The following is a 72,089-nucleotide window of genomic DNA, read 5'->3' as shown; positions in this document are numbered from 1 at the left end:
TCAGTAAACAAGTGAGAAGTGCAGAAAGACGTGGAGTGGGGAGGAGAGAGGAGCTAGTTCGCAGTGTGTGAAAATACTCTGTTGGGGATAAATTTAGTTTGAGAAACCTGGAATCTAATATAATACAATTCAGAGTGTCTCTGGTCTAGCTAGTATGCAATTTAAAAAACTGTGGCAGGGTTTCCCTGGTGGCTCAGCGGTAAAGAATCTGCCTGCCAATGCAGGAGACACAGGAAACGCGGGTTTGATCCCTGATCCGGGAAAATTCCATATGCCAAGGGGCGACCAAGCTGGTATGCCACAAGTGAAGAGACCATGCTGTACAACGAGAAGCCACCTCAATGAGAAACCTATGTGCTGCAACTAGAGAGTGGCCTCCACTCCCTGTAACTAGAGAAAAACCCATGCAGCAAAACAGACTCAGCACAGCCAAATGTAAAATTAAATAAATGAATAAATAATTTTTAAAACTGTGGCCAAATACACATCAGATAAAATTTATCATTTTAATCCTATTTTAAATTACAAGGCAAATAAAAATCTTTTTTAAAAAATTAATTTATTTAATTGAAGGCTAATTGCTTTACAGTATTGTAGTGGTTTTTGCCATACATTGACATGAATCAGCCATGGGTGTACATGTGTCCCCCATCCTGAACCCCCCTCCTGCCCCACCCCATCCCTCAGGGTTGTCCCAGTGCACCAGCTTTGAGTGCCCTGATTCATGCATCAAACTTGGAATGGTGATCTATTTCACATATGGTAATATACATGTTTCAATGCTATTCACAAATATCTTAAAATTGAACCATTGTAACCATTAAAAATTTTTTCTCTTTTTAAATTTAATTACTTAATTTTTGATTGTGCTGGGTCTTCTTTGCTGTGCACAGGCTTTCTCTGGTTGCGGCGAGCAGGGGCAACTCTTCTCGGTGCATAGGCTTCTTACTGTGGTAGCTTCTCTCGTTGCAGAGCACTGTCTCTGGAGCCTGAGGGCTTCAGTGGTTATAGTATGCAGGCTCAGTAGTTGTGGTACAAGGGCTTAGTTGCTCCTCAGCATGTGGAATTTTCCTGGACCAGAGATCGAGCCTGTGTCCCCTGCATTGGCAGGCAAATTTTTATCCAATGTACCACTAGAGAAGTCCCCATTTTAATCATTTGTAAGTGTACAGTTCTGTGGCATTAATTACATTCATATTGCTTTCAATTATGATCACTATCTCTAGAACTTTTCCATCATCCCAAACTGAAACTGTCTACCATTAAGCAATGACTCCCCATGCCTTCCCCCCAGCCCCTGGCTACCACCATTCTACTCCATGAATTTGAGTATTCTAGCTACCTCCTATAAGTGAACTCATACTATTTGTCCTTCTGTGTTTGGCTTATTCACTTAGCATGGTATATATTCAAGCTTCATCCATGTTGTATCATATATTATAATTTTATTCCTTTTTAAGGTTAATAATATTCCATTTTGGGTACATACCACCATCATGAGTAACGTTGGGCTGGATGAAGCACAAGCTGGAATCAAGATTGCTGGGAGAAATATCAATAACCTCAGATATGCAGATGACCCCACCCTTATGGTAAAAAGTGAAGAACTAAAGAGTCTTGATGAAAGTGAAAGAGGAGAGTGAAAAAGTTGGCTTAAAGCTCAACAGTCAGCAAACTAAGATCATGGCATCCGGTCCCATCCCTTTATGGCAAATAGATGGGGAAACAGTGGAAACAGTGGCTGACTTTATTTTTGGGGGCTCCAAAATCACTGCAGATGGTGATTGCAGCCAAAGATGTTAATCTCCCTTTACTTTTTATTTTGCAGGAAGATTTTTCAGTGAAGGAAGCAGAGTTACTGATTTACATTCTAGAGCAAGGTCGATTTCTCATTTCAGACCAGCATCTTGTGTAGCGCTGATATGACACGTATTTAAAGGCACAGCTTCAGAATGGAGTTTTGGGAATCATCATCTGTAAAGAAAAAAGTCCTAACTAGGACCAGGATGCAATTTTTGCATGCGGTAATTTACATAGAGCCTCTTTGCAGGAAGAAATTAGAATTTTTGATTAAATACTCACAACTAACGGGATTAAAACGTCTGAGAAACCAGTTATCCACCCACTTTCCAGTTAAGAGTATAGTCACTTTTACCAAATATTTTTTCGTTTTTTGTATCTAATCTAAAATGATTCTCTAACCGATCTCTTCCTCTCAAATGTCTCTACTAAAAGTAGACCTTTGAATTTGATTTCTTAATGAATTCTCATTAAAAAAAATATGAAATGAATGTGTCAAAGATTTAACTTATTAATTACTGAGAGAACTGGAAAAGATGTTACAATCAGTTCAAAGGAAAATCCAAAGGTCAGACCAAGTATCTAAGCCTATCAGAATTGTTGAAACCAATTTTCTTAGTATTTGCAAAGCCAGCTTATTGGAGGATGTAGGGGAACAGTGATGTCAATAGAAGCTTTGCCTAACAGAATTTTTTTGCAAATCTAAAGACAATAATTAATTCCATTATTATCAGTTTTTAACAGATTAGCTTATATCTCTTCAGAGATGTAAAATAGTTCAAAGATAGAAAAAAGAATAAATCCCATAGATTCTGGTAAGTGGGAAGTCTCCACTTATCAGACTGTTTAAAACAATGCATAGTCTCCAATTTCTCTGTAATCTTTCGGTCCATTTAAAAGTATTTCACACTTTCTCTTATATCCTACTACAAAGCTTCTTCCTCGTTGCACGATGATATTATCTGAAAAATTTTCTTCAGCACTTGGCTTCTAACACTGGTTGCTGATGCGGGAGAGTAGTGCAGGAGTCTCAGTGATTTTTCACTGAATTCTCATTAGTATGGCACCCCTATCCTTAACTAGATAGGGTCACCTCTCCCCTCCAGGGAATCAACCTTAAGCCTTCTGCAGGGGCCAGGGTGGGAGTGACTTAGGAGTAAGGGAGGAAGTCTGGTGTCTGCTTCTGAAGTACACTTTTAACCAACTATTGTGCCTTTAGTCCCAACTTTACCCCTACTTTTTTTTTAAAATTTATTTTTGGCTGTGCTGGGTCTTTGTTGCTGCTCAGGCTTTTCTGTAGTTGAGGCGAGCAGGGGTCACTCCTTGCAGTGCACGGGCTTCTCCTTGCCATGGCCTCTCCCGCTGCAGAGCACGGTTCCAGGGTACACGGGCCTCAGCAGCTGCAGTTCTAGAACCCAGCTCAATAGTTGTGGGGCCTGGGCCCAGTTGCTCGGCAGCATGTGGGATCTCCTGAGATAGGGATCAAACCCGTGTCCCCTGCATTGGCGGACGGATTCCCCACCACTGAGCCACCAGGGAAACCCCTACCCCTGCTTCTTGAGGTACCTGGCACTGCCCATTTTCAAGTCTTTCGGTAGTTCTTTGGGGGCAAATCAGGCTTTCTCTTGATCTGTCCGTCGATAGATGATGAATTTGCTAAGTCAGTTCCCACCATCCTTCTGCTTTCCAGCTTCCAAAATGTTAGTGATTTCATCTCCTCTTCTGTGAAAAATCAACCATATGAATGGACAAATAGCCATGCCATGTATGATAACAGAACACTGACCCAGAACCTCCACAGCAACCAGCCTAGGAAGCCAGGTGGTTAGCATCTAACTGGCATGAGAATGGTCAGAATTTATCAATGAGTCAGCTTCCTTATACCTTGCCCCCACTTCCAATACAGGACCAAACAGAGAAAGCCAAATCAATCACATAAGAAGCCTGGCTACCAGTTAGCCCATCCCTAACATCCCTTCCGGAGAAGGCAATGGCAAGCCACTCCACTACTCTTGCCTAGAAAATCCCATGGATGGAGGAGCCTGGTAGGCTGCAGTCCGTGGGGTCGCTAAGGGTCGGACACGACTGAGCGACTTCACTTTCACTTTTCACTTTCCACTTTCACACATTGGAGAAGGAAATGGCAACCCACTCCAGTGTTCTTGCCTGGAGAATCCCAGGGACGGGGGAGCCTGGTGGGCTTCCGTCTATGGGGTCACACAGAGTCGGACACGACTGAAGTGACTTAGCAGCAGCAGTAGCAGCAACATCCCTTCCAAAATCACTGCAGATGGTGACTGCAGCCATGAAATTAAAAGACGCTTACTCCTTGGAAGGAAAGTTATGACCAACCTAGACAGCATATTAAAAAGCAGAGACATTACTTTGTCAACAAAGGTCCGTCTAGTCAAGGCTATGATTTTTCCCGTGGTCATGTATGGATGTGAGCGTTGGACTATAAAGAAAGCTGAGTGGTGAAGAATTGATGCTTTTGAACTGTGGTGTTGGAGAAGACTCTTGAGAGTCCCTTGGACTGCAAGGATATCCAACCAGTACATTCTAAAGGAGATCAGACCTGGGTGTTCAGCTAAAGCTGAAACTCCAATACTTTGGCCACCTGATGCAAAGAGCTGATTCATTTGAAAAGACCCTGATGCTGGGAGGGATTGGGGGCAGGAGGAGAAGGGGATGACAGAGGATGAGATGGTTGGATGGCATCACCGACTCAATGGACATGAGTTTGGGTAGACTCTGGGAGCTGGTGATGGACAGGGAGGCCTGGTGTGCTGTGGTTCACGGGGTTGCAAAGAGTTAGACAGAACTGAGCAACTGAACTGAACTGAACTGAACTTCCCCAGGACAATGACCTCCATTCAGAATAGATCTAAAACCTTCTCGTTTTTTCATTGTAAAGATTCCCCAATTCTCTGCCTGCCTTTGAGTCTTTGCCAAACACAAGTGATAGTGGCTGACTCCCTCCTATAGCAAGTTCTGAATAAATAGCTTCTGTTTTTTTCTCATTTAGGGAGTTTTCTTTTTTTTTTTCATATCTTTTTACCTTGAAGGTTTGTGTTTTCCCATTTTTAAAAAGAGATTTCAGGAGGAAATGGAGTTACATATGGCTCAATCCATCATTTAACTGGAGGTCTGTTTCTGTGTTCTTTTCTCTGTGGCCTAGATGTTAGAGTCTACCCTATTCTTTACCCGCCCCCCAGCTCCAAAAAGCCCCAAATAACGTTTGTCTTTTCCTCCTGCAAACCTGGATGCAAAATTCAATACCTATTCAAATTCTAAGAAGCCTCTTGATGAAAGTGAAAGAGGAGAGTGAAAAGGTTGGCTTGAAGCTCAACATTCGGAAAACAAAGATCATGGCATCTGGCCCCATCACTTCATGGGAAATAGATGGGGAAACAGTGTCAGACTTTATTTTTTGGGGGCTCCAAAATCACTGCAGATGCTGATTGCAGCCAGGAAATTAAAAGACGCTTACTCCTTGGAAGGAAAGTTATGACCAACCTAGATAGCATATTAAAAAGCAGAGACATTACTTTGCCAACAAAGGTCCGTCCAGTCAAGGCTATGGTTTTTCCCGTGGTCATGTATGGATGTGAGAGTTGGACTGTGAAGAAAGCTGATCGCTGAAGAATTGATGCTTTTGAACTGTGGTGCTGGAGAAGATTCTTTGAGAGTCCCTGTACTGCAAGGATATCCAACCAGTCCATTCTAAAGTAGATCAACCCTGGGTGTTCATTGGAAGGACTGATGCTAAAGCTGAAACTCCAATACTTTGGCCACCTCATGCGACAAGTTGACTCACTGGAAAAGACTCTGATGCCGGGAGGGGTTGGGGGCAGGAGGAGACAGGGACGACAGAGAATGAGATGGCTGGATGGCATCACCGACTCGATGGACGCGAGTTTGAGTGAACTCTGGGAGTTGGTGATAGACAGGGAGGCCTGGTGTGCTGTGATTGATGGGGTCGCAAAGAGTCGGACACAACTGAGCGACAGAACTGAACTGAACTGAACTGATTCAAATTCCCTAATGAATCTCCTGGAACAAAAGCACTAGAGAATGATACAGACGTTATGGACACCTACCTACGAGGAAGAGAAGATGAGGTTGCATAACATGCACACACTTCTCATAAGGAACTTAAAATCCCATCTCCGAACATTTTAAACACTCTTTCTCTCCCACAGTCTTTCCTCCCAGATGTCTTTCTTCCAGGAAGATTCAGCTTTCAACCCCTGTTGTTAGATGAACTTGTCTCATTGTTGGGGTGTATGTATCTCACCCTTACTCTAAGGGGCCTTCATGAATTTCTTCTAAATGAATATGGGCATTTTTCCCAAGAGATAGTCTCATTCCACTTCCTTAGAAGAAAAAAGGGTTCTGATAAACCACCAAGAAAGGATGCCTCTTCTCACTTGTTGACAATAAAGTCTTTTTTTGCATTCCCAGATAGCTTGTAAGCTTCTTGAATGCATAGCTGCATATTTTTATAATCTGTATAATACCTAAAATATTAGAAAAGTTTATAGAAGGGATCAGTGGGCAGAAAGGAATGACAGAATTTCAATGGAAGGAAACAGGATATTGAATAAGCCCATTTAGTGGTTCCCTCTAAGTTTTGAACTTTATCTTCAACACACTAAGCAAATCGAATAAATGGTTTCCACCTTTATTGTACATCTACTGGGCACTGTATTCAGCAGATTTTAGTTGACCTGTGTGACATGCATTCATTATTAGTATCTTTCATTTCCTGTGTCACTTAGGGGTTGGGTTCTATTGATAGTAACAAAGACGACAGCATGACTTAAAAAAAATTAATTTTCTCATGTAAAAGAAGTCCAGAAGTAGTCCAGAACTAACCCTAAACTTAGGGTTAGTACAGAAACTGCAGAAGACATCAGAAGTCCAGCCTCCTTCACCCTCTCCACCTCCCCCTTTCTAGGCACCTGGCTTCCAACTTCAAGGTGCCACTGTGGTGGCAGGGGGGATGTGGAGCTCTAGCCATCAGGTTTTAGTCTCAGCAAGAAAGAAGGACAATGATAAAAAGCACCCCCACCACCAAAAAGGACCTTTTTAATAACTTTACCCAAAGTCAAATGCAAAAACTTATTTATAAGTTCATTGGCCAGAACTTGGTCACATGGCCACTATACCTATTCACAATGGAGACAGAAAAATGTGTTGTTTGATACATGTAATACACTGACTACTGTTACTAAGTAGAGAGGAGAATGGATATTGGGTAGGCCACTAGCACTTTTGCCACAGTTCTTGAATTTTCTGTACGTGACATCCCTGTGCTTGGCAGTAAGTTGTCCTTGGAATCAATTACCTTTCAGATAAATCAAGCAGTTCACAGCATGATCACTCTCTCTTTTTTAACTAATTGACTTTATTTATAGAGCAGTTTTAGATTCAGAGAAAATTCTAATAGAAAGTACAGAGTTCCCATATGCCTTCCCCCCAACCCCTACAGTTCAGATCAGTCACTCAGTCGTGTCCGACTCTTTGCAACCCCATGGACCATGGCACTCGAGGCTTCCCTGTCCATTACCAACTCCTGGAGCTTGATTGAACTCACATCCATCGAGTCGGTGATGCCATCCAACCATCTCATCCTCTGTCATCCCCTTTTCCTCCTGCCCTCAATCTTTCCCAGCATCAGGGTCTTTTCAAATAAGTCAATTCTTCGCATCAGGTGGCCAAAGTATTGGGAGTTTTAGCTTGAGCATAAGTCCTTCCAATGAATATTCAGGACTGATTTCCTTTAGGATTGACTGGATCTCCTTGCAGTCCAAGGGACTCTCAAGAGTCTTCTCCAGCACCACAGTTCAAAAACATCAATTCTTTGGCACTCAGCTTTCTTTATAGTCCAACACTCACATCCGTACATGACTACTGGAAAAACCATAGCTTTGACTAGATGGACCTTTGTTGGTAAAGCAATGTCTCTGCTTTTTAATATGCTGTCTAGGTGGGTCATAGCTTTTCTTCCAAGGAGCAAGCATCTTTTAATTTCACGACTATGGTCACCATCTGCAGTGATTTTGGAGCCCCCCAAAAAATAAAGTCTTTCACTGTTTCCATTTTTTCCCTATCTATTTGCCATGAAGTGATGGGACCGGATGCCATGATCTTAGTTTTTTGAATATTGAGTTTTAAGCCCACCCCACACAGCTTCCCTATTATAATATTAACATTTTCCACTGGTGTGGTATGTTGTTACAATTGATGAACCAATATTGACATTATTACTAACTTAAGTCCATAGTTCAGGATTTTCCCCTGTGTTGCACAGTCCTATGGGTTTTGACACGTGCATCATGTCATTCAGTACCATACAGAATACCATGTCATTCAGTACCATACAGAATAGGTTCACTGCCCTAAAAATCCTCAGTGCTCCCTCCACCTATGCACCCTCTCTTCTCCACCACTGGGTGGCCCTCTGGCCACCACTGATCTTTTTACTGTCACCATACTTTTGCCTTTTCCAGGATATCATGTACAGTAGTTGGAATCACACAGTATGTACCCTGCTCAGATTGGCTTCTTTCACTTAACAACGCATATTTAAGATTCCTTCTTGTGGGTTGATAGTTTTTTCCTTTTTGTCACTGAATGATATTCCGTTGTATGGATGTAACACAGTTTGGTTACCCATTCACCTGTTGAGGAACATCTTGGTTGCTTTCAATTTATGATGAAAGCTGTTGTAAACATTTATGTGCAAGTTTTTGTGTGGATTAAGTTTTCAACTCATTTGTGTAAATACCTAGGAGCATGATTGCTGGATTGAGTGGCAAAACTATGTTTAACTTTGTTAAGAAACGGACAAATTATCTTCAGGAGCAACTCTACCATTTTGCATTCCAGCTGGCAATGAAAGAGAGTTACTGTTGCTGGATATCTTCAGCAGCACTTGCTGTTGTAGTGTTTGGATTTTAGCCATTCTAATAGAATTTAGTGATTCAATGAAGTACTGGTATCTCATTATTGTTTTAATTTACAATTCCCAAACAACAGGTAAGGTCAATAATCTTTTCATATGCTTATTTGGATATCATATAACTTCTTTGAGGTATCTATTCCAGATCTTTTGCTCACTTTTTAATTGAATTTCAAAAGTTCTCTCTGTATTCTGGATAACAGTCCTTTATTAAATATGTATTTTGCAGAGATTTCCTCCAAGTCCGTGACTTGTCTTCTCATTCTCTTGTCTAAAACATTTTTGAAATAAAGTTGTTCATTATATTTTCTAATTTCTTGTATCTCTGTTGTACTTTGTTATGTTTCCCCTTCTAGTCCTAACATTATTTATTTGTTGCTACTTCTCTTCTATCTGGATCAGACTCACAGGACTTTTTTCACTAGTGTTTTCAAAGATCTGGGCTTCCCTTGTGGCTCAACTGGTAAAGAATCTGCATGCAATACGGGAGACCTGGGTTTGATCCCTGGGTTGGGAAGATCTCCTGGAGAAGGGAAAGTCTACCCAGTCCAGTATTCTAGCCTGGAGAATTCCACAGACTGTATGGTCCATGGGGTCACAAAAAGTCAGACACAACTGAGTGACTTTAACTTTCAAAGATCTAATCTTAGTTTTGTTGGCCATATGAATCACATCTTTTTCTATTTTATTCATTTATTCTCTGATTTTGTTATCCTCTTCCTTCTAGTACTTTGAATTTATTCTCTTGTTTCTTTCTAATGTATTAACTGGTCACTTATATAACTGATCTTCAGTATTTCTTATTTTCTAGTGTAAAAAGCATATGTTATCTGTTTACATGTATCATATAAATTTTCTAAATATGTATAGCATTTTTTTTACTTCTCAAATCTAATATTATACATTTTAATTGGGATTTCTTCTTTTAATTTTTAGTAAGATTTTTAAAAAATTCTCCAAATATATGGAGTTTTTTAAAATAATCATTATTGATTTTTAACTTAAGTGTGATGTGGTCAGAGATTCCCTGACCACATAATCAATAATAAAATAATTATTTTTAAACTCCATTTATTTGGAGGGGGCTTCCCTGGTGGCTCAGACAGTAAAGAATCTGCCTACAATACGGGAGACCTGAGTTTGATCCCTGGATTGGGAAGATCCCCTGGAGAAGGGAATGGCTACCCACTCCGGTATTCTTTCCTGGAAAATTCTATGGACATAGGAGCCTGGCAGGCTATAGTCCATGGGGTCGCAAAGAGTCGGACATGACTGAAGTGGTCTAGCACTAGCACATGTTTGGAGAATTTTTTAAAAATCTTTACTAAAAGATTTTTTACAGCATTTTTCTCTGTGGTCAGAGAATGAGAGCTGTATTCTCTGATTCTCTGACCACATTACAACTAAGTAAAAACAATAGAAAAATGATTATTTTTAAAACTCCATATATTTGGAGAATTTTAAAAATATTTTACTAAAAGATTCTTTACAGCATTTATTTCAGTATGTATAAAGTTGTTCAATGACCTAAATCAAAATTAATTTTCTTAAATCTTCTTTGTTTTTAAAGTATGTGCTCTCTCAAAATGCTGGGTGCAAGAGTTCTATACATATTCCTTTCCCTGATGGCTCAGACAATGGAGAATCTGCCTGCAATTACTGACGTGTCTTAGACGTTTTTTCATATTTAAGTGTGCAGTAGGCTCACTGTGACGAGTTGACTCATTGGAAAAGACTCTGATGCTGGGAAAGGTTGGGGGCGGGAGGAGAAGGGGACGACCAAGAATGAGATGGCTGGATGGCATCACCGACTCTGTGGACATGAGTTTGAGTGAACTCTGGGAGTTGGTGATGGACAGGGAGGCCTGGCGTGCTGTGATTCATGGGGTCGCTGAGAGTCGGACACGACTGAGCGACTGAACTGAACTGAACTGAACTGAGGCTCACCGTTTTGTGTCCTTTGAAAATTCATATGTTGAAAACTAACTCCCAACGTAATGGTATCAGGAAGGGGAGGCCTTTGGAAAATGATTAGGACATGAGGGTGGAGTCACCATGAGTAGGATTAGTGCCTTATAAGGGAGACCCAAGAGAGCTCCTTATCTCTTAGGCCAAGTGAGGACACAGTCTGGTCCTGGTCTATAAAACAGGAAGTAGGCATTCACCAGACAATAAATCTGTTAGCACCTCGATCATGGACTGTTTCAGCCTCCGGAACTGTGAGAAGTAAATTTCTGTTGTTTATAAGCTGCCCATCCAATAGGGGCTTCCCTGGTGCCTCAGACAGTAAAGAATTGCCTGCAATGCAGAAGACCTGGGTTCGATCCCTGGGTCAGGAAGATCCCCTGGAGGAGGAAATGGCAACCCACTCCAGTATTCTTGCCTGGAGAATCCCTTGGACAGAGGAGTCTGGGGTCAATAGAGTGGCAAAGAGTCAGACACAACTGAAGCAACTTAGCACAGTCAATAGTAATTTTTAATTACAGTCCAAAGGGACTAAAAGAGTGAGATACTAACAAGTTGATTGGAAATTATTTTATGCACAGATGGAGCTTGTTGACTGGACCTTAAATGTAGGGTGATTGCTTATGGATATAGACAGCTTATTATAGGATCCTTCAAATGATATACCCTTCCATTCTAATTTCTATCTTTTAAAATTATACTGATATTTGTCTCCTCTCCTGTTCTTTTTCTTCTTTGGTCTTATAAACTTTTCACTCCTTTACCTTCATTCTAAATAAAAGCCCCCCGCCCCCCACACAAAAAAGCCCCACTTTTTATTGAAGTAAATGCCTTCAGAAAAGTGTCCACAAACATGCAACCTGAACACACATGTAAATCAGCACTCAGATTAAGAAACAGAACATTATTAGAGAGAAGCTCCCATGTTCTCTTCCAGAGTCATTACTCCACTAAGAGTAATCGCTACATTTGTTACCAAGCAAAACTTCTGTCTACACCTGTGCACAGCAGAGTCCATCTACTGACACAGGGTTGTAGTGGAGCAAAGTGCAGCGTTTATTGCAGGGCGCCAAGCAAGGAATCTAGGTAGCTAGGACTCAAAAGATCTGAACTCCCTGATGGCTTTCAGGGAAGAGTTTTTAAAGATGGGGTGAGGGAGCGAGGTTGGGGGCGGGGTGCATGATCATCTCGTGGACATTCTTCTGATTGGTTGGTGATGAGGTAATCAGGAGTCAACATTATCAACCTTCTTTTATAACTGGTCTGGGATCTAATGCTTGTAACAGCATATAGTTAACTTCTTTACCTGCTAGGAGTTTTGGTATCTGCAAAATAGCCCAAAGGACATAGCTTAGAATATTATCTATAACTTTTGTTGTCCAGTTTCTAAGTCATGTCCAACTCTTTGAGACCCCATGGACCGCAGCACACCAGGCTTCTGAGACCTTTACTATCTCTTGGAGTTTGCCCAGACTCATGTCCATTGAGTCGGTGATGCCATCCAACAGTCTCATCCTCTGTTACCCCCTTCTCCTCCTCCCTTGAGGAGTAACTAAAGGTCTTTGACTTTGTTTAATGGCTAAACTATTATTATTTTGTCTTGCTTGAGTGTTTCCCCTTCTTTCTGCATTTTCTCACTTCTGATTAATTTTATTCTTTAGAATTCAGGTAAAGTGTAGAAGGCTAAAGTTTTTCTACAGACAAGAGGCAGGTGGAGAACATAGGGAACAAGGGGTTCTGTCCTTGGAAGGCCCAATAAGGTCCTGCTTGGTTACACATTGACTTCTAACAGCATGGATATTTGCATTGTTTCCAAGTTAATGGTATTACCAAGTATAAGCATAAGCTTTTTTTGTGCATGTCCTTTAAGTGAACATATGTACACATCTTTGGCTATGCATAGCTTCAGCTTTCGCTGATCCTGCCAAACAGTTTAACAAAGTGATTGGGCCAATTTACATTCCCTTCAGTAGCCTGAGAGTTCTGGTTGCTCCACAGTCTTGCCAGTACTTTGTATTTTCTCTCTTTTTCATTTTAGCCTTTCTGGTGGGTGTGTAAGGGCTTCCCAGGTGGTGCTAGTGGGAAAGGACCCACCTGTCAAAACAGGAGACTTAATAAACATGGGTTCAATTCCTGGTGGGGAAGATCTCCTGGAGGAGGGTATGGCAACCCACTCCAGTTTTCTTGCCCGGAGAATCCCGTGGTCAGAGGAGCCTGGTGGGCTACTGTTCATGGGGGTCTCAAACAGTTAGACACGAGTGAATGGCCGAGCATGCATGCACGTATCTGGGTGTGTAAAGGTATCTCACTGAGGGTTTTTTTTTTAAATATGTTATTTGTGGGATCTTCATCGCCACATGCCAGATCTTTCACTGTGGCATATGGGCTCTAGTTGTGGTGCGAGGGCTTGGTCCATGGCATGTGGGATCTTAGTCCCCAAAACTGGATGGACCACAACCCCTGAATTGCAGTACAGCTTCCTAATCACTGAACCACCCAAGAAGTTCTTCTCTGAGGTTTTAATTTGCATTTTTCCTTTACTTTTTTGTTTTTTAGGTGTTTTAAGATGGAGCAGATGAAAAAGGAGGGGGTTAATGCTGTATATCTGCCAGAAAATTTCCCTTAAAGGGTAATTACCTAATGGAACTTAGAACCTTTTCTCCTGTACTGGAAGCCACAGGATGTAGTAATAAAGGCAACAAGCTTTGCAATCAGATATACTGTTTTGATTCCCAGCTCCACTTCTTACTTGCTGAATTACCTTGAGAAATTTATTTAACCTTTCTCTACATTATGTAAAATGGCACTAATAATAGTACTGTCTCATGAGATTGTGAGGATTAAATGAGATAAAATATGTGAAACGTTTTGCAAAGTTCCTAGCATACTATTAGCACAGAGTCCCCAAATGGCAGCTATTATTATCCCTTATATTGTTTATGCACATCTCCTTTCTCCTATTTTACACATTCTAGGACAAAGCAACAGCACATAGCACACATAAGGTGCCTCACAAATGACAGTTACTGATAAAGACTGGATGAAAGTTTTTAAATATAAACAGAAGGTATTGTGGTTCTTGTTATAAAAGATGGCATACTTATTATAATGGATATAGTATAAAAAGCACTTCTAATGAGGAATGTATTATTTAAACCAACATCTCTTCTGTTTACCTTCCTCATTTAATAGCTAAGAAAATCAGTGCGGGGGAGAAACACCACCCGAGCTAGTAAGGACAGTTAGAAATCCCATATTGCATTTGTGACGGTTACAGAGACTTCTTTCTTTAAAACCAAGACAAAAATATCACCCAGGAAAAAAAAAAATAAAAAGGCACCACATATCCGAAAAGATGTTAAGCCTTTCCGATTTTGACAGAGCTTTTGTTCAGCACTGGAGAAACCGGTAAGGCCCCCGCGGCCCCAGCTGCTTCCGTACAAGATGGCGTCGCCCACTTGTACACCCCTGCTCGGGTTACGTCACGGAACCGGAAGTGGTTTCTGTCCTAGAGGATTCGGGTGGGTGCGCGCAGGTGGTCACAGAGGTTCCAGCTCTTCAGCGTAGGGTGCCGCAGGTGTTCGGGTCGGTTCCGGGGCCGCAGGTAAGTGAGGCTCGGCGGCCGGCGAAGCTTTTCTCCGGGTCTGTGCGAATGGTGGAGGCGGTTTTCCGTGCGGATGGAGGAGAGGGCTCAGGATGCTGGCGATGTCACCGTGCGCGGGGGCGAATGATTGCGGGGACCTCGTTGTCCCCGAGCGACTTGGCCCTGCCCCTCTCCCCGCCTTCCTCGCCGGTGGCGGGGGCAGCTCAGCGCCCAGGTGCGCCGCGAGGGCTGTCACCTCGATCGCTGGCTCCCGGTGGCCTTCCGGGGCCGCCGCCTCGGACCCGCGTCTGCTCTCTTTAAGGAGCACCTACCAAACCTTCCTGGCTTCTTGACCCAGTTAGCTACAAAGGAAGCACCGCTCACAACATCTGGCAGCTCCTTAGGCGCTGCGTGCTGCACGAGTCCACAGATGAGTTTCGTGCCCCCGATTCGTGGGGACCTACGCCCGCCCCCATTGTTACCACCTCTTTCTTCCCAGACCACACCCGCTGCTATGGACCTTGTCGGGAGGCACCTCTTTCTTTTCGCAACCCTGGAATATAGATCAGGACTAGAACCGTAATAATGATTTATTACAGAATTGATACACGCTTGTTAAAATATGAAGGAAACCTAAACTTTTGCAAGCTTTTGATGTATTAATGGACACAAACTCCCTTAGACACTCATTTCTTGAAAACACTAAAATATTTACACCGTAGAACTGCACTGAAAGGTTTTGTAATATCCAAGTTGCGAAGTTCGAGAGAAAAAGTTATTTAAGAGAAGGGAAGGAATTATAAATTTTGGTCAAGTTGAGTTTGCTTTTTAAAAATGTATTTATTCTTTTATATTTATTTTAGCTGTAGTCCATGTCATGTCAAAAATTTACACAAAATAGATCCTCTTTGACGTCTTTCCATCTCCATCTTTTCTTTTTTAATCTTTTGCCCCAAGGTAAAAACTGTTATCAGTTTGCAATGTTTTTTCTATTTTTGTGTTAAACTTTTACCAATGTGGCATATTGTACCTCTTCAACAACTAAAACTTCTTGTGCTTAAAAATGGGTCTTGGAACTTTTTCTTTGTTAATATGTAGACATCTGCCATATTTGTTCTACTTGCTCTGTAAATTCCAGAACATGTTACAATCCCATAATATGTGAGATTCCATAGGTTGCTTAGTTTTTCTGTGTTAGGCACAGTGCGGCAGAGAACATCCTCCCACAGCGTCTGTGAGCTTGAGTGAGCATTTCTCAAAGATAGAAACCCGCAGGTGGAATTGCTGGGTGGGAGGGTGTGGATATTTAATGCCAAACTGCCCACCAGCAGTGTATAATAATATCTGCTTTCCCAGCTCTTTTAAACATTTGATGGTGTCAGCCTTTTTTGCTTTTGCCAATCTGATGGTTGGGAAATGACTCTTAATTTGGTGTTTTATTTTCTATTTCCCTGGTTATTGGTGAGATTGAGCATCTTTTCATGATTGTTGGCTATTTGTATTCCTTCCTCTTTTGAGAAATGCCTCATTTCTTTTGGGTTGTCTGGTTATATATGGTAATATTTATATATTAATCTTTTGTAATTCATATGCATTTGAAATATTTATTCCCAACATTTTGAAGTTGTTTCTTATCTCTTAACCCGGTGGCATCTTTGTAGAATCAAAGTTGTAAATTTTATGTTTAAATGTATCAGTCTTTTACTTTGTGTATTTAGTGGGCTTTCATTCCTAATCCCAGTGGTTCTCAAATGGGAGCTGTTTTGCTTTCTGGGAGCCACTTGGCAATGTCATGAGATGTATTTTGGTTGTCATCCAGTGGGTAGAAGTCAGGGATGCTGCTGAACACCCTACAGTGCCCAGGAAAGCCCTTAAGCAAAGAATTTTTCTGGCCTGAAATGTCAGTAGTGCTGAGGTTGAAAAACCCTGTTCTACCTTGAGGCCGTGTTTTCTCTTACCACCATGTTTTCTCCTGTAAGTTGTTATATGTTAGAGTTTTTCTCTAATTCCTTTGTGTGTCAGAGAGAGAGAGAAAAAAAATGGTATGTGCCTTTTTCTTGTTTTCCAAGCAGTGTCACTCTGAATATCAGTCCATCCTTGACCCATTAATCTGAAATACTACATATATCATGTACTAATGTCTCACCCACACAGTGTCTTTTCTGTACGCTCTTCTGTCCTATGTCCGAATTTTCTCTTTTGCTGGGCCAATACCATAGCATTTTACATTAGATATATATTATATTTTGGTATCTAGTAGGGTAAATAGCCCCTCATGATTATTTTTATTGTTATTTTGTTGGAAGTCATACTTTATCAGCTCACGTACTCATTATTTAATCAGTTTTTTTTGGGGGATAGTCTTACAGTTTCTTTCCCAGATTAATTTTAGAATCAGCTTGTCGAGTAGTTTTTTTCTTTTTTTAAGTGAGTTCATTGTGGTGACCTAAATGGGAAGAGGTGGGGGACCTTCCCTGGTGGCTCAGTGGTGAAGAATCTGCCTGCCAATGCAGGAGACATGGGTTTGATTCCTGGATTGGGAAGATCCCCTGGAGAAGGAAATGGCTACCCACTCCAGTATTCTTGCCTGGGAAATCCCATGGACAGAGGAGCCTGGTGGGCTACAGTTCATGGGGTCCCAAAAAAGTCAGACACGACTTGGTGACTGCAACAAAATGGAAAGGAAATCTAAGAAAGAGTGGGCATATGTATACATATGACTGATACACTCTGCTCTGCAACAGGAAACTAACACATCGTAAGCACCTGTACTCCAATAAAAATTAATACAAAAATAATTGCATTTAGAAAATCAGATGGTCTTATTGAAATGTAATTCACATAATTTTTTTTTAAAGTACACAATTGAGTGATTTTTTTAGTATATTTCCAGTTAAGCAGCCGTTGCTATCAGTTCAGTCAGTTCAGTCACTCAGTCACTCTTTGTGACCCCATGAATCACAGCACGTCAGGCCTCCCTGTCCATCACCAACTCCCGGAGTTCACTCAAACTCATGTCCATCGAGTCGGTGATGCCATCCAGCCATCTCATTCTCTGTCGTCCCCTTCTCCTCCCACCCCCAATCCTTCCTAGCATCAGACTCTTTTCCAGTGAGTCAACTCAGTGCATGAGGTGGCCAAAGTATTGGAGTTTCTATAACCTAATTCTATTTTATTTTTAAAAGTTTATTTATTTGGCTGTGCCAGGCTTAGTTGCAGCATGTGGGATCTAGTTCCCCAACCAGGGATCAAACCCTGGCCCCCTGCATTGAGAGTGCAGAGTGTTAGCTACTGGACCACCAGGGAAGTCCCCACAGCCTAATTTTTGGACATCATTCAGTTCAGTTCAGTTCAGTTTAGTCGCTCAGTCGTGTCCAACTCTTTGCGACCCCATGAATCACAGCACGCCAGGCCTCCCTGTCTATCACCAACTCCCGGAGTTCACTCAAACTCATGTCCATCGAGTCGGTGATGCCATCCAGCCATCTCATTCTCGGTCGTCCCCTTCTCCTCCTGCCCCCAATCCTTCCCAGCATCAGAGTCTTTTCCAGTGAGTCAACTCGTCGCATGAGGTGGCCAAAGTATTGCAGTTTCAGCTTTAGCATCAGTCCTTCCAATGAACACCCAGGATTGATCTCCTTTAGGATGGACTGGTTGGATTCATTATCATCCCCCAAAGACAGTTGCTTCAGTCATGTCTGATTCTTTGATTGGACTCTAGCCTGCCAGGCTCCTCTGTCCATAGGATTATCCTGGCAAGAATACTGGAGTGGGTTGCCATTCCCTTCTCGAGGGATCTTTCCCACCCAGGGATTGAAACCACGTCTTCTGCAGCTCCTGCATTGCAGGTGGACTCTTTACCACTGACCCACCTGGGAAGCGCAGAGAAGCCCATCTATTATCAATACCCATTCCCCAGTATCCTAGCCCTGTGCGTGCTAAGTTGCTTTAGTCGTGTCCAACTCTTTGCAGCCCCTATGGACCATAGCCTACCAGGCCTCTCTGTCCATGGGATTCTCCAGACAAGAATACTGGAGTGGGTTGACATTTCCTCCTCCAGGGGATCTTCGTGATCCAGGGATCGAACCAGGTCTTCTGCATTGCTGAAAGATTCTTTGCCATCTGAGCCCTCAGGGAAACTACTAGCCCTAGCCCTAGGCAGTCACTAATCTTTCTGCCTTTATGCTGCTGCTGCTGCTAAGTCACTTCAGTCGTGTCCGACTCTGTGCGACCCCATAGACGGCAGCCCACCAGGCTCCCCCGTTCCTGGGATTTTCCAGGCAAGAACACTGGAGTGGGTTGCCATTTCCTTCTCCAATGTGTGAAAGTGAAAAGTGAAAGTGAAGTAGCTCAGTCATGTCTGACTTGCAGCGACCCCATGGACTGCAGCCTACCAGGCTCCTCTGTCCATGGGATTTTCTAGGCAAGAGTATTGGAGTGGCTTGCCATTGCCTTCTCCGTCTGCCTTTATAGATCTAAGTATTTGGTATAAATGGAATTGTACAATTTTTGTAAGATTTTGTGATTGGCTTCTTTCACTTGGTATAATGTTTTCAAGGTTCATCCATGTTGCAACATGTGTCAGTACCCATTCCTTTTTATCTCTGAATAAAATTCCATTCTATGGTGTATTTGTTTCCTAGGGCTACAGTATCGAAGTAACGAAAACTGGATGGCTTAAAATAACAGATATATTCTCTCACAGCCTTGGAGGCTATAAAGTCCAAAATCAAGTTGTCAGCGGGAGTGCATTCTCTCAGGTCTCTACGGGGGAATCCTTTCCTGCCTCTTTCTAGCTTCTGACATTGCCAGCAGTCCTTGGCATTGTTTGGCATTTCTTGGCTTGCAGCTGCGTGACTCCCAACTTCTGCCTCTGTCTTCACCTGGCCTTCATCCCAGAGTGTCTATCTTTACGTTGTAATTCTCTTTGTGAAAGTCTGTCTCAATCTTTTCTCCCCTTCATATAAGGACACCAGTTATTGAATTAAAGGCCCACTCCACTCCAGCAGGACCCTGTTTTAACTTAATTAGGTATGCAGAGGCCATTTCCAAATAAAGTCATGTTCATAGGTAATGGGAGTTAGGATATTAACATATCTTTTGGGGGGAATCACATAACATTATGGATATACCCCATTTTATTTATCTATTCATCAGCTGATGAACATTTGAGTTGTTTCCACTTTTGGCTATTATGAATAATGCTGCTAAGAACTGAATGTGTTTTCATTCCTCTTGGATATATACCTAGAAGTGGAGTTGCTGGGTCATATGGCAACTCTATGTTTAATCATTTGAGCAACTGCCAGATTATTTTCCAAACAGCTGTACCTTTTTATGTCAACATCAACAGGATATGAGGATTCTAATTTCTCCGCATTATTGCCAGCACTTTTTAGCTGTCTTTTTAATTAAAGCCATCCTAGTGGGTGTGAAGTGGTATCTCATTGTGGTTTTGATTTGCATTTCCCTAATAGCTAATGGACTGGTTGGATCTCCTTGCAGTCCAAGGGACTATCAAGAGTCTTCTCCAGCACCACAGTTCAAAAGCATCAATTCTTCGGCGATCAGCTTTCTTCACAGTCCAACTCTCACATCCATACATGACCACAGGAAAAACCGTAGCCTTGACTAGACAGACCTTTGTTGGCAAAGTAATGTCTCTGCTTTTTAATATGCTATCTAGGCTGGTCATATCTTTCCTTCCAAGGAGTAAGCGTCTTTTAATTTCCTGGCTGCAATCAGCGTCTGCAGTGATTTTGGAGCCCAAAAAAATAAAGTCTGACACTGTTTCCCCATCTATTTCCCAAGAAGTGATGGGACCAGATGCCATGATCTTCGTTTTCTGAATGTTGAGCTTCAAGCCAACCTTTTCACTCTCCTCTTTCACTTTCATCAAGAGGCCTTTGAGTTCCTCTTCACTTTCTGCCATAAGGGTGGTGTCATCTGCATATCTGAGGGTATTGATATTTCTCCCGGCAATCTTGATTCCAGCTTGTGCTTCTTCCAGCCCAGCGTTCCTCATGATGTACTCTGCATATAAATTAAAAAAGCAGGGTGACAATATTCAACCTTGACGTACTTCTTTTCCTATTTGGAACCAGTCTGTTGTTCCATTCTAAAGGAGATCAATCCTGGGTGTTCACTGGAAGGACTGATGCTAAAGCTGAAACTCCAATACTTTGGCCACCTCATGCGATGAGTTGACTCACTGGAAAAGAGTCTGATGCTGGGAGGGATTGGGGGTGGGAGGAGACGGGGATGACGGAGAATGAGATGGCTGGATGGCATCACCGACTCGATGGACATGAGTTTGAGTGAACTCCGGGAGTTGGTGATGGACAGGGAGGCCTGGAGTGCTGTGATTCATGGGGTCGCAAAGAGTCAGACACGACTGAGCAACTGAACTGAACTGAATAGCTAATGATGTTGAGCATCTTTTCATGTGTTTATTGGCCATTTGTGTATGTTCTTTGAAGAAATGTCTATTCATATCTTTGTTTTAAATTGGTTGTTCTTTTTTTATTGAATTGTAATAGTTTTTTATATTTTCTAGATACACGCCCTCATGAGACAGATGATGCAAATATATTTTCGCCCATCCTGTGGCTTTTTCTCACTTTCTTGATAGTCAATTCACTTAAAAAAATTTTTTTTAAATTAAGTTTGCATTTACTTTACCTTATTCTGAGCATTTCTTTTTTCAGCATTAATTATTTTTTTATTTTGGCTGTGTGGGGTCTTCATTCCAACATGCAGGCTTCTCTAGTTGTGGCGTGTGGGCTCTAGAGCACATTTGGAGTATTTCTGTAAAACACCTTCTCTTCTTTGTTAAAGGAAAATACAGTAATTATAGTACCTTCTGTAGAGGATTGTTAAAAAGGATTAAATGAGTAATGTATTCATAAATATATAGGCATGTGTGTGTAAAGAGCCTGGCACTTGATAACGTGCTCTGTAAGTGACACCTGTTATATCCCAGCTCTTCTAGCCTTCTTCTATATCTTTAGTAAGGTTTTCTTTGTTTCTTCGTATTCAGTTCAGATCAATTCAGTTGGTCTTACATATTTCTTGTTGAGTTTATACTTATGTTTATGTGTGTATGTTTGTTTAAAAACATGTGGCTTGTAGTTTTAAAACAGTGTATATTTCTATTATGAATGAGATTTTCTTCATATTTTTATAATGGGTTTGGGAAGCTATTAGTTTTCTATTCATCACACTTTCAAAATTCTAAGTTGTAAAAGTTGTGACTTGTTTACTAATCCAGGTTATTCCGACGCCAGTGATCTGTTAGGAACTGGTGTTCTTTTCCATTCTTTTTCCATTCTGCCTTCTTCTGCCCTGATTTGAATCTTCCTCTCATCTTGGCTCTGCTATTGTGAGTCTTAATCTAATGGGTCTGCCTGCCTCTCGCCTTGCCCTCGTCCAGTCTAGCCCATACACAGTGACCATAGTGTTCTTTGAAATATGGGCCTAAACTTGTCACTGCGATTCTAAGTCTGTTATTCGCTCTGCATTACCTGTAAGGTTTCATCTTACCAGGTAATATAGGGGTCCTCATGACTTGAACTGTATCTCCCCCTTCTCTCATCATTCCTCTCGTCTCCTCGCTTACACATTATACTCTAGCACAGTGTTGTCCAGTTGAAATATGTGAGCCCCATACATAATTTAAAGCTTTCTACTAGCCACAGCAAGAGTATAAAAAGAAAAAGGTGAACTTAATTTTCACAGGTTTTGTTTAACCCAGTAGATCCAAAATATCATTTCAACGTGAGGTATAAAAAGTCAGTAAGGAATTACTTGAGATAGGAAGTATAATAGAAGTTACCGAGGGTTGGGGAGGGAGGAATAGGAAGTTACTATTTAATGGTACAGAGTTTGTTTGGGATGATGAACTAGTTCTAGAAATGAATAGGGATGGGACTTCCCTGGTGGCTCAGTGGTTGGGAATCTTCCTGCCAATGCAGGGGACACAGGTTTTATCCCTGGTTGGGGAACTAAGGTCCCACAAGCTGCTGGGCCACTAAGCCTGTGCCCCACAACTAAGACCTGACACAGCCAAATAAATAAATATTAAAAAAAAAAAGAAATGGATAGTGGTGATGATTGCATAACCTTGTGGATGCAGGTATGCCCCTGAATGTTACTCTTAAAAATGTTAAAATGTAAATTTTGTATTATGTATGTTTTACTACAATGAAATAAAAGGTCACCTTAAAAATCAATATGGAAGGGCTTCCCTGGTGGCTCAGTGGTGAAGAATCCACCTGCCAGTGCAGGAGACACGGGTTCAATCCCTGGTCCGGGAAGATCCCACATGCTGCAGAGCAGCTAGGCCCGTGTGCCACAACTTTGGAGCCTGTGCCCTAGAACCCGGGAGCTGCAACTACTGAAGCTCGAGTGCCCTAGAGCCCATACTCCGCAACGAGAGAAGCCACCGAGATGAGAAACCCTCACACTGCATTGAAGAGTAGCCCCTGCTCGACACAGCTAGAGAAAAGCCCGTGCAGCAACTTAGACCCAGCACAGCCAAAAATAAATATTAAAAAAAATCAACATGGAAATTATCAATAAGGTCTTTTTTTTTAAGAGTAATAGAATTACTCCTTTAGAATTCAGAATTTTGCACTTATGGTGCATGTTAAATTTGCTTCAACTTTTCCGCTTGCACCATGATGCTTCATGCCTTTCATATTTTTGCACGTGCTGTTGTTCCCTCTACCTGGAGTGACCTTCTTTCTGCCTGGTGCACCTAGAGAATGCTAGCTCATTAAAAATTTTTTTTTAATTTTTAAAATACATTTATTAGTATTATTTTTGGCTGTGCTGGGTCTTCGTTTCAGCATGCAGACTTCTCTAGTCAGGCATGAGGGCTTAGTTGCCCTGAGGCATGTGGGGTCTGAGTTCCACGACAAGGGATTGGAAGGTGTATTCTTAACCACCGGACCCCCAGGGAAGTCCCCAGTTGCTCATTTTTTGACACCAGTGCCAGTCTCAGAGCTCACCCCTCTCAGCAAGTGTTTCTCTTAATAATTCCCACTCCTCTTCTTGGCCATCCTGTACTTGTGTGTGCTTCTATGGTTTGTGTTACCTCACTATATTGCAAATTGTTCACTATACCCATTTCTCCTTTTCTAAATCCTGCGTTTTTGAAAGCAGATTGGCCTTTTAACTCTTTTTACCCAGAGTCTGGCACAGTGTTTGGTTTATTGAAAGGGTTGTGTACGTGTTTACTGAATGAATCCCTTGACTGGGGGGAAAAATACCCCAGAAAATTTCTCCATATAAAGATGAATTAATAACTGTTTTGAATGTTGCCAAGAGTTCCTTCATATGGAGGTACCCTACTTGCTCCTTCAATTTCCTTATTCAGTTCAGTTCAGTTCAGTTCAGTCGCTCAGTCGTGTCCGACTCTCCGCGACCCCATGAATCACAGCACACCAGGCCTCCCTGTCCATCACCAACTCCCGGAGTACACTCAAACTCATGTCCACAGAGTCGGTGATGCCATCCAGCCATCTCATTCTCCGTCGTCCCCTTCTCCTCCCGCCCCCAACCTTTCCCAGCATCAGAGTCTTTTCCAGTGAGTCAACTCGTCGCATGAGGTGGCCAAAGTATTGGAGTTTCAGCTTTAGCATCAGTCCCTCCAATGAACATCCAGGATTGATCTCCTTTAGAATGGACTGGTTGGATCTCCTTGCAGTATAAGGGACTCTCAAGAGTCTTCTCCAACACCACAGTTCAAAAGCATCGATTCTTCGGCGATCAGCTTTCTTCACAGTCCAACTCTCACATCCATACATGACCACGGGATTTGCTTTTTCACAGGCCACATGATGGTAAATAATAAGTGGGAACCTGGCTGCTTGGGAATTCCAGGTCTGAGGGAGCCCTTCTCAATAGAAGCAAATCAATAATGCTCTCTTGTTTTTTTGTTTTTTTTTAAATATTCTGCTTTAACATAACCTGATTTTAGCGTTATTAACCATGGAGGTAGTGTGAAATACAAAAATAAATTTGAAAAATGAATTAATAAAAACACATATTAGAAGATGTTATTTTCACAGAAAACAAAAATTCACTTTTCTATACAAAAACGTGTAAGTTGGGGGGGAAGGCACAATTAAGATGTAAATTGAGGGGCTTCCCTGGTGGATAAGTGGTTAAGAATCCACCTACCAATACAGGGGACACGGGTTTGATCCCTGCTCCAGGAAGATCCCTCTTGCCCCGAGGCAGCTAAGTCAGTGGGCCACAACTACTAAAGCCCACATGCCCTCGAGCCTGTGCTCCACAGCAAGAGAGTCCACCAAAATGAGAAACCTGTGCACCACAGCTAGAGGGTAGCCCCCACTCTCCCCCTGCTCTCAACAACTAGAGAAAGCCCTTGTGCAATAAATGAACAAATATTTTTTTAAAAAAAGCAAAATTAATCTCAAAGGATAAAATGTTTGGTTGAAACATACAAGAAGAAATTTAGAAGAAAGAAATGTAAAATTTTGGAAGTATATACAAGTATATAAAATGGGGAATTCAATATGATTTCAGTGAACTTTATTTACCACAAACTCTGTATGAATCATCAGTGTGATTCTGCTGTTCAAACACCTATCATTTCATCCAGCATAAATAAAATATGGGGCCCAGAGCCTGGGAAGTAATAGTACCAATGTTGTCTAAACCAATTAGACCATGTCTCAAGTATTGAATACAGACCTGGGTGCCACATTTTAAGAGATTCATTGGCAAGCTTGGAGCCATTCAGAAGGATCTAGCCATAATGGCTAGTGGTCTGTAAATTAGGTCACAGGAAGACTGATTGGATTAAGTGGAATGTACCAAGGGAAGTCGTAAGAGCTGTCTTCACATATTTCACAAACTCTTAGGAAAGAGTAAACACTTTTGTCATTTCAGAGGCCAGACTGAACATCAAAGAGAAAAATTTCCATGTAGGGAACTTTTACAGAATGCAAGAACGTTTCAACAAAAACTGCCTCTTAAGGTAATGAACTGTGTTTCTGGAAGTATTCAGGTAGAGATCAGGTCACGATCTGTCAGGATTATGAAGGAAAGAAATCTTGAACTATGTGAGAGCTGAATTTGGCTTTTAAATTTTAACTCTATAGTTCTTTGTTTCCCTTTAATACGACTACTGTGGTTTATAGAATCCAGTAGTGGTCATATTTAACATTTATTGAACTCTAGAGTGCTAGCCAATAGGCTAAGCCAAGCTATTTCGTCATCTTACTTAAGCCTTCGGAGAAGGCAATGGCAAGCCACTCCAGTACTCTTGCCTAGAAAATCGCATGGACAGAGGAGCCTGGTGGGCTGCGGTCCATGGGGTCGCTACTAGTCGGACACGACTGAGCGACTTCACTTTCACTTTTCACTTTCACACATTGGAGAAGGAAACGGCAACCCACTCCAGTGTTCTTGCCTGGAAAATCCCAGGGATGGCGAAGCCTGGTCGGCTGCTGTCTATGGGGTCGCACAGAGTCGGACACGACTGAAGCGACTTAGCAGCAGCAGCAGCAGCAGCAGCACTTAAGCCTTACAATAATCCTACATGGTAGGTACTATATTCCTCATTTTACTGAAAAGGAAACTGAGACTTAGAGAAGTTCAGTAAATTGCCCAAGTTCATATAGCCACCAGGGCTTCATGGTGACTCAGTGGTAAAGAGTCTGCCTGCTAATGCAGGAGGTGAGGGTTCAACCCCTGGGTCAGAAAGATCCCCTGGAGAAGGAAACAGCAACCTACTCCAGGATTCTTGTACAGAGGAGTCTGGCAGTCCATGGGATCACAGAAGAGTCAGACACAACTGAGTAACTAAAACAATAACAATATAGCTGGCAAGTGTCAGAGGCCCAGCGTGTTTGACTCTGGGGCTTGTATTTTTATCCTCTGCCTTATGCTACTCTCTGAACATTTTAACTTATTGTTTAATTCATGAAAGTGAGATTTCTTTCAGGAATATAATCATAAGTCTTAAGTGAGAAACTTACTTTGCCTGTCTCAATCATGTCCAACTCTTTGCGATGCTGTGGACTGTAGCCTGACAGTCTCCTCTGTCCATGGAATTCTCCAGGCAGGAATACTGGCGTGGGTTGCCATGCCCTTCTCCAGAGGATCTTCCCAGCTCAGAGATTGAACCCAGGTCTCCTGCTTTGCAGGCAGATTTTTTTTTTTTTTTTTTAACAGTCTGAGCCACCAGGGAAGCCCATCTCTAAAAAGCACCACTTAAAAAACGTGTTTCCAATTGGACTCAGAAAAGAGTCGGACCTGATTTAGGGACTAAAGCAACAACAACAACAAAATTATGAATATATACATACTTGTACAGAATTTGAAAAATCAAAATTATTTATAACCCTACTGCCTTAGGCAATCACTGTTGTCAGTTTTATAACAGTTATTTTATACAATTATTTTATATAATTTTTAATACAGTTTTTTTAAAAAAGAATGGCAGATCCTTTGTCACTGAAGATGGTGAAGCATTGAAAGCTTTGGATCCCAGAGCCAGTCCTTAGCGAGGTGTCTTAGTCTGTATTTATAGACTACCACAGACTGGGTGGCTTAGAGACACCAGTTCTAACAGTTCTGGAGTCTGGAAGTCCATGATCAGATTGCCAGCATGGTTGAGTCTTCTGGGCTGCAGGCTGCTAACAACTTCTTATTATATCCATAGTGGCAGAGATCAGAGAGAAACAAGGTCTCCCCTGACTTTTTCCGGGCACTAATCCTATTCACTAGGTCTCCACCCTCATGACCTCATCTGACCCTAATTACCTTCCAAAGGCCCCACTTCCTAATACCATCAGTTGGAGTTTAAGATCGGAGAAGGCAATGGCAAGCCACTCCAGTACTCTTGCCTAGAAAATCCCATGGACGGAGGAGCCTGGTGGGCTGCAGTCCGTGGGGTCGCTAAGGGTCGGACACGACTGAGTGACTTCACTTTCACTTTTCACTTTCACACATTAGAGAAGGAAATGGCAACCCACTCCAGTGTTCTTGCCTGGAGAATCCCAGGGAAGGGGGAGCCTGGTGGGCTTCCGTCTGTGGGGTCACACAGAGTCGGACACGACTGAAGTGACTTGGCGGCAGCAGCAGCAGCATGAATTTCAGAGGGACACAGACATTCCATTTATAACCCAAGATTTGATTTTTCTCACTCCTAGTCCAGTGTTGAACCATACTGCTTGTTTATAGTATCACAGCTCAATAAGGGAAGACTTTTTTTAGTTTCACATGAATAAACTGTTTTGTAGTCTGATAACTGAATTAGAAATATCTATCATAAAATGTCAGCATATAATACCTTGAATTGTTTTATTCATCCAGTAAATATTTGTTTATCAGCTCTGTGCTAATTGCTTGAGATATTTATATATAAATGAAGAAGCCAGTTAAGGTGAAGAAGCGTTTGAGGTCCCTATTTTCATGGGGTTTACATTCTGGTGGGAAAGAGAGACAGTGAATGAACCAGCAGTGATTAATTCATAAGTCAAGCCAACAGGAGGAAAATCAGAAATATCCCTAAGTTTAAAAAATTGCATACAGTTGTGTAACCCACACCTCCATCAACATACAGAACTTTACCACAATTTCAGAAATTTCCTTCATATCTGAAATGCTTTTCCCTGGAATTTGGCATAACTGGCTCCTTTTTGTCATTCAGTGCACAGCTTAAATGCCTCTTCCCTGCACCCACCTCTCTCAGAGGCAACTATTGTTCAGACTGTTTTTCTACCATAGATTAGTTTTAGCTGTTCTAAATATATACATAAATAGATGTTCTTTATATATAAATAGAACTATGCAGTGTCTCTTTTATATCTGTCTTCTTTCACTCAGCCTAAGGTTATCTGAGATTCATCCAGGTTGCATGTATTAGTAATAAGTTCCTTTTTATTCTTGATTAACATTGCATTGTGTGGATGTACCAGTTGGGCTGTTTCCAGTTGGGGCTATTATGAATAAAGCTGTTATAAATATGCTTATACAAGTCTTTTTGTGGATATATTTAATTTATCCAACTTGGACTCAGAGAACCGTACCAAATCTGACCTCCTTCATCTTCCAAATCTTCCTTTTGTGGATATTGAGTTTCTCAATCCATCCTTTGTGTCTATTCTTGTATTTTTTATCTCTTTGTCTTTGTGATGCATGCTGAGTGACTTCCTCAGATTTATCTTCAGTTCAGTAACTCTTCCTCTTTCTGTCTGATCCACTGTTTGTTGAGTATTGAGTTTTTATAAAAAATTTAACAAATGTTTTTCGTATCTAGAAATTCTACTTTTTGTTGTCTCCTGTTCATGCTTTAGATTTTATTTTCCTGAATTTCCCTGGTTGTTACTTTGAAGTCTCTTTCGGATCTCATATGATTTTTTTTTTTTTTTGCTGATTCTGTTGAGCTATTTTTATTGGGTTTAGGGTTTGGGGTTTTGTGTTGTTTTCTTTCATTTGTGAGCACTCTTGTAGGGACTGATCTTCTGTGGCAATCCTGCATGTTTCTTGCATGGTGGAAAGAGTTTTATGATCAGCTCTGTCTTTTTCTAGTAGAACTTTAGTTTCTTGGCTAAGGGTTTCCTTTTGTAAGTATAACGTGAACTCAGCCCCTGTTATCAGTCCAGAGTGCAGATTTGAGGGGTTGTCTTCTCAGGGGGAACTCTGTTCATATTCTCTTTTCTTAAATTGAATGAAAGATTCTTTATATTCTATACTACTTTACAGTTTTCAAAAGTTTCACACTTATATTCAGGTATATACAGCTTTTCCCTTATAGATTATTAGAAAATATTGAGTATATTTTATGTACTATGCTATACAGTAGATCCTTATTAGTTATGTATTTTATGTATAGTAATGTGTGTATATTAATCCAAAACTCCTGTTTTATCCCTGTTCCCCCTTCCTCTTTGGTAATCATGTTTGTTTTCTTTGTGGGTCTGTTTTTTTGCCAATAAGTTCATTTGTTTCATTGTTTTAGATTTTACATTTAAGTGATATCATATGATATTTGTCTTTCTCTGTCTGACTTCACTTAGTATGGTAATCTCCAGGTCCATCCATGCTGTTGCAAGTGGCATTATTTTATTCTTTCTTATGGCCAAATAATACTCCATTGTGTATATATACCCAATCTTCTTTATCCATTTGTCTGGTGATGGACATTTGGGTTGCTTCCATGTCTTGGCTACTGTAAATACTACTTCAGTGAACACTGGGATACGTGTGTCTTTTCAAATTAGTGTTTTAGTTTTTTGGGAGTATATACTCAGGAGTGGAATTGCTGGGTCATATGGTAGTTCTTTTTTTTAAGATTTATTTATTTTTACCTATTTATTTGTGGCTCTATTGGGTCTTCGTTGCTGAGGCTTTCTCTGATTGTGGTGAGCAGGGACTACTCTTCATTGTGGTGCATGGGCTTCTCATTCCAGTGGCTTCTCTTATTGCAGACCGTGGGCTCCAGGCACGCAGGCTCAGTAGTTGTGGCACACCAGCTTAGTTGCCCTGCAGCATGTAGAATCTTCCTGGAGCAAGGATTGAACCCATGTCTCCTGCATTGGTAGGCAGACTCTTCACCACTGGACCACCAGGGAAGCACCCCACCCCCACCCCCTCTTTTCAGGAAATGAAGTTTTTTTAAAGATATTTTAAAAATTAATTTCTAAATATTTTCATTTATTTGGCTGTGCCAGATCTTAGTTGTGGCACGTGGGATCTTCAGTCTTCTTCGTTGTGGCATGCTTGGTCTTTAGTTGGGGCATGCAAACTCTTGGGCTTCCGAAGTGGCAATAGTGGTAAAGAACTTGCCTGACAGTGCAGGAGACTTAAGAGATGCAGGTTCATTTCCTGGGGTGGGAAGATACCCTGGAGGAGGGCATGGCAACCCACTCCAGAATTCTTGCCTGGAGAATCCCATGGACAGAGGAGCCTGGTGAGCTGTAGTCCATAGAGTCACACAGAATCAGACATGACTGAAGCGACTGAGCACGCATGCACATAAGCAAATTCTTAGTTGCCTCTGAGTGTCTGGAGGGGGCTGTGGGCTCAGAAAGTCTTTAGGTAGCCTATCTGCTTATGGGTTGGGCTGTGTCACCACCCAGTTAGTTGTTTGGCCTGAGGCATCCCAACATTGGTGCCTGCAAGCTATTGGGTAGGGCCACAGGCTCTAATGAGCTAGAGGGAGGAGCAAAGATCTGCACTGGCTTATATGACTGATTGAGCTCCCAAATATAACTGTTGCCAGCTGCAGCCACCCCCAGCCTCTCCAAAGCCAGCAGGTAGGTCTGACCCAGTCTCCTATCAAATTACAGCTTTTGGCCTGAGCCTCAGTGCTTGTAAAATCTTGTGTGTGTCATTCAAGAGTGGAGTCTGTATTTCCCACAATCCTTTGGGACTCCCGAAATTAAGCCCTGCTGGCATTCAAAGCCAAATGGTCTGGGGGCTAGTCTTCCTGGTGCAGGATCTCCGGGATGGGGAACCCAACGTGGGACTCAGAACTCTCGCTCCTAAGGGAGAACCTCTGCACTGTAATTATTCTCCAGTTTGTGTGTCGCCCACTTGTGAGGATGGGACTTTATATCATGACTCAGCCCCTCCTGCCCATCTTGTGGTTCCTTCTTTATGTTTTTAGTTGTAGACGATCTTTTCAGGAGGTTGTGGTCTTTTTTCGTAGATGGTTGTTCTGTAGATAGGTATAGTTTTGGTGTGCTTGTGAGAGGAGGTGAACTCAGGGTCTTTCTATTCTACCATCTTGATCGATCTCCAAGGAACTGTTCATATTCTCACTGTTGGGTGGGTGACTTACCTGGGCCATGGTGGCTGAACACCTAGAGGTTCTTTTATTGAACAAGGCAACACTTTCCTGCATCTTTGCTGTGCTCTGGGCCTGTGGCCTAGACTTCTGTCCCTGGGCTGGTGATATACCGCCACATTGGGGCTGGTATGTGTTCTGGTCTCTGCCCAACTTTTCCTCCTACCCACTGCAGGTTCCGTCTTCCATTTCTGACACCTGTCTTCTTTTTAAGTTTAACTGTGTATTAAACTTTTGTTATCTCTTTAATATTTTTTCCAAAATTTGTATTGTTTAGAGTGAGAAAAGGAAGGTTTTTTTTTTTAAATCTTCTCAGAGTATTTTAACTAGAAATCTCGTTATGCAAGTTCTTTAATCTCATTAAGTCTCAATTTCTTCTCCAGGAAAAGTACTGGAGAACATACACATGAATCTTGAAGCATAGTTTCTGCAAAAAAGTATTTTAAGAACAGCATAGCCATTTTGTTTTCATTAGTACTGTAATAACTGTTGTGATTCCATTTTTTCTCCAATGCTGAATACCTCTGTAGGCATAATGATCAGTTGTTGTAAATATTAAAGTATTTTTAAAAATTTGTTGTTGAAACTTTTAAAACTTGATAAAAACAGTACACATTGGGAGTTCCTTGGTGGCTTTTCAGTTAGGATCCCGGGCTTTCTTTGGTGGCCCGAGTTAAGTCTCTGGTCTAGAACTGAGATCCCAAAAGCCGTGTGGTGTGGCTGAAACAAAATACACATTGAATGGAAATCAAGAATCACAGAGCAGTAGTGTTGTTCAGTTGCTAACTCCTCTTCGACTCTGCGACCCCATGGACTGCAGCACGTCAGGCTTCCCTGTCTTTCACTATCTCCTAGAGTTTGCTCAAACTCATATCCATTGAGTCGGTGATGCCATCCAACCATCTTGTATTCTGTCACCCACTTCTCCTCCTGCCTTCAATCTTTCCCAGCATCAGGGTCTTTTCCAGTGAGTCGGCTCTTTGCATCAGGTGGCCAAAGAACTGAAGCTTCAGCTTCAGCATCAATCCTTCCAGTTCAGGGTTGATTTCCTTTGGGATTGACTGGTTTGATCTCCTTGCTGTCCAAGGGACTCTCAAGAATCTTCTCCAGCACCGCAATTTGAAAACATCAATTCTTTGATGCTCAGCCTTCTTTGGGCTACTTTGGTGGCTCAGAAGGTAAAGAATCCGCCTGCAACGCAGGAGACCTGAGTTCGATCCCTGGGTTGGGAAGATCCCCTGGAGGAGGGCGGGGTAACCCACTCCAGTATTCTTGTCTTGGAGAATCCCCATGGACAGAGGAGCCTCATGGGCTATAGTACATGGGGTTGCAAAGAGTCGGACACGACTGAGCGACTAAGCACAGCAGCCTTCTTTATGGTCCAATTCTCACATCCATACATGGCTATTTGAAAAGTATAGGTGGGGTCTAGCAAATTGCTGTGTCTTTGAACAGTATAGATTTTAGGTCAGAGATTACAGAGGGGTCGCCCCAGAACCCAAAATAGTTTAATTTTTAAATTATTTTTAAAATTTATTGAAACCTCAAATTTTTTTTATTTCGCTGGCACAGTGTTTCAGAAACTAAATTTGTTGCTGACACTTGAAAATGGTGATATTTCACATAAAATTCAGGTATCTAACTTCTCTTAAGTCATCAAGATAGTCTGAACATACTGGGTCTGCTTCACGAATAGGTGAGGAAGATCACAACAGCTTGTGCTCGATGGTTGCTCTCCCATGTTTTCCCTCCATTACGGAGGCCAAAGGCCACTTGCCATTTATTATTACCCTTGTGAAAGTGAAAGTGTTAGTCGCTCTTTTCGACCCCATGGACTGTAGCCTGCCAGGCTCCGTTCTTGGAATTCTCCAGGCAAGAATACTGGAGTGGATAGCCATTCCCATTCCCTATTACATTTTTACTGTTGTTTTAAAAATAGTACAGAAATAGTAGTATATACCTATTTTTCTATCAAAAATAGGAAAACAAAAGATAGGTGGTCAAAAACCATATTGTAAGTATCGGTAAAAAAGTTAATCAGTTAATCCAAGGAAGAAATGAAAGGTTCTATCTGAGCCAAATTGGAGGATTGTAACCTGGGAAGAGCATCTCAGAAAGCTCTGAAAATTGTTCCATCACTGAGAAGTCAAGGCACAGTTATAAAAGATTTTTGGGACTGAGGGCTGTCCATCAGATGTTGTATTACTGCCCATTTATATTACCGAGATCTAAGTGCCATGTGACCCTTTGTGAGATCAAGAAGGAATGTTATCTCTGAGGAGTTGTCTTATTGATGCTAGGAGAATATTGCTCTTTATGACTGAGCAGGTATTTCTGCCAATGGGGGAGTTTAGGCTAATGTATAGTGCATATACATAATGCACAGTGGGAAGAGAGAGGAGGCCAAAGGACAGAAAAAATTTTTTGTTTTTCTTGACTTGCCATAAAATAATGAATTTTATTTCATGTATGAAAAATGTAGAAGAAACTGTTTTGTGATAGCAAGGAAGACAGTGTCTGTCAGTTTTCTCTTGCACTTGGCTTGCTTCACTTATTTATGTTACCCTGTTTTGACCTTGTGAACATTTCAAATTGCAGCCCCCTCTTGGCTCTCTAAGTTCTGCTCTTTTTGATTCCTAGTCTGTCTTCTCTTTTGCATTGCCCTAGTCTACCCTCGGTAATTGAGTGTGTTTCTATGGGAGAACTACTGAGAACTTCTGAAACAACAGAAAGTCCACGTTTACTCAAGCCTGTGTTCCATCCTCTACAGCTCACACCTTCTAGAAAAGTAAAAGTCTCCCCACCAACTCGATGGTGATTAGATTTTTCAAATTGCAAAGCAGATGTTTCTGTTCAATTGTTAGAAATTGAGGGTTCAAGCACAAACACCCCAAGGAAGACCCATTAACTAAAATTTACTCACATTACATCAGCAAGTGGAAGTAAGAGTCTAGATTTTTTTCTATTTTGATTTTGTAGGATTAAGAGAACCCTGGGCAACTGGTAGAGGGCAGGGTTTTTTCCTTGGATAAGGATGGAGACACAGGTAGAATATATGCATGTGTGCTCAATCGCTCAGTTGTGTCTGACACTTTGCGACCGCGTGGACTGTAGCCCTCCAGGCTTTTCTGTCCATGGGATTCTCCAGGTAAGAATACTGGAGTGGGTTGCGATTTCCTTCTCCAGCTTATCTTCCCTACCCAGGGATCGAACCCTCATCTCCTGCATTTTCCTGAAATGACAGATTCTTTACCGCTGAGCCATCTGGGAAGCCAGAAGTAGAGTACAGGACATACCAAAGGGGGAAAAAATTAAAACACCACTGTTTCACACGGAAATTTGTAGCGATTGTTTAAGTTTGTGGTTTCATGGATTGTGAATGGAACACTTTTTTTTGCGGGGTGGAGGGGGTACTTGTTTCCATGTAGCTTCAAATTCTATTTATAAATATAGTGGTACCATTTGTTTTGCAGATTGCGGGTTTAGTGATATGCTTTCCTAAACAGCAGGAAAGTTGAAGATGTCTAAACACTTAGTGGCCTTGACAGTGACCACCCTTCTTGGTGTGGCTGTTGGAGGGTTTGTCCTGTGGAAGGGCTTCCAGCGCCGGAAGAGTAAATCGAGCCCGGTGACCCGGCAGCGGCTGTCGCAGCAGCAGCAGCAGCAAGTGCCAGGTGGGAGAGAGCTGCCCGCTCCAGGAGAGGACCAGCCGCACTCCATTGCCCCCAGAGCCTCATGGGAAGAGAGGATCCTCGGAGCAAAGGTGATGACTGTGTCTCAGGAGGTGGAGTGGGATCAAATTGAACCCTCGCTTAGGAGTGAGTTAGAAGATTTTCCAGTGCTTGGGATCGACTGTGAGTGGGTAAGTTAAAAAGCAAAACTGAAACAAGTATTTTCCGCTTTTCCAGAGATCTTGAGTAGTCAAATAGAGGATAAGATTAAAGGAGAATTAGCTTATTCTTAGTTCAGTTCAGTTCAGTCGCTTAGTTGTGTCTGACTCTTTGCAACCCATGGACCTCAGCACACCAGGCCTCCCAGTCCACCACCAACTCCCGGAGTATACTCATTGAGTCAGTGATGTCATCCAACCATCTCATCCTCTGTCGTCCCCTTCTCCTCCCACCTTCAGTCTTTCCCAGTGTCAGAGTCTTTTCAAGTGAGTCAGCTCTTTGCATCAAGTGGCCAAAGTATTGGAGTTTCAGCTTCAACATCAGTCCTTCCAATGAATATTCAGGACTGATTTCCTTTAGGATGGAATGGTTGGATCTCTTTGCAGTGCAAGGGACTCTCAAGAGTCTTCTCCAACACCACAATTCAAAAGCATCAATTCTTCGCCACTCAGCTTTCTTTATAGTCCAACTCTCACATCCATACATGACCACTGAAAAAACCATAGCCTTGACTAGACAGACCTTTGTTGGCAAAGTAATGTCTCTGCTTTATAATATGATGTCTAGGTTGGTCATAACTTTCCTTCCAAGGAGTAAGCGTCTTTTCATTTCATGGCTGCAGTCACCATCTGCTGTGATTCTAGAGCCCCCCAAAATAAAGTCTGTCACTGTTTCTATTGTTTCCCCATCTATTTGCCATGAAATGGTGGGACTAGATGCCATGATCTTAGTTTTCTGAATGTTGAGTTTTAAGCCAACTTTTTCACTCTCTTCTTTCACTTTCATCAAGAGGCTCTTTAATTCTTCTTCCCTTTCTGCCATAAGGGTGGTGTCATCTGCCTATCTGAGGTTATTGATATTTCTCCCAGCAATCTTGATTCCAGCTTGTGCTTCATCCAGTCCAGCGTTTCTCATGATGTACTCTGCATATAAGTTAAATAAGCAGGGTGACAATATACAGCCTTGACGTAACCCTTTCCCTATTTGGAACCAGTCTGTTGTTCCATGACCAGTTCTAACTGTTGCTTCCTGACCTGCATACAGATTTCTCAGGAGGCAGGTCAGGTGGTGTGGTATTCCCATCTCTTTCAGAATTTTCCACATCTCTTATTAATTCAGCATAATACCTTGCTAAGATTCTGTTATCTATGTGTTCTAGATATCTGGAGTGCAGTCAGGAGCCAGGAAATATAATCAAAGGAGGCCCCAAGCAGAATAGCTGCCACCAAATCAGATCACAGGTTGGTAGGAGGAACGAAAGATGCCAATACAGTGATGACCAAGAAGAGAACACCTGATGGTGTAGGAAAAGTTTAGTAGTCACACACGGCCTTACAGAGCCACTACTGAGGGTATTTCTTTATATCAGCAATAGTTGAGTAGTGGTTTACATCAGTGACCTTGGGCCATCAGGAAAGGATTGGGGATTTTTAGTTTATTGTGTATAAGAATTATGTCATTTTAGAAATATTAACATATTCTATGTTATTTTAGAAATGTTTATATCAAAAACAATAGAAGAAAGCATTAGTAAACATTGAGCTTTAGTAGATTAGAAAAATTCTCATTTGTCAAACACCTTGATTATTCCAACTAAATGAAGTATAACTGCAGAAACAATGGGGCGGGATGAAGTGAATAGTTAGTAACAGCTATTGATTTAATTGTGATATGTTTACTATAGCAGAGTAAGTTAAAGTGGCAAATAGTCCAAAACCCCCTTCATTTTAGCTTTCTGTGTATTGAACTTCCGCTGATGCCACACCTCCCTTCGGATGTGATTGCATTTCCCTGATTGCAGCCACAGAAAAACCTTCATCCATCCTCCTTCTTGCCATGCTTCTGTCTCGGATTTCCTTTCTCTTTCGTTTGCTTTTGTGTATTTGCTTAGTTTTTATTTTTGTCCTTGTTTTATACCGTCAGTATTTATTTAGATTTACCAAAGTGTTTACCTTTTTCTTTGCTCATCTTTCCTTGTATCTCAGAACTTTCTGGCATCATCCTCTTTAATCTGTTGTTTAGAAGTTCACTTTTTGAGGGGTCATTGATAGTAAATTAATTATTATTATTCTGTGAAAGTGAAAGTATTAGTTGCTCAGTCCTATCTGATTCTTTGCGACCCCATAGACTGTAGCCCACCCAGGCTCCTCTGAACTTGGGATTCTCCAGGCAAGAATATTGGAGTGGGTTGCCATTCCCTTCTCCGAGGGATCTTCCAGACCCAGGGATTGAACCTGGGTCTCTTGCATTGCAGGCGGATTCTTTACTGTCTGAGCCATCAAGGAACCCCATTGTTCTGAAAGTGTCCTTATTTTACTTTTGATCTTTGAAGATATTTTCACTGGATACAAAATTCTAGTTTAGCAGCTTATCAGTTTCAAGGTCACTTTCCACTGTCTTCTGGCTTCCATTGTTGCTGTTGAAAGTAACTGTCTGTCTAAATGTTGATTCTTTATACATACTCAGATTTTTTGTAGACACTTTTAAGATTTTCTTTTTGAATTGCTGATTCTGAAGATTCACTAATAATCTAAGAGAGACTAAGTGTTGTCATCTTTCTGTATTTCCTGCTTGGGATTCAGAGAGGTGTCTGGATATGGTGATTGGTATTGTACATCAGTTCTAAATTCTCTTTGAAGGTTGCCTTCACCCTGCTTTTTCTTCTCTTCCTCCTCTGCTTACCCCTCCTCTTTCACCTCTTCTTTCTTGTTGAAATTTGATCAGCTATATTCTGAACTTTTTTGCTCTCCTACATGTCTTTTAATCTCTTTTGTATTAAACATGTCTTAATCTCTGGATTTATTCTCACAATTTATTTCACAATTTCTTCAGGTCTCTTTTCAGTTCCCTTTTTATTTCTTTCATTTTGTCTAATCTGCTATTTAACTTACTCTTTGAATCTTTTTTTTAAACCTTTTTTATTGTGAAATAAAACACATCAAGAAAAGTGCCTGAAACAAAAATATTAATATAACAGCTAGATGGTTTATCTAAAGAGAACAGTGTGTGACTGGAAACTGGGTCAAGAAACAGTATTTGTTGGCACCCCAGAAGCTCCCCTTGTGGCCCCTTATAATCATTGTCCCCCCCACCAGGGTTACTATTATCTTGATTTTATGGCATTTACTTTCTTGTCTTTCTTTATACTTTTATGACTTAAACATGCATCCCTAGACACTATAGTTAAGTTTTGTCTGCTTTTAAAATGTAATGTAAATGAAAATATCTAGTATGTATTTTGTGTCTGGCTTCCTTTGTTCCAACATTATGCTTGTAAGGTTTATCCATGTTGTATGTGACTGTGGTTTCATTACCATATATGTCCATTGTGTGAATATATCATGATTTATTCATCCACTTTAATGTTGATGAACTTTTGGGTTGTTCACGGTTGGGGCTATTACGAAGAATGCTGAAGTGAACAAATGCACTTATTATTGGGCATACAGTATTTATGAGTGGAGTCCTGGGTCTTGGAGTTTTATGTATATCTTTAACTCTTATGCTAAATTGTATTCCAAGATGGTTTTAACTAGTTTACCCTCGTCATTAGTAATGAGTGTACCCATTGTTTTCAGCTGTTTTCAGAAGTGGTTCTAAAAATTTGACTTCTCACTAAGACTGTATGATGGACAGGGAGGCCTGGCATGGTGCGATTCATGGGGTCGCAAAGAGTCGGACATGACTGAGTGACTGAACCGAACTGAACTGAAGACTGTATGAAAATCGCCTTTGTCCTATATCCTTGTCCACATCTGGTGCTGTCAGATTTAAAAATTTTAGCTCTTCTAATGGATGTGTAGTAATATTTCATTGTGGTTTTAACTTGCGTATCCCTGATGAGCCCTGAGATTGAGCATCTTTTTAAAAATTTTTTAATCAAGTTTTCTTTTTCTTATTGATTTATAGGAGTTCTTTTATGTTTTCGTTTTGAGCCCTTTGTGAGTTAAATGTATTGTAAATGTCTTTCCACATTCTGTGGATTGCCTTTACATTCTTTTAAAGCTTAATGATCAGAAAATCTATACAGTGCTGTATAACAAGGCTTATCTTATCTCTCTAGTCATGAGTATACTCTCCTATATTACTTTCTTGGAGTTTTGTAGTTTTAGCCTTTCATATTTAGATTTTATACTCTATCTGGAATTGAGTGTGTGTGTGTGTGTGTATGTCTGTGTGTGTGTATGTTTGTGTGTGTGTTTGTATGTATGTGTATGTGTGTGTATATGTGTATGTTTGTGTGTGTATATGTTTTTTGTGTGTATGTTTGTGTGTGTTTTTGTGTGTATGTTTGTGTGTGTGTATGTATGTGTGTATGTTTGTGTGTGTGTATGTTTGTGTGTGTGTTTGTGTGTATGTGTGTGCTTGTGTGTGTGTTTATGTGTGTCTGTGTGTGTGTGTCTGTGTGTGTATATGTGTGTGTTTGTGTGTGTGTGTGTGTGTGTGTGTGTATGATGTGAGGTAGAGTTGAGTTTCATTTTTTACCCTCATGGATATTCAGTTGTCCTAGCACTATTGGTTGAAAAGATAAAATTTTTTCTCACTGCTGTGCAATGCCACTTTACTATAAAACGAGTATCTGTATATGAGTTGATCTTTTTCTGGACACTCTAGTAATCTAATTTTCTATTCTTCCACCGGTAGTCACAAACTGTCTTAGTTAAGTTGCTTTATAATGACTCTTGATATCCGTGACAGCAAGACTTCCTTTTTTTTTTGGCCTGATCTTAAGTTCTCTGACCAGAGATTGAACCTGTGCCCCCCTGCAGTGGAAGCACAGAGTCTTAACCACTGGACCTCCAAGGAAGTCCCAGCAACACTTTCTATCTTATTATTTTCCCAGAAGGTCTTGGATATTCTTGGTCCTTTGCATTTCCTTGTATATTTTAGAATCGACTTTTCAAGTTCTACCAAAGAAAACTTCTTGATGTTTTGATTGCATTGGATGGATCAGTTTGTGAAGAATTGACCTTATTCTAATATAAAAATATTTATTTAGATCATTAACTTCTCTTAGTAATGTATTTGTAGTTTTCTGAGATTTAATAAATCCTATTATAAATGAAATCTTAGAAGATGTTGTTTCTGATATATAGAAATGTAGTTTTATTAAAAAACTTAACTAAACTGACTTAGTAATTCTAATTACTTGTAGATTCTTTTGGATTTCTGTGTAAACTGTTATATCATCTGTGAAGTGAGAATTTTCTTTCCAGTCCTTACACTTTGTATTTCTTTTCCTGCCTTACTGTTTGGCCAGGATCATAATATAGTGCTAAGTATGAGTGGTGATAGTAGGCATCCTTGATTCATTCCCTATCGTAGAATGACAGCTTTCAACATTTTCACATTGAGTATGTTGGTTGCGTAGCATCATCGACTCAATGGACATTAGTCTGGGCAAACTCTGAGAGATAGTGAAGGACAGGGAAGCCTGGCAGTCTGCAGTCCATGGGGTCGCAAATAGTCGGATATGACTTAGCAACTGAACGCAACAAATGTTATCTGCAGTAAGGTTTGTTTACAGATTAAATATATTCAATTCTATTCTTGGTTTCTTTCTCTTTTTAATTTATTTGGCTGTGCTGGGTCTTAGTTGTAGCACTCGGGGTCTTCCTTGCAGCGTGTGAGATCTAGTTCCCTGACCAGGGATCAAACCTGGGCCCCCTTCATTGGGAGCACAGAGCTTAACCATGGGACCACCAGGGAAGTCCCTTTTCTTGGTTCTTAAGAGTTTTTATGTTGTTTTGTTTTTCTGGTTGTACTGCATGGCTTGTGTGATCTTAGTTCCCTAACCAGGAAGTGAACCCAGGCTCTTGGCAGTGAAAGCATGGAGTCCTAATCACCAGACTGCCGGGGAATTCACTAGAGGTTTGTTTTTTTTTTTTTGAAGAATGAAATATTGTTGTTGGAGCAACATAGATGGACCCAGAAGATACTAAATCAGACAAAGACAGATATTCTAGGATATCACCTAATATGATACAAGTGAATCTATATACAAAACAGAAATAGATTCACAGACATAGAAAACGAATCAGTTTTCTGTTTAACAAAGGGAAAAGGAGGTGGAGGAGGGATAAATTAGGAGTGTGGGATTAGCAGATATAAGCTGTTATACATAAAATAGATAAACAACAAGGGTTTATTATATATCTTGTAATAACCTATAATGGAAATTAATCTGAAATATATATATAACTGAATCCCTTTGCCCTACACCTGAAACTCACAATTTTATAAATCAATTATATTTCAGTTTTTTAAAAGCTTTTTTTTAATCATAAATAGTTGTTGAATTTTATCAAGTGCCTTTTCTGCATTTCTTGAGATGAGTATGTGGTTTTTCTCCTTTAGTCTGTTGTGATGAAATACATTGATTTTTAAATTCCTGGAATAAACCCAACTTGGTCATGATGTCTTATTCTTCTTATACATTGCTGAATTCATTTTGCTAGTGTTTTTTTTAAAAAAAAACACAGAGAAGGCAAAGGCAAGCCACTCCAGTACTCTTGCCTAGAAAATCCCATGGACGGAGGAGCCTGGTGGGCTGCAGTCCATGGGGGTCGCTACGAGTCAGACATGATTGAGCGACTTCACTTTCACTTTTCACTTTCACACATTGGAGAAGGAAATGGCAACCCACTCCAGTGTTCTTGCCTGGAGAATCCCAGGGACAGGGGAGCCTGGTGGGCTGCCATCTAGGGGGTCACACAGAGTCGGACACGACTGAAGTGACTTAGTAGTAGTAGTAGTGTTTTTAAAAAAGTCTATACTCATAAGTGATACTGGCTTATAATTCTACTTTCTAGAAATGACCTTGTCAGATTTTGATTAAAGTGTGAGGCTGGCTTCATACAACAGGTTAGGGCTGTTCATTATTTTTGTGTTCTCTGGAAAAGTTTGTGTAAGATTGCCAATTCTTTTTTCCTTAAATGATTAAAATCTACTGGTGAAACCATCTGGAATTTTCTTTTAAGGGAGGTTTCTGAATTATAAATACAATATTAAGACAGTTTGGAGGCTATTCATGTTTCCTATTTCTTCATGTCTGTTTTGATAAATTATATTTTTCGTCTAAATCTGTCTTTTTTTTCACAATTTTAAATTACAGACATATACTTGTTTATAATATCCTCTAACAATTTTTTTTCCTATCAGATGGATATGTAAAGATGGCTCCTTTTTCATTTTTGACATTGCTTATTTGCTTCTCTCCTTTTTCTTGATTACTCCTTCCATGTGTTTATCAATGTTATTAGTCTTTTCAAAAAATCAGCTTCCGGCATTGTTGGTCTTTATCGTTTGTGTTCTATCATACCAATTTGTGCTCTTCATTATTTCTTTTCTTCTACTTGCCTGAGTATATTTGCTATTTATCTATTCTTCAACCTACTCTAATCTGACATCCTATCATACTGCTGCACTGAAAGTGTTGAAGTTGATGGCTTTCTTGTTTTCCAATCCAGTGGACACTTATTTGAAGTCATGTTATGCTAGCTCTCCAGAGCTCTGTGTAATTCCTGCACGAGACATTCCCTCTGGCTTTCATGCTGTCACACTCTCCTATTTCCTGTCTTAATGGTCTTTCCTCTTTAAAAAAAAATTTCTTTTTAAATTATTTAATTTTTTTTGGCTATGCTGAGTCTTTGCTGTTGCACAGGCTTTTCTCTCATTGTGGTGAAGGGCTTCTCATTACCGTGGCTTCTCCTGCTGTGGAGTACGGGCTCCAGAGTGCATCACTTCAGTTCAGTTCAGTCGCTCAGTCGTGTCCGACTCTTTGTGACCCCATGAATCACAGCACGCCAGGCCTCCCTGTCCATCACCAACTCCCGGAGTTCACTCAAACTCATGTCCACAGAGTCAGTGACGCCATCCAGCCATCTCATTCTCTGTCGTCCCCTTCTCCTCCCGCCCCGAACCTTTCCCAGCATCAGAGTCTTTTCCAGTGAGTCAACTCGTCACATGAGGTGGCCAAAGTATTGGAGTTTCAGCTTTAGCATCAGTCGTTCCAATGAAAACCCAGGATTGATCTCCTTTAGAATGGAGAGTGCATAGGCTTCAGTATTTGAGGCACGTGGGCTCAGTAGTTGCCGCTTCCAGGCTTCAGAGCACAGGCTCAATAGGTCACGGGCTTAGCTGCTTTAAGACATGTGGGATCTTCCTGGACCAGGGATCAAACCCATGTCTCCTGCATTGGCAGGCGGATTCTTTACCACTGAGCCACCAGGGAAGCCCCTAGTCTTCCTCTTTTTCCTTTTCTGATCCCCCTTCTACCTCATATCTAAATATTGAGATGACTTATGCCTGGTCTCTTCTGTACCCACCCCAGTTCAAACTCAGATGCCTACGAGGTCCAGATAGGAAATGTCAGTGAATGATGCAGAGTAATTGTTTTGCATTTTCGAAGGCATAGGAATATTTTTCAATTTCATAAAGAAATATGTTCCCTTCCTTTTTTCTTTTAACACAAGGTCTATGATCTATTTTCCATTTTCCTAGTTTTGATAGGGATATGGACTGAGAAATATTTCTCTCTATTGGAGAAACAGTGGTTTACAGCTACAGTGATAAATGGGAAATGACAGTTGGCTTCAGTGTTGAGAAGACATTATGGTGAATTAGAGAATTTGTGCCTTATGTAAATGAAGAAGCTGCTGTGCAGTTCAAGCCAAGTGTTGCCAGATTGTCCAGTTCTTTAAAAAGAAACTTAACATAATAGATTTTTTAAAATGTGAGCTCCACTAATTTAAAAGTTCTGACACAGTTTTTAAAATGTGGAGACCAAAAAAATAATATTAAACATATCTGTGGGTCAGCACCTCTAACTTATGTCCTCTATATTCTTTTTCTAAGGGGTCTCATGTAATTTTGTGGCTTTAAGTGTCATTGATAAGCTGAAGACTTTCAAAATTAGAACTCCAGCTCTTTATATCCATCTTTCTACTTGAATCCTCCCTTGAATGTCTAATAGTCGTCTCAGACTTAATATGTTCCTAACAGAGTGCTTGATTTTTCTTCCCACACTTGTATTATCCCTAGTCTTCTCCACCTTCAAGATTAAAATCAGAGAGACATCCTCCCTCTTAAAGGTTGTCTAACAGAAGTGAAATGATTGAAAGTCAGACACAAACAGGCAGTTACAGAATGTTAAGTTTCTTTAATGGCAAAATATATGGAAATTCAAAGAAGCAGTTATAGAAAGCAGGGAATAACACAGCATTCTGCCAGATAGAGGTATGTGTTTCCAGATTCCCCTGAGTTACCCATGGTGATGTGCAACTATGGATAAATCCTGTACAAAATGAGGATTCTGCCATGTTTTAGAAGCTATTATTGCCTTTCTCCTGGAGGCAGGGGATGGAGATGTTAAATATCTTTCTGGCCCCTGACTCCTGCCTGATTTTTCTGGAGTCTCTGGCTATAGACAGCCTTGCTTAACAGATGCAAATAATTAGTGTAATAAAGACTGAATGAAGTGAAGGTCATTTTCCCAAGAGCATCCCTCTGCAGGCCTAGGCTTCAGGCTTGCCTGAAGTCACCTCCCTTTTCCTTACTATTAACCCTTCTCTTCCATTTAGGAAGTATTACCAGTGCTAGCTCTGAAATAGATTTTGCATCATCTACATCTTTACATCTTCTCTATTTCCTTCCTAGTCCAAGCCTCAGGTATTTCTTATCTGCACCTTTGAAATGCCTCCTGACTGGCTTCCCTACTTGGACTCTTATATACCTACGATCCCTTTTCCATAGAGTTAGCAAAGTGATCTTTTAAAAATGCACACCTGATCATCTCAGTTCCCTGCCTAAAAAACCTCCAGTGCTTTGTATATAACCAAGATGTCTTAATTACTTATGTGTTCTTAATGATTCATGTTCTTTCGCCTCTCTCAGCATCTCTCATTTTGTCTCCTATTCTCTTTCCATCCTCTTTCTTACTATTTTCCAGCCCCATTGGGCCTTCATTCTGTTGCCCAAATGGACAAGCTCATTTCTGTCTCAAAGCCATGGTCTAATTTAACTGATATATTAACTCCACAGAGGGGGTACTCAATGTGTATGCATGCTAAGTCGCTTCAGTCGTGTCGTCTTTGCGACCCTATGGACTGTAGCCCACCAGGCTCTTCTGTCCCTGGGATTCTTCAGGCAAGAATACCAGAGTGGGTTGCCATGCCCTCCTCCAGAGGATCTTCCCAACCCAGGTATCAAACCTGTGGCTCCTGCATTGCAGGCAGATTCTTTACTGCTAGTTAACTTTGTTCCAGCCCATAAATATGGTTTCAGATTTTTCTTTGCTCCCTGCTGCCATCGTGGGGTCATTTAAAGAATCACAGACTTTTCCATAATTTAAACTAATTCTCTCTGATCACTGAAATACAGGAAAGGTGTTAGAAATTGTGTTTACAAGTGATTGATGGCATCATCCATTTAAAATTTTTGCTCTTGTGTGTATTTAATAACATCTATGTCATTAGTATAGTACCACATTTATACGATTTAAAATGCATGTGTATATTTATTGTGTATGTCCCAAATATTTTTTATGAGTTGACTATTCCAAAAAGAAGGAAAAAGACAGTGACCACTGGATTGCATAAGACTAACAAAATTAAAATATGGTTTATTTTTTTCCTATTAAATATAGCATTGGTAAACCAAGAATTGCATTGCTTTCCGTGGGTAGTAAGTGATGTCAGGGCAAAAAGATGTTGGCAGAGGATGAAATATAAGAAATTAAAACTGGATAGCTTATTCTTTAAGTCAAATTGATTCTGCTAGAAACATTATTCTTTCAATTTTACGTTCAGTATAAATTTGGTATCTATTGGAATCATAAACATTTGGATTCCTAGTAGAAAAACTTTAATTATCATTCAGTAGATCTTAAGCACAATCCAGAAACAGTATTAAAAAGATATCTATCTGTTTATTTAATGTATTTTAGACAGTGGAACTTGATTGAAAAGATTTTCAAAGATCCCTGGCCTTAGGAATTAGCAGTGAGTATTATATCAAATTAGCAGTGCTAAATATTAGAAGTGGAGATTTTCAGCTTTTTCTTGGAGAGAACTGATATTATACATTGAGGGAATTATGTACTAATTTCAAAAAAGGTGATTTGGCCACATCCAGGTGAATTATTATAGAATAGGAACCAGTAGTTGAATTTCTTCTAGATCTTTTTGACTTTGGCTAAGCCCCAAGAAACAGACACTTTGGAGATCTAACTGTCCTGCTGTCATTTGAGGATATGGAATAGCCCTCACTGATAAAGCAGTGCCTGAGAAGGGAACTCCGAAAGCTTTTGTGAGTTAAACCATGGTTTTACTTAGCATAGAAGTAGAAGCTGAGGATGAAGTACCTCCTAATTTTATGATTCTTGATCTAGACTATTTCTTCTACATTCTACAGATTGGGAAATTCAGGTTCCAGTTCTGACTTTGCCCCAATTTCTCCATGTTTAGGGAGTTTACCTCATTTGTAGCCCTTACCTTTCTTCTGAAAAATGAGAAGGATTGAAGTTTATTGAATGCTTAACTTGGCTTCCGTGGATAGCTTTAGGGGACCTTGAATTAATGTGAATTTTGTATGTAAATTTTTCTAGGAATAATTTCCTTAGCTGTAAGCATTTTCTCCAATTTATCTATTACTTAAAAAAAAAAAAACTAAATCAGTTAATATGTAAAGTTATTTTCATCTCTTAAGATATAAGAATCCTAGCTTATGCTCAATATACATTTTTATGAACAGCTTATGAACATAAAATGCTGAGAAAGCACTTTGTGCTACCAGGATTTATTATATTGGCAGGTACCCCCTTATTGTTAGTACTGTATTTCCTGCCTCTTTGTGAAAATCAGATCTTCAGCCAGTGATGCCCTAAAAATGAGTCAGTTTACTAGTTTGCACATTAAAGAGTCTAGAAAATGAAGAGTGTATTCTCATTTGGCACTCATTTCCTTAGCTTTTTAAAACCAATGTGTCTCACATGACTCTGCCAGTGTGTGTGTCCCAGTGCTCCTCCAGGTCAGCTGGTCACTATTTATGGCCTGCTCATATTTCAGGCTCATATTTGGGCCCTCAGTAACCTGTTTAGGCTGCTGCTTCGGAGTCCATTGCATTTGTTAGCAAAGGCTCATCCTTAGGTTTGAGCCAAACTGGTCAGCTCTTCTCTTTGGGAAGTCAAGGAAGTACCTCTCAGACATTTTTGTCACAGTGTCATGATCTTGCTGCTGTGCTGGAGTGTGAACTGTGGCCCTGTTTTCCTCTGTTGCAGGTGAATTCAGAAGGCAAAGCCAGTCCTCTGTCACTCCTTCAGATGGCCTCTCCAAGTGGCTTCTGTGTCTTGGTTCGCTTGCCCAAGCTGATCTGTGGAGGGAAAACACTACCAAAAACATTATTGGACATTTTAGCAGACGGCACGATTTTAAAAGTCGGAGTAGGATGTTCAGAAGACGCCAGCAAGCTTCTGCAGGATTATGGCCTCGTCGTTAAGGGGTGCCTGGACCTCCGATACCTAGCCATGAGACAGAGGTATGGTTTGTATGAACACTTGGATTCCTGTAGCTGTGGGGTGAATATTTTAGCAAAAGTTGGAGGTTCAGTTCAGTTCAGTTGCTCAGTTGTGTCCGACTCTTTGCGACCCCATGAATCGCAGCACGCCAGGCCTCCCTTTCCATCACCAACTTGCTTAGTCTACCCAAACCCATGTCCATCGAGTCAGTAATGCCATCCAGCCATCTCATCTTCTGTCGTCCCCTCCTCCTCCTGCCCCCAATCCTTCCCAGCATCAGGGTCTTTTCCAATGAGTCAACTCTTCGCATGAGATGGCCAAAATATTGGAGTTTCAGCTTCAACATCAGTCCTTCCAATGAACACCCAGGGCTGATCTCCTTTAGGATGGACTGGTTGGATCTTCTTGCAGTCCAAGGGACTCTGGAGAGTCTTCTCCAACACCACAGTTGGAGGTTCAGTTCAGTTCAGTCGCTCAGTCGTGTCCGACTCTCCGCGACCCCGTGAATCACAGCACGCCAGGCCTCCCTGTCCATCACCAACTCCCGGAGTTCACTCAAACTCAGTCCACAGAGTCGGTGATGCCATCCAGCCATCTCATTCTCTGTTGTCCCCTTCTCCTCCCGCCCCCAACCTTTCCCAGCATCAGAGTCTTTTCCAGTGAGTCAACTCGTCGCATGAGGTGGGCAAAGTATTGCAGTTTCAGCTTTAGCATCAGTCCCTCCAATGAACATCCAGGATTGATCTCCTTTAGAATGGACTGGTTGTTACTGAGACTCAATAATGAAGCCTCTAAAATTCTTTAGAAGCCTAGAGGCATCTGAGATGCCTATCGAATTTGTGAGGAGATATTCCACCTTCTGGGAAAACTTTAACTACCTAGAACTGGTCTTGTTAGTGAAACATTAATAAGGTGTCTCTATAAGCTACAGGTTGTAAACTGATAAGATCCTTGGGCAAATTAGAGTTGCAGATTTTTTTTTGGCCTGTATGATATTTTGGAGAATTTTAGTATAAATCCAGATTTAATGTTAAAAATCTGTATTTCTGGCTTCTCTTAGGTGATTTGACTACAGGAGGTCAATAGTTCTGGGTTGTAACAGTTGGCAGGCAGCATTGTCCTCTTTAGACGAATGTTTTGTTCAATTTGCCAGAGTCCCCACCTCTCCCGTTGTAACCCCTGACTCATCCTGATAAACATTTGAATGTAGGCCAAAAATAATGAAGCCCAATGCTTCACTGAGAGGAAAAGATTGTCCTTTCCCTTGGCATTCTATTATTAGGGAAATACTACCTTTTTTTAAAGGTATATTTTCATGTATATTTGTGGTCCACATTTTAATAGTGTGGACTGAAACAGCCTTTATCCCTGACTTTCTCCATGACACTGATATTAAAAGTTTGGAGGATCTGATAAACCAAGAGAAGGCCTGATTAAAATCTATGTTTATCATAATTTTTTAGTATTAAATGAAATTCTATTTTGGCTTAGTAAGTAAAACTCATAAAGTATCCATTTTTTCTAGTAATACATTAAAATATTTAGCGTGTAATTTTTTTTAGCTCTGTAAAAGTATTTGGAGTATAACAGCAAAAGCCGCTTTTCATCAGGCCCTCCTCCCCCTGGCACTGGCTCCCCAGAGGTGCCTGTCTTGGTCTGGGCATGGTTTGGAAAAAAATGCCCGGACATGAGGCAGAATGAGAGGGAAATAAAGTTTATTGGAGTGGGAGACGCTGTTAGTGGACCAGCTCAAGGGAGAACCAACGTTGAATGGGGATCCTTAGTCCACTTTTATACCCAGGGTAGAAGGAGTGGGATAGGGGTCTGGCGGGTCATTTGCTGATTGGATGAGGCATGCATACTGGGTAGGGGGAAGAGTAAGGCATACCTCCTCCCTGTGGGGTAGGAGGGGAGACAGGTTATACTGTTCCATTAGTAGTTACTCATGGGGGAGGGAAGGGCAATAAGGGTCTGGTTTTTCCATTCCAAGACCCTCCTTGGTTTTATCTGCTCTTTGTCCTTGGGTCACCACGGTGTCCACAGTCACTGCTGTTAGAGGACGTGTGTATAGTGGCCAGGAATTGACTCTGGAGTGGACCATGTGGGTGGGAGTCCCCATCTTCCTCTTACCAGCTCTGTTACCTTTGGCAAGTTACTGAGCCTCACTGTTCCTCAGCTCCCTCGTCTGTAAAAAGCAGAAATAACAACATTGCCATCTCATAGGATTGGTGTGAGGATTGAAGGGGTTAAACTATGTAAAGAACTTAGAAATAGTGTTTGACATATAGTCAGAGTGCTGTGTAAATTTCAGTCATCATCCTCATCATTACTGCCACCTTCAGCACCATGATCATTCGATTGATTTGTCCTTCCAGATCACTTTCTATCCAGTTACAGTCCTCTTTATGAGTATATGGCCTTCCCTGATGGCTCAGCGGTAAAGACTCTGTCTGCAATGCAGAAGATGCGGGTTCAATCCCTGGGTCAGGAAGCTCCCCTGGAGAAGGAAATGGCAACCCACTCCAGTATTCTTGCCTGCAGAATCCCATGGACAGAGGAGCATGCAGGGCTACAGTCCATGGGGTTGCAAAGAGTCAGACACGACTTAGCAACTGAGCACACACCCACGCATTGTGAGTATATAGGAGTTTATAAGTAACCTTACTTAAATGGCTAAATGCAGAATGGCCAAGTGTCAAAATAAAAATTTGGCCAAAGTGGAGTATTACTGTAAACTTCTCTAGATATAAGAATGAAGCATTCAGCTTTTTAATTTTTAATGAAATCTTATTAAAATTTTAAACATTATTTTATTATTGAATAGTTCAGTAGTAAAATTAAAAAATTTTGGCATTATAGGAGAAGAAATTTGACATTATACTTAACACTTTTAGCTATAGGTTGTCTCTGATGTTGGCTGTAAGAGGATGATGCTTTCATTTGACTTTGGAAAGGAACAAAAATTTTCTTGGTAACGCTGTTCTGTTTTCTTCATGCTCACTATATTTTTATTATATGTTAGCAGAAGATAATTCATTATTGAGACTGTTGTGTATGATTCTGGAATCTTTCCTAGTGAAACTTTGAAGTGGCAAAGATGGCCTCTTGTTTTTAATTCATCCTCAAAAAATGTGAAGCTTGCCCAAATATGACATTTAAAAAAAGATTAATGACCTAAATGGAATTGAATTAATAAAAACCAAGTGCTGTCTTTCAATGAAGGTAATGATTTCAAAAATTATGAAATACCAAGGCTCGATAAATTGGATAGAAGTTAAAAAGATTGAAATAAGTATTTTCCTGGTGGTCCAGTGGCAAGAATCTGCCTGCCAATGCAGGGAACCCAGGTTCGATCCCTGGTCCTGGAAGATCCCACATGCCACAGAGCAACTAAGCCCGTACCCCACAACTGCTGAAGCCCACGTGCATAGAGCCTGTGCTCCACAAGAGGAGCCACCGCAGTGAGAAGCCTGCACGCTGCAGCTAGAGAGCAGCCCCTGCCCGCGGCAACTAGAGAAAGCCCATGCGCAGCATTCAAGATCCAGTGCAGCCAGAAATAAAATTTTAAAAATAAATAAAATAAAAAAGGATAAAGTAAGTATTTACTGTCATGGAAGGAGGTCCCCGATGCATTAAGTGTTAGAGCAAGTTTCAGAACAAAACCAGAACAAATACTAAAAAACTGTATCTGCTCCTCCATCTAGCCACCTCTTTGCTTGTTTATCTGTAGAAAGTGTCTGGAAGGGCCACGACATAACTCATAAGGGTCGTTATTCTTGAGGAGTGGAAGTGGGGGGGTGGAGGACTTTTACTTTTCACCGATTACTCTTCCCTGTTGTCTGCATTTTTAAGTAACGCATTCGTTTCTTTTATAATTACGATTATAAAGGAAAACATGAAAAGATTTTAAAGAGAAAGTAGTTTGTCTACCCCCAAAGTCTTCATTTCCATGAATTGAACCATGACCTTATATATTTTACATAAGTATATCTGGACCTTTTTTTTTTTTTAAACTTTTTAGTCAGTGTTGCCGTTTGGGGGTGATGAAATCCATGAAGTTACTGCTTGTTTTTGTAAGGAAAGACTTCCTTTTCTTTATCATTATAATGATTTCATTTTTCAGAGTAACCGAGGGAGTCCTGTATATTTTAACACTGCCGGGAACCTCATCTCCTAGCTTCCTCTAAAACTTCTAAGCTCTCACCTGGTAACCAGGAAGTCAGCTCCACTTGTGTTGACTGATTTGTTCTTTTTATTTTTGGACTGATATATTCTTAATTTTACATTAACCTTTATTTGAATTCTCCAATCTTTGGCTAAATTAATTTTTTTCACCTCCCTGCAGCTATTTTAATCAGGAAGTGTTAAAAGAGTAGATTATTTGATTTTATGGTACATTCACTTGCTCAGTGAAGATAGCCTTATCATATTTTTCAAATTTGAAAAGTAATGCACAAACACTAGCCAATTCAAATATAAAAAATGTAAAGATTTCTGATCACCCCAAACTCTACACCTAGAGATAGCATCACTAACATTTGATTAATATCTTTCTACTTAACGGTTTGTGCTTTTTCTCTCTCACATGCCTAGAGTCACATACACACATTTATTGTGTACTGTATATATATTAATGCAAAGAGTTCATAACATATGTTTTCTTTCATAATCTCTTTTTACTTCACTAATATGTCATGGACATCTTTTCACATCAATATAGATCCACATCCTTATTTTTAACAGCTATATGGAATTTAATTGCATGGATATTTAACTAGTCTTCTATTGAGGGTGTTAGATTATTTCCAGTTCTTTTCTACTGTAAATAGTGCTGTAATGAAGATTGTTTTATATACATTTGTCTGAGGATAACTTACTAGAAGTAGAATTATCAAATCACAGAATATTCCTGTTCAAAATTTTGTTAGCTAAAAAAGCCTGGACTGTGTGGATCACAACAAACTGTGGAAAATCCTTTAAGAGATGGGAATACCAGACCACCTTACCTGCCTCCTGAGAAATCTGTATGCAGGTCAAGAAGCAACAGTTAGAACTGGACATGGAGCAATGGGCTGGTTCAAAATTGGGAAAGGAATCAAGACTGTATATTGTCACCCTGCTTATTTAACTTATATGCAGAGTATATCATGCGAAATGCTGGGCTGGATGAATCACAAGCTGGAATCAAGTTTCCTGGGAGAAATATCAACAACCTCAGATATGCAGATGATACCACCCTAACGGCAGAAAGTGAAGAGGAACTAAAGAGCCTTTTGATGAAGGTAAAAAAGTAAAGTGGAAAAGCTGGCTTAAAACTCAGCATTCAAAAAACAAAGATCATGGCATCTGGTTTTATCACTTCATGGCAAATAGATGAGGGAAAAATAGAAAGAGTGACATGCTTCATTTTCTTGAGCTCCAAAATCACTGTGGATGGTGGGTGCAGCCATGAAATTAAAAGATTGCTTGCTCCTTGGAAGAATGGGGAAACCTAGATTTTCCTAGGTTTATGACAAACCTAGACAGCATATTGAAAAGCAGAGACATCACTTTGCTGACTAAGATCCATACTGTCAAACCTAAGGTTTTTCCAGTAGTCATGTACAGATGTGAGAGCTGGCCCATAAAGAAGGCTGAGTGCTGAAGAATTGATGCTTTCAAAATATGGTGCTAGAGAAGACTCTTGAGAGTTTCTTGGACAGCAAGGAGGTCAAACTGGTCAATCCTAAAGGAAATCAACCCTGACTATTCATTGGCAAGACTGATGATGAAGGTGAAACTCCAATACTTAGGCCACCTGATGGGAAGAGTTGACTCACTGGAAAAGACCCTGATGCTGGGAAAGATTGAAGGTAGGAGGAGAAGAGGGCAACAGAGGATCAGATGGTTGGATATGATCACTGACTCAGTGCACATGAGTTTGAGCAAACTCTGGGAGATGGTGAAGGACAGGGAAGCCTGGCATGCTGCAGTTCATGGAGTCACAAGAGTTGGACATGACTTAGCAACTGAACAACAAACAACATTTATTGACAAAGTTTTTCATAAAGATTGAACAGATGTTCAGCTCACAAATTTTAGATTAGTCTGTAATTCTTCATGTTCCACAATACTAGATGTAGTTATTTTTAAAGATCTTTATAATCAGATAGAGTTTAAAATTGTATATACCTTTTGTTTTATTTGATGTAGTGAGACTGAGTATCTGTCATTTGTTTGTTGGCCATTTATATGCCTTGTTTTGATTGTCCTGTTCTTGTCCTTTGCCCATTTTTGACACATGATTTTATTTATTTCTTGTAGAAACAATTTGCTTTCTAATGGGCTTAGCTTGAAATCACTCTCTGAGACTGTTTTGAACTTTCCTCTTGACAAGTCCCTTCTGCTTCGCTGCAGCAACTGGGATGCTGAGAATCTTACCGAGGACCAGGTACTTCTCTTATCAGAGTAGTTGAAGAGTGGAAGAGTCATTGCTTGTAAAGTACTATTATTTAAAAAACTCTAAGCCTCAAAATGATATATGTTGGGTGGAAATGCTTTAAAATAGCCTCCTTGATGATACTCAAGATAACTGCTCTATAATAATGTACATGCCACTTGAATAAAAGGGTAAGACTCCCTGTTATATTTTTTTTGAGCATTTACTATATGCCAGGGATTTCAGAAAAATGTAAAATTTTTCTCATGAATAAAAATGCATACTTTAAAAAAACAGTGTTATAAGACATTATAAGGAACAGCAAGTAATTCTCCTGCCTTCCTCCCCCATTCTTAATTGCTCTTCCTTCTTTTCAGAGGCAACCAATTTCATTTTTTTCTGGTAATTATCATTATATTTTAAAATTGCATGCATATATTACTCTTTCCTTTCCTACATATTATCTTTTGACTTCTTGCTGTGGAAAACGTGATTTAGTGCTCTTGCAATTCCTGTGTCCCCAGACAGATACTTATTCCCTCCCCTATGCTCCCAGTAGAGGTAAATCGTCATTTTTATCAGATTAATATCTACTTATATTGATATTATTTATAGTTGCTCCACATAGTCAGTTGCAGTTAGGTATTTTTCTTATACAACTCTTTGATTTCCCAGGAGTAGTAATTTATATTTTTGTTTGTTTAGTTTTCTGTGTGCCTGTTAATTTTGTCTGCTCCAGACTCTCCTCTCTGCCGCTTCAGACACAGTCAGGTAACTTAGTCATTTAAGTTCCCCTTGGAGCTGGCCCTGGTGGAGTCCGTGGGCTTCCTGTTCCTTTCAGGACTGGTTGCTCTGTAGCCCTGCTTGCCAGACTCTCATCCTGTTTGTGTTTACCACCAGAGTGGGAATTCTCTTCACCTCTCTTCTATAGCAGGTCCTGTTTTACAAATCTTGTGTCTTTTTACTTTCTTGTCCTGGTGGAGTACATTGAAAATAGCTTCCTGAGAAAAGGAGAATGAGAAGTTAATTTATGACACCCCGCATGTCTGAAAAGATACTTGTTTCCTCTCTATTGACTGCTACTTCGGCTGAGGATAGCATTTTAGGGTGGAAATCATTTTCCTTCAGAACTTTGAAGACAGGGCTCCTTGTAGCTTCCTGTGTTGATGCTGAGTATGTGACTTGTTTTTCTTTCTGGAAAATCTTATTTATTCTTAGTTTTTAAATTCATGATGATATACATTAGTGTGAGACATTTTTCCCTATAGTCTTAGAATTCAGTGGACCCTTTTGATCCGGAAGCTCATGTCTTTCAGTTCAGGGAATTATTCTTATAATATTTCTTAGGAAATTTCCCTTTCTTTTGTTTCTAGAATTCATATTATATGTATATTGGATCCCTTCAATTAATCTTCTCATTGTCTTAGTAAAATGTTTTCTCTTTGATTTTCCATCTCTATATTTTTTGTTTTCTCTTCTGGGAAATTTCAAGTTTATCTTTCAATATGTCACTCAAATTTTTAATTATTCCAATTGTTATAAGAGCTCCTGGTCTTCTCTGAATATTCACCTTTAAAATAACTTTTCATTTTTGTTTAATAATATCTTCTATTATCTTAGAGTATTGAAGGTTCTGAAGTTATTTTTTCTTTCCTGCATTGTCTCCTTTTCCTCTGAATTTCTAATTTTATTTATTTATTTTTTTATTGGAGGCTAATTACAATATTATATTGGTTGGTTTTGCCATACATTGACTGAATTTCTAATTTTAAATGTTTGATTTTAAATGTTTGTCTTTCATGTTAAAGACTTTTTTTCAAATGTTTAGCTCCTTGCCTATCCATTTTTATTTGTGAAGGAGACATTAAAGCACCAGTCAAATCTACTGGCCAATTGAATCAAGTGCCAATTGATGAATGAATGATAAAATACAGTATAGCCATGCAATAGAAGATTATTCAACAGTTAAAAGGATACATGCGACAACATGGATGAGTCTTGAAAACATTATGCTAAAAAGTGAAAGAAGCCAGTTACACAAGATCACATATTATATAAGTCCATTTACATGAAGTGTTCAGAACAGGCAGATCTGTAGAGACAGAAAACAAATTAGTGGTTGGTTAGGATTGGAAGAAGTAGGGGATGACTGCTAAAAGATATAAGATTTTTTATTGGGCTGATAAAAATGTTCTAAAATTGATATGATGAAGGTTGCACAATTCTGTAAATATACAAAAAATCCCGAGTCATGCAGCCTCTCAAAAAGACATATTTGGGACAGTTGGAGACATTAGAATGCAACCATGTATTATTGTATTTTGTCATTGTTAAAGTTCTTGGGTGTGACAGTGGTGTGATTATGTAGGAGAATGTCCTTGTTCTTAGCAGATATGCACTAAAGTATTTAAGGATGAAGTATCACAGTAGCTGCAACTTAATATTGAAATGTGTTAAGCCAAAAGAGAAGTATTCGGTGTATGTATTATAAAGAGATAAAGCACATGTTGACAATTGTGAATGTTAGTTGTCATTCTTTTCTGTAGGTTTGAAAGTTTCAAAATAAAACATTGGGTAGAAAAGGTTAATTGCCACCAAATTTGAAACCAGATTTGTGATCCATATTATTATGAAAATTCAGAATTTCCAAAGACTCTTATTCATTCAAAATGTTTATTGTCTTTTTAAAATTATAAGCGTAATGCTTAATGAGATTTTATAAAATATAGAAAATATTTATTTATTTAAATATAAATATTTATTTATTTTTTATAAAAAAAAAAAATCTCCCACTTGAATTTGAAATCCCAAAGAACCAGTGCTGTAAACCCACTGCCTAGCACAAAGTCTGACACTTGGAGGGCGCTCAACAAACACTTGTTGAATGAATGAAGTCTGCACCGTCTATGTCTGTCTCCTGCTGAGAGTCTCAAGGTGTAGTCTCAAGGTTTCCTGGAAACTGGTGAGAGTCATCACACCTACATGTGAGGTGCTGGGTGTCTTGCCTGAACTGTGTCTGATGCTCACACATTTCTGTTCAGTGGAGACAGAAGGAGACACCGTGGCCGAGTTCTTCAGCAATTTTGAATTTCAATTCAACTGAGTCAAAAGAGACTGACATGACCTCCCTCCATGCCTTGACCAGCCACCTGGGCAAACGCAGGGTTGGAAGACAGAAGCGGATTCTTCAAAGACTGAATTTCAAATCCCCTGGGCCCCTGCCCACTTCTGTCCCTGAATGAGCTCCGGCTTCTAGAATTTCTGGGCATCCTAAGAAGGCGAGAGGTGACCATGTCCATGGATTGACCCGGTTCCTCTTGCCATCATGGCTGGTAGCCTCGGGTCACCACAGGCCCCCAGACCCAGTGTTCCTGGACCTGACCATGAGCCCGCTGCAGCCTCCAAATAAAGGCCAGTCTGGTTGTGCTGAGTTTTCTGCTGGCCTGACTGCCCTGCTTTTTTCCTCACTGAGTGGGAGAGTCAGTCTTTGCTGCCAGTGATGGAATCCCCATGACCTCATAGGTCTGTGTCTTTAGAATCAAGAAGGAGATTCTCTTTCTCTTGGAAGAGGTTCTCTGGAGAAGAGAGGAAGAGCAAGTGACCTGTTCTTACTGACCTTGACCCTTTCCTCATCCCCCGCCCAGGACCTCACTGCAGTGTTTGACCTCTTGCTCATCTGCCTTTGGACTCACCACTCTCAAGCATGACTGGCTCCATGGCCTGGTTCTTCTGGTCCTATTGGCTTCAAGTGATAATCACAGCCGCTACTTATTGGTCATATAGTGTGAGCCGACGGTGAGCCCTTGTGAGCTGATCACTTTCCATTCACTAATCAAGTCTTATTCTTGCAACAACCCCTCAGGATTGAAAACTTCAATCCTAAAATGATGAAACTGAGATTTACTGAGATACAGAGTTTTTTTGGTTCATGGTTTTGAAGCAGGTGAGTGGCTGAGCTGTCTTATGGTTCCAAAATTAATCAAGAAACAGAGTATGCAAGGTAAACATGAAAGCAAATTTTTTCCCCTAACACTTAGGAATATAGTCTCTATGGACAAAGATGTATGCACAAGAATGATCACCTTGGCACTACTTATAATTGTGAAAAACTGGCGATAACCTAAATAGCAACACAAGCAAATGATGAGGACTCCATGTAATGAAATATTAGGAAGTTATGAGGAATGGGAATGCAGGGCTGTGCTGATTTTCATGTAAATTTGCCGAATGCGTATCGTTGAATAAAAACACATTACAGAACCAGCAAAAAAAAAAAAGAAAATAATATTTAAACTTGACATTTAAAGAAATGGAATGAGAGCACAGCACATATGGCCAAATTTTTTTGACTAGTGGGTTTTATTATCAATAACTATAAATTATAATCAAATGTCAGTAACTCTAAGTCTTTTCTCTCAGGCCACTCAGTTTTTCCAAACATGAATCTTCTAGTCTTCTACGCAAGAAGTATAAGCCCACAGCCTATATTCTGGTAGCTGAGTGGAAGAGGTGGTGCTGGTTATCTCATTATTTAATATGTAGATTTTCCTATAATCCCTCTTTTTCCTGATGACACTTTGCCCCCAACCTCTGCCACCCCTGATATTACTAGGTCCAGATCCTTTGTGATTTAGCCACTATATAACTTACACTTGTCAAAACCCAAACTCTGTACACTGAGTAAAACAAAGCAGAAATATGACTTTATTGCAGTAACTCGTGTGACCTGGTACTCCATTTTTTTAAATTGCTAAATACTTCATTGTATGGATCAGTTCAGTTCAGTTCAGTCGCTCAGTCGTGTCCGACTCTCCGCGACCCCATGAATCACAGCACGCCAGGCCTCCCTGTCCATCACCAATTGTATGGATAGACCACATTTTATTTATTCGTTCATCATTTGGTAGAGCTTTGAGTTCCTTTCATTTTTTTGGCTGTTATGAATAATGCCACACTGAATATCTGTGTATAAGTTTTTATGTGGACATATACCTTCAGTTCTCTTGGGTAAATAACCTACAATGGAATTGCTGAGTCATATGGTAACTTTAACTGTTTGAGGAATTGCCAAACTATTTTCCAAAGTAACTGTATCATTTTATAGTCCCACCAGCAATGTATAAGTGTTCCAGTTTTCCATATTGTGTTTGATTTGGTTTTAATTTATATTTCCCTAGTGACCAATGATGCTGAGCATCTTTCATATGCTTGTTGGCTAATGTTATATCTTCTTTGGAGAAATGTCTATTCAGATCCTTTGCTCACATTTTAATTGTGTTGTTTGTTTTTAAATTGTTGAGTTTTAACAGACATATATGTGTGTGTATGTATACATATTCTTTATATATTCTAGATGCTAATCTCTTATCAGATATATAATTTATAAATACTTTCTCCCATTTTCTGCAAATTTTCTTTTCACTTACTTGATGGGATCATCTGAAGCATGAAAGTTTTAATTTTGATGAGGTCCAGTTATCTGTTTTTTCTTTTATTCCTGATGCCTTTGCTGTCATATCTAAGAAATTGTTGCCTGACCTAAAGTCATGAACACTTACTCATGTTTTCTTCGAAGAATCGTATCTTTTAGCTCTTGCACCTAGGTTCATAATTCATTTTGAGTTAATTTTTGTGTGCGGTCTGAAGTAGGAGCCCAGATTTATCCTTTTGCATGTGGATACCCAGCTACTCCAGCACCATTTGTTGAAAGTGCCTTGGATTCCTTATTGTTTGAAAACAATTTGTTAAAAAAGTATTCTGCACTCTTCACATTCAAACACCTTCTTTTCCTGTGGAAGACTGCTTGCTGACAGAGATGTAGGTGGTTGAGTCTATGTGGAAAATTTTATCCAAATTTCTTTTTATAGTATTCTGTTCTTTTTCTGTTGTTCTAAAAGTACACACAGAAAAAAGATCCATACTAACAGTGTTATTTGCCAGGCTTGATTATTAAAGGTGAATTAGAGGAATTTTAATTAAAGTCCTTATATGCTTTGTTAGGAAAAGCTATTAATAAAATTAACAGTTTTGACTACTTTTATTTATGACTGGTTTGCCTGTGCCTAGTTGCTTGAGAGAATGACTTACTGTTGTTAAAGACATAAATTCCAGAAATGGACCCTTGTGACTTTTGATCTGAGGTCCATGTTTGAAGCTGTTTTTCTTGTTCGACACGTCGTATTAATATATACAGCAGTTTGTCTCTAATCAGTAGTCACACAGGCCTGTTAATGAATCTTGGTGTCAGTTGTTCTAGATGATGAGCATTTCCGAAGTGAAATTTGTGTACTAGCTGTCAGACCTGTGATAAGTACCCTGCCCCAAGCTGGAAGAAAATCTGTCCAGCAGGTTTGGACAGATAGAAGATAGAATACATAGAAGATAGAAGACAGCAGATAGAAGGAAACTTCACTGATTTATATAGATTAGGAATTTCAAGCATGTAGAATAAGTCATTATTTTATCTATGTTACATGAGGATTCATTTTACCATTTGATTTATTTTTGTCTAGTTTGAATTTTTTTTTGTAATGGAAAGGTTTTAAGGAGTAGATGGTGCCTGAGTTACTGTGCATCTTGAGTTAGAACCTGGAAGTGGTCTCTTGTCTTTGTAACTGACTTTGAACTTGCTCTCTCTGGTTCACCTTCTGGATTCTACTGATCTCTGACTTTTCTCTTCAGGTAATTTATGCTGCCAGGGATGCCCAGATTTCAGTGGCTCTCTTTCTCCATCTTCTTGGATACCCTTTCTCTAGGAATTCGACTCTAGAAGAAAATGATGACCACACTGTCTGGAGAAAAATCTTAGAGAAATGTCAGGATGTGGTAGATATCCCATTCCGAAGCAAAGGGCTTAGCCGATCAGGGGAAGAGGTTAATGGGGAAGCAACAGAATCTCAGCAGAAGACAAGAAATAAGAAGTCGAAAGCTGATGGAACGATGCCAGGCAACCACCAAGGGAGAGACCCCAGAAAACATAAAAGAAAGCCCCTGGGAGTGGGCTATTCTGCCAGGTAACTGAGTTGTTCTGTGTCTAGTAGATTCAATGGCCCAGCCTGCAGCAAAAGGCATGATGCTTTACCTTGGGTCTGGGAAGAAGGCTAGTGTGGTAAGGTGGCAGAGGCTCTCCAAGGATTTTTATTTTTCCTTTCCTTCAAGGACATTTGGAGCTAGGCTTTATTTGTGTACTTTTCCCTTTTACCCTTCTACTGTTTCATTTTTGAGCAGTGGAAGTGGAAATGAGGAGTGCTTAACCTAGCTTTGTCACTGACCTTGATACAACCTTAGATCTGTACTTCTATTATAAATGAGGAGAGTGAAAGTGTAGTCACTCAGTTGTGAACCCCATGGACTGTAGCCTCTCAGGCTCCTCTGTCCATGGGATTCTCCAGGCCAGACTACTGGAGTGGGTTGCCATGCCCTCCTCCAGGGGATCTTCCCTACCCAGGGGTTGAACTTGGATCCTCTGCATTGCAGGCAGATTCTTTACCATCTGAGCCACCAGGGGGTATAATTATTATTCTTTGCTTGCTTCAGGAAAGCTGTGAAAGTAATATGAAGTGCCTCAGACTTTTCAGGAGAAATGCATCATCCGATTTCTTATTCATTTGGTATTTGGTTATTTAGAATGGTATCCAGGCCCTAAACTTATGTTATTATCTAGTCAATGAGAATTTTCCTGTATAGCTTATGTCTCTATTGCAGAATGATGACTAATAAATACTTTGGAGTGGAATTTTAGTTCTTCTAAGCAAAATGCCTTTAGGAATTGGATGATTAAATTGAAGCAAGTATTGCGTATGAGCCAGAAATAAATCCACATGGCACTCATTACTTGAGCTTGAATTTTAATTGACTTGGTTTAATCCAGTGATTACAGGGAAGTTTCTTCATGTTCTGTTTCTGCTTGCTTTCATGGTAGAACCATGTAAACACTACCCAACTTACTCCCTAATTTCCCAATCTATAAATATAAAAACTAATGGTATAAACGAATTCACTTTAATTCTCTTTCTTAGCCCATTGTAGATAGAGGAGTAAACATGGTTTCTCACCATGTCCTCCCGCCACCGCCCATAAATGTAACGTATGACCCTAGTGTTGAATAGCTTGGGTCACACAGAATATAGGAAGGTAGCTGATACCTTGATCAATAGTTTGCTCCAAATTTTAGATTTCTCTCTCCCTTCCCCACAGAAAATCCCCTCTCTACGATAACTGCTTTCTCCACGCTCCTGATGGACAGCCCCTCTGCACTTGTGATCGAAGAAAAGCTCAGTGGTACCTGGACAAAGGCATCGGAGGTTTGAGATTCAGCCATCATACTTGATTTATAATTAGGTGCATGCGGGTACTGACTGGAGTGGGCCTGAGATAAGGGAGAGGGTTGCATGCGTAGAAGGCAGAGAGCCCTAGAGACATGCGGGATGGAGCTGTTCAAAGCCCAGAAATAGTGATCTCTGCCTAGGATACAGCAAAGAACAACTGAGATGGTACTTCTTCCCTGGGGGAGAGGTGGGCGGCGATCCTGCGCTAACGCTGCCTCTTTCCTCTAAGAGCTGGTGAGTGAAGAGCCCTTTGTGGTCAAGCTGCAGTTTGAGCCTGCGGGCAGACCTGAATCCCCGGGAGACTACTACTTGATGGTTAAAGAGAACCGGTGTGTAGTGTGTGGCAAGAAAGACTCGTACATTCGGTGAGTGTCCAGCAAGGTGGGGCTGCCCTTGTTTGCCTCTGATGAAAGTTGCCCTTCAAGCCACATGCAGAGCTCTCGGCGGGCTTGGTTGAGTCTGCCCCCTTTGGCTTAGAGACTTGTCCCCAAGGGGGAATCCCAGTGTCCCCGAGAGCTTTGACACTCTGCCTGGCCTTGCTGTATTGGTTCCTGCCACGACCCCCTGCCCACCACCGGAGCCAGTTTTTGGTTTCCGGAATGAAACACTCTTGTCAAAACAGTTTACCATGAAGAGTCGTTCCCTTTTGCTCATGAAGGAATGGAGACCAGTTCCTTCAGAAGCTGCCTTTCTGTGTCCTTGTGATCCTCCCTTGAGTGGCTCACAGACTTTGTGACCCTGGGTACATCAGTATCCAGGTGACCTGAAGGCACCCTCTGGAATAGTCTGAGATTATTCTGCATTAAGGTCCCCAGGCAATGAAGGTGACGTTACTACTGGGCCCGGGTGCCCAGACACCTGGACTCTCCCTGGCTGCTGAGGTGTGGTAACTCACTTGGCTTCTATCTCTCCTTGCAAAGTGAGACAAAAAGTTGTGGCGGCCAGGAGTTTTCCCTGAGAGCTTAGTTCTCCTTAGAAGACAATGATGGACTTCGATGAACCAGGGAAATAATTTGAGAGTAAGGGATTCTTCAGATAAAGGAAACGGGCTCTTACAGGTCACCAGGCTTCCAAAATTTCAGGAGTAGAGGTTACCTGCTGCATGCTTTGAGAGAGTTATTTTCCAGATGTTAAAGGCCATTAGAATTTCTTTTCATTTCTCAGATACTTTTCCTTTGGGGAGCACAGCCTTCCCAGAGGTGGTTATTAGCCTCTTCCTACCCCTGGCTCGCCAGAGGAGTCAGAGAGGCGGTGGTCTGCACTCACTTCAAGGAGAGGGGGACCCAAGGCCCATAGGCAGGTGGGCGGGGACTGGAATAGGTGGTCGGGCTTTTATGTCATCGCTGTTGGGTTGTAGGGCCCCAGCTCCTCAGTCGTGTGTGGGCCCAAATCAGAATCCCAGCAGGCCACCTGCGGACTCCGTGTTCGGTCTGTGTTGCCGGCTAATGCGCGCTGCCCTGTGCGGGCTCCCTTAGGAAGAATGTGATCCCACACGAGTACCGGAAGCACTTCCCCATCGAGATGAAGGATCACAGCTCCCACGATGTGCTGCTGCTCTGCACCTCCTGCCACGCCATCTCCAACTATTACGACAACCACCTGAAGCAGCAGCTGGCCAGGGAGTTCCAGGCCCCCATTGGCTCCGAGGAGGGCTTGCGCCTGCTGGAGGATCCTGAGCGCCGGCAGGTGCGTTCGGGGGCCAGGGCCCTGCTCAACGCCGAGAGCCTGCCTGCGCACCGGAAGGAGGAGCTGCTGCAGGCGCTGCGGGAATTTTATCACACAGACACGGTCACGGAGGAGATGCTTCAGGAGGCAGCCAGCCTGGAGACCAGGTATGATCTGCGCTCCTGCTCAGAGGGGAGTGAGGACCGGTCTGGTGTCTTTACGCCGGCTGCTCGGTTTGAGTGCCTGTAGGGCAGAAGCAGGTGCCCTGCGGCAGCCTCGGGCTCACCCCACTCTGTGTGGCTCAGGATAACCAGGCAGGTGGGACAGCGATCTATCTGCTGATTAACTTTCTAGAGGAGACTTGCCTTCTGTCCTTGACCTTTTAAGATCATATCCATATGTCCAGCCATTTTCATAATGATCAAGAGAGTTCAAAGGCACTGGAGTTGAACCTTATGCATTCTCTGCAGAAGGAAATTTTCTGGTCAGCATATAAGAGGAAAATCAGAGTCAAGAAATATCCTCCAGTCTCTGGAGTTGCCTGTGAAGTACAGTGTGTGTGGTTTTACATCTTTTCCCTTATCCAGGTCGGTGGGAATTGAGACACAGGGGTTCGTGTTTCCTGTCTCTAACCTGCCCTCCAGGGTGTTGGCCTGCTGAATGGCATGTTGGCCAGGATTGCTGTTAGTATTTAAATTACTTTTTACATTTTTGCTTCCTTGCTTGCTTTCTCTCTTTCCCCATGAGTACCTAGTTGAATTCATTGAATTCATATCATTTAATTCAGTGTCCCTAGATGAGAGGCATTTTATAGTCCTGAGAAATGAATGGCAACATGGCCCAAATGATAAAAACTCTGGGCTGCCTGTTATAGTTTGCTTCCCAACTTGTCAGTTCTTTCCAGGGATTGAAGTAATTGAACTGATAAGTTCACAAATCCTGATAGTGCTGCTGGTTGCCTATAGTGTTTTTGTTATTTAAAAAAAAAATACCCCCATAAACTTAATTATAGCAACAAATATTTATTGAACACATTTTTATAGGTATACTAATCTATTTAGCCCAGTTAATAAACTTTATATAAATTGCCTTAACTATTTCTTATAACAACCCTGTGAGTTAGGATTTAGATTTCTTACTAGTTTGACCCTAAGGAGGCTTACACGTGGGCAAGAGTCATTTGTATCCCTCCATTCCCTTCCTACCTGGAACAGGAAGTGGCACCCCACTCCAGTACTCTTGCCTGGAAAATCCCATGGACGGAGGAGCCTGGTAGGCTACAATCCATGGGGTCACGAAGAGTTGGACACGACTGAGCGATTTCACTTTCACTGGTTTCTGCTGGCATCGTATTCTGTATTTTTTTAAATCTTTCAGGATTTAAAAATTATTCTTCAGACTATTTTCCAAACTTTATTTTAGATACCTCAAAATAAAGGTTAAGGTTATATTATAAATTAAGGAGACTGGCTCCTTTAACCAGTTCCCAAATGTATTTCCTAAAACAGCTACATGTCCCCTTTCGGTGACCAACCTCTCTAGTAAATTCATCTTGCTGCCTTGGATGGGAGGGTGCTGGGCTTGGATGTCTTGGACCAAGAAGAACAGCTGTTTGGGGAAAGTTAGGCTAGTTAGTGGTATGCTTGTGAGCTAAATAAGAAAATGCCCCACAAATTCCTGGAGGGCACGAACAGGCTAGACGGGGAGGATTGAGAGTGGGGTGTGGACGCAGGGAGAGGAACTGAATCCCAGACAAGGAAATCCTTTCATTCACAGGAGCTGACGGCACTGTTCACAAGGCATCTTAGTGAGAAAGGAGGCCAGGCTTCATCTTCTCATTAAACAGCACGAGCTGTGCAACTGAGCAACCACAGCAGCATTTTGTTGTGACCAAAACACGTCTTGTGGATGTGGTTTGGCATTTCTTTGTATGAGAAGGAAAGCACCAAAGAAATATGCCGCCTTTATTTTACATTCAAGTATTACACTGTGATGAAAACCCAGAACACGTGGGCTGATTGAAGAGCTCATATAAAGACTAAGTATCGATCAGAATGAGTAGCTTAAAAGAAGGGCGAGGGACTTCTGTGGTGGTCCAGTGGCTAAGACTCTGCGCTCCCAATGCTGGGGGCCCAGGTTCTTTCCCTGGATCTGATAGAACTAGATCTCAACTAGATCTGATAGAACTAGATCTGAACCCGAGTCTCCTGCACTGCAGGTGGATTCTTCACCATATAAGCCACCAGGGAAGCCCTAGATGCAACAGGCCACAGCTAAAGATTCTGCATACCGCAACAAAGACTGCAACTAAGACTCAAAATAAATAAATAAATATTAAAAAAAAAGAAAGAAGGGTGAGCCAATAGGAAGGAAACCCTTGAGTAAATGAAAGGGCTCCATTCTCCAACCATCATCCGCCAGGCAGTGGGGCCCCCACTAGTAGGGTTGAGCGTTATGCAGTGGTCTTCCCATAAGTATAGCTCAGAATCCCCAGATGCCTTCTCTGGGATTGATGGTGCTTAGTATGTTCGAACTGTTTTTAAAAAGTCAGATACGGGAAAGATGTTTTTAAAAGCATCAAAGTAACCAACCCTTCAGGAGTCCGGCAACCTCTCTGTGTACCCCTCCATGGCAGCCCCTTGGCCCACAGCATCTGGAGCCATTGAGATGCTGTCCCGTGCTTGTTTTCCTCAAACCCTTGTCCTTCATATCTTGACAGGATTTCCAATGAAAACTACATTCCTCACGGGCTGAAGGTGGTGCAGCGCCACACCCAGGGCGGGCTGCGCTCCCTCATGCAGCTGGAGAGCCGCTGGCGGCAGCACTTCCTGGATTCCATGCAGCCCAGGCACCTGCCCCAGCAGTGGTCAGTGGACCACAACCATCAGAAGCTGCTCCGGAAATATGGGGAGGACCTTCCCATCAAGCTGTCGTGATCGCCGCCTCCCTTCTGAGGAGCTGGGAAGCTGGAGCCGGGGGTGCCAAGTCACCTCTTCCTGTTTTAATGTCCTTGTCAAATTCTGGTGACACAACTCACAATACTAACCCGTCGTGATCATCCCAGGATGCTTCTGGTGGAGCAAGGCTGTTGCTTTCAGGGGTGCTCCCGGTTTTGAATTTCAGCTGGGCAGAGTGAGAATTCTCTATTCCGCCCTTTTCTGGACAACTGGGAACCTTGGCCTTCATATTTTTCCCCTTTCCCTATAATGCTTTATCTGTACAGGTGACACATGAAGGATTCTTCCTGAAGTGTCTTGTCAAGACTCTCAAGTTTTTAATATTTTTTCTTCCCTGTCCAGTGTGTTGGTTTATCTCAGACAGGAGCTGTCAAGTATTTCAATCTCATCTGGTTAGGAGGGAGAAAAAAATAAAACGTTCTTCTAGAGGTTGGAGAGGTGCAAAGGGGTTGGATTCATATTCCCAGTTCAGCCTCATGATTAGAAGTTCTTTGGCTTGATGCTGTGCTGGAGCTCACCTGGATGGGGATCTGGCCCAGCTGGGCTGCTTCGGTTTATTACACATCCTTGAAAATGCTCCCCTTTACTCATTCAGGACCAAGGCAGAACCTTCCTGCCATATATTTTCACCCTAGCACTGGAGGGATTCTTTTCTGGAAAGAGGCCTGGGTGGGCCACAGAGAAGCACAAGCACCGTCTCCCTAGAGAACTTGGATGATTTGCTCAGCTTTTGGCTGTTTGTTGCAATCCTCCTGCCCAGAACGTCAAGGTTTTTAGCGTAATCCCTTTCTGAGAGGAAGATTATCTTTTCTCAGAATCAGTATCTGCTCCCTTCAGTGTTCTGTGTTCTATCAGATTTGCAATACTGACCTCTTTTAAGCTCTTTAATTCTCTCCCAGAGCCATTTGGTCAGGTTGCAGTGAGAGGATTTCTCCGTCTCCCATCTTGCCTGGGATACTGGGATTAATTAATCCCTTTCGATGTTCAAAACGGTGGTGTTTCTCATCTTTCTAAATGTGAGGCCACCACTTTGGGCATGAAATCAACTTATTAGTGATTAGTATCTTTTTTAAAGTATAAGGAAAACTTTCTTACCTTACAAGATTTTAACAAGCTTTAAAAAAATTTTTTATGGCCAGAATTCAACAGGAACTCTGTTTTGGAACTGTGCCTGAGTTGGTGATGGCTGCTCTAACACTGATAAGTAAAACAACTTCTAAGCACAAAGTTCACGAATTGTAAATGTAAAACTTTTTGCTTTATAACTTTGTAAAATCAGTGAATACTCTTGGGGAAGGAGATCTTTATCCTATAGGTACCTGCCGTGTGGCAGCCCATGGTGTGTGCTAAGTCGCTTCAGTCATGACCGACTCTGTGCGACCCTATGGACTGTAGCCTGCCAGGCACCTCTGACCGTGGGATTCTCCAAGAAAGAATGCTAGAGTGAGTTGCCGTTCCTTTCTCCAGGGGATCTTCCCCACCCAGGAATCGAAGCCACATCTCTTATGTCTAACCTGCATTGGCACGCAGGTTCTTTACCACTAGCGCCACATGGGCCCATGGCATGTATGCACAGATTCCCCTCCCCCACCCCACCCCACCCCACCCGGCCTCCCACCCCACCCCTAGCTTTGACCCCTGGACAGCAGCCCACTACACATGCACATCTTGCATTTTTTCCTCTTCCCTTCCCCCTCGTCCTCAAATAGGTGTTTCTGGGGCCTAAATCAAAAAGTCTTGAAAACAAATAGTAACAGCTGCTTTGGGGGCCGTATGTTCGGCACACTAGGTTGTTATGGGGCTGTAACTGCCCTGGAGCCAGCGGCAGAGGACCGGGAAACGGATGGGCTGTCGTCGTTGTGGTGAGACTTGCCACAAGGGGGCGCATGCAGCTCTTGCTTTATATTCATTCTTGAGAAATAAGATGCTAAAGCTGAAACTCTAATACTTTGGCCACCTCATGCGACGAGTTGACTCACTGGAAAAGACCCTGATGCTGGGAGGGATTGGGGGCGGGAGGAAGGGGACGACAGAGAATGAGATGGCTGGATGGCATCACCGACTCGATGGACATGAGTTTGAGTGAACTCCGGGAGTTGGTGATGGACAGGGAGGCCTGGCGTGCTGTGATTCATGGGGTCGCGCAGAGTCGGACACGACTGAGCGACTGAGCTGAACTGACTGATACCCGGTCCTTGGACATAACTCACAACTTATGTTTCAGATTGTGTATATCTGGTTTTGAGTCATTTTGATAAGTTTTATAAGAAAAACCTCTTTCTCTTAAGAGAGTAGGGCTCTTCCTTTCTCTTTCCCTGTATCCTCACACTGAGAGCTGAGAATCATGTCCTAAGAGGTCGTTTAAGGTGCTGTGGTTGCTGCAGGTAGAAGGAATGTGTTCTCCAGTAGAGCTCCCCACAGAGCTTAATATCACAGAGCCAGCAGCCAAGATAGAGGAAAAATCTGGACTATGGCACACACAATCTCTGTCCTTTTTAGAACACACGCTGTTTAGATTTGAATCTTTTCATTTTTTAAAATCAGCCTTGGACTCTAGCAGCCTGTCCCTAAGACTGACAATTGCTATCTCAAATGAGTTATTTTAGGGTAGGCATATTTTAAAATAATTTTTTTTTCTGATATAAAAGTCATGTGTATGCTTGTTAGAGATGAATCTAAAGAAAGAATGAAAATCCATCATCCCTCCGTGTAGAACAAACCTAATCTCTGCTGGTATGTTTATGAATTTCCTTTCAGTGTTTAAAAATGCATATATCATGTGTAGTATTTAAACAGGCTTGAGAGTCATATATATAGCTTGGTATCCTATATTTCCTTCATTTAGCATGGTATCATAAGTAATTTCTTATCTCTTTAAATCTTTGAAAGTAGATTTCCAGTAACTCTACCTTACTTTATTATCCACGCCCACACTGTTGACATTTTTGGTTGCTGCAGATCCTTTGTTAATATCAATGATGTATGCGATGAACTTTTTTGTGTGTAAATCTTTGACTATAACTTTGCTAACTTATTTAGGTTAGAACCTTAGAAACTGGATTGCAAGGAGAGGGAGGCACGTTGCTGGAGTGAGTACAAATTGATACCCATTTTTAGGAGTTTCTGTGATGGGAATGTTTGCCTTTGACCCTTTCTCTCATGTCCTAGGGCATTCGCTGAGTTTCCTCCTCTGTGAGCAGCAGTGGGCGGACGGTGTCACAGCAAAGACCTCCCTGATGTGCCTGAGCATTACGATTGCAGCCTCAGATCTTTTTTTCTGCTTCCCTTCTGCTCCCATCCTTCCTTGCCTCATTCCTCCTTGCAGCAGTGATTTTTGGAAATATTGTTTGTTTTAAAAGGAAATTGTAAAAAAAAATAAAAAATAAAAAATTTTATTTTAAAATGAAGGTTATGGCCTTTTTTCCCCCCCCCCGATAAACAAGCTATTACTGATTTGCCATCCTAAAGCGAACAAAGCATGATATTCAGGGATTTGTTTCCCTCTTAAGAGTGCAGCCATAAGTTACTTATTCTTATCCATGTCACAGACAGAGATCAGATGACAAAATGTGTTCTGTTGAAATAAAGCCATTTTAATCCCTCATTTTAGACTCTCAGGAGCCCAGCAGACAGAAAGAGCTTTTGTTCAGCTTCCTATTCTAATGTTTGGGGCCCTAACACTTGACTGTTATTTAAATTCTTTGCTACCTTACCTCTCTGAGTTTTTCATTCATTCATCTTTTTTTTTTAATTCATTATGTCTCATCCTCTGAGAGGTACCATAGTTTCTCAGTTTACTAGTTTGCTAATTATTACGTATTTTAAAAGGATTCTTCTTTCTGGTCTCGTCTTTTCTGTTCTTTACTTGGTCATTTTTAGAGTACCTCATCTCTCAGGAATGCAGTTGAGAATCAATTTTTCTTGGATGAGATAAACTATAAGAGGGTGTAAGAATGATTCTTGTATTGTTTTTGTTTAGTCACTAAATCATGTCTGACGTTTTTACCACCCCCCATGGACTACAGCCGGGGCTCCCTAGGTGTCACTAGTGGTAAAGAGCCTGCCTCCCAGTGCAGGAGACTTAAGAGATGTAGGTTCGATCCCTTGGTTGGGAAGATCCCCTGGAGGAGGGCATGGCAACCCTCTCCAATATTCTTACTAGAAGGATCCATGGACAGAGGAGTCTAGTGGGCCACGGCCCATAGATTTCCAAGGAGTTGAACACGACTGAAGCAACTTAGCACGCATGCATGGACTGTAGCCCTCCAGGCTCCTCTGTCCATGGGGTTTCCCAGGCAAGAATACTGGAGTGTTTTGCCATTTCCTCCTCCAGGAGATGTTCTCCACCAAGGGATCAAACCCACATCTCCTGCACCAGCAGGCGGACTCTTCACCACTGAGCCACCGGGGAAGCCCCAATTCTCGTAGAGTTGACTGTGGATTGAAAAATATAAAAATTATATATAATCCTCAAAGTAGTTTTTTTGAAACTGACTTACTCTTTTTAGGTATTTCCCAAGTTGCCACCTCATACTGGAGCCAAATACCTTCCATCTGTCCCCAGTCCTGGGGCAGGTTTGCATCAGGTGATGGAGCTGGGCTGACATGCAGCCAATAATCATTCCACTTGTTCAAAAGTACCTGTTCCACCCACTGTACCAGGGAGATGCCTTTGCTAGTGGCACCACGGTCCTTACTTAACTAACAACATGTTATTTGGGAAAGTGGGAGGTACATTAGACCATTGTTTCCTCCTCCCTAGCCTTGTCTGTGGCCAACTCTGGTTGTTGGCACCCCCCAGTCACTGTGGGTCCTGGACCAAATGGGCAATCCCGTGGGAGATAAGCAGGAGCTGACTTCCTGTGCATGGAAAGAGGGAATGTTGGAAGCCCTAGTCCACACTTCCTGGCTGTTCCCTCCTCTAAAGCAGTGGTACTTGCTGCCTTGGAAGGTCACTGTCTGAGTGGAGATACTTAGTCTCATATCCTCCTGACTGAACTCAAGGCATTTGCCCTCCTTACAACTTCCTTATTTGCTTTTAATTCTTGAATTTTTCTCTCTTGCCTGGTGGGTAGCCTGTTGCCTTTCTGCCAGCATAAGCTTCAAGAGCTGCTGAGTTTACAGTCAGCATTATTATCAACGTGATGTGTGGTCCAGATATTCCCGAGTTGTAGA

The 72,089-nt window shown here is 41.2% G+C and overlaps 1 protein-coding gene across 4 annotated transcripts; it reads left to right on the top strand.

Annotated features, from left to right (window-relative positions):
- The first annotated feature begins 14,216 nt into the window (after window positions 1-14,216).
- On the top strand, window positions 14,217-70,317 carry EXD2 (exonuclease 3'-5' domain containing 2). 4 transcript variants are annotated; one of them, XM_088839508.1, is made up of 9 exons: window positions 14,217-14,336; window positions 34,617-35,005; window positions 47,311-47,567; window positions 53,851-53,977; window positions 60,647-60,978; window positions 62,162-62,268; window positions 62,522-62,657; window positions 63,768-64,124; window positions 66,677-70,317. In XM_088839508.1, exons 2-9 carry the CDS (start codon window positions 34,664-34,666, stop codon window positions 66,891-66,893), a joined length of 1,875 nt encoding a protein of 624 aa, XP_088695634.1. In that variant the 5' UTR covers window positions 14,217-14,336; window positions 34,617-34,663; the 3' UTR covers window positions 66,894-70,317. The 4 variants fall into 4 exon arrangements, with proteins under 4 accessions (XP_088695634.1, XP_088695635.1, XP_088695637.1 ...); XM_088839509.1 differs by having other exon boundaries at window positions 14,251-14,336; window positions 34,597-35,005; XM_088839510.1 differs by lacking the exon at window positions 14,217-14,336 and adding an exon at window positions 25,220-25,323.
- The last annotated feature ends 1,772 nt before the right edge of the window (window positions 70,318-72,089 follow it).

The sequence above is a fragment of the Moschus berezovskii genome, chromosome 9 (assembly GCF_049115385.1).
Source record: "Moschus berezovskii isolate FMDL1 chromosome 9, NW_MosBer_1.0, whole genome shotgun sequence".
NCBI classification, from domain to species: domain Eukaryota; kingdom Metazoa; phylum Chordata; class Mammalia; order Artiodactyla; family Moschidae; genus Moschus; species Moschus berezovskii.
This window is presented reverse-complemented; position numbering and strand designations above follow the sequence as displayed.

Bases quoted from the DNA above. Each gene is read 5' to 3' on its own strand.
- EXD2 (XM_088839508.1), top strand. From the start codon at position 34,664: ATGTCTAAACACTTAGTGGCCTTGACAGTGACCACCCTTCTTGGTGTG. The intron at 35,006-47,310 runs GTAAGTTAAAAA...CCTCTGTTGCAG, and splicing joins TTGGGATCGACTGTGAGTGG to GTGAATTCAGAAGGCAAAGC. The intron at 47,568-53,850 runs GTATGGTTTGTA...TATTTCTTGTAG, and splicing joins TACCTAGCCATGAGACAGAG to AAACAATTTGCTTTCTAATG.